Below are 60,948 nucleotides of genomic sequence, written 5' to 3'. Positions count from 1 at the left end.
AAGAGCTGTCTTTGTATGGCTCTTCGGGGAGATGTGAGTCTGTTCAATCTGAAATAAAAGACACAAAAGAAAACAGTTAGAAAGTGCAACAAATAAGCCTGAAAAGCAGCTACTTTTGTGGAAACCATTATTTAATTTACAGCGGCTCTTTCTAAAATCAGCTGTGCACGGCTCCCCCAATCTTTTTCAATCTAGTGGCTGCCTTTGGGACAAAAAGACACTGGAGGCACAAGAGAAAGCGATCATCTTGGAATTACCTTGTTTCCATTTTAAAACCATTTTTTCCTAAAGTCTATATATAGACTTAGACTAAATACAATTCATGTTGTAACCGACTAGAGTATTTAGTGCAGCATTACTAATAGAAATACAATAATCCAAAAATATAGAAATAGCAGATATGCGGCTACGACTGTTTGCATGTAAGTGAGGAAATCACCCTGGGGATGTCTGAAGAAGACAGGCGAGGAGTAACAGAGGGAAGGGTGCGAAGTGTTTTGTAATGAGCTTTTTTCCCTATGGGAATTTGAAAAGGGGAAGGCAGAATGAGGATAGGTTGAAAACATCCGCAATAATATATAGAATATAGAACGAAAGCAAACTGTCTATAAAATGCTCAAGTGCATGAATGTTCCCAACATGAAAAAACACATTAAAATGATGTGTGGTTGGTGGGTGTCGTCACAGGCAAGGAGTCAAAACATCCAGCTCAGGAGGAATAAATCCATACTGTAGGTCTGATCACTGCAGGAGGGTTAGCACTCTTCTCTCAACATGTCCTCTCTAACAAGCCATATGGCAGATTTAGCCAATGCCAGATCCAATCGAACACAGCAACAGCACACACTGCTAGATGTACAGAAAACGTGCAAAATGTGTGTGTTGAATGTTGGTACCATTTCAAAGTAACTGACTGTATGTTGTGCCATTGAAACATGTACATGGAGGGAGGGCGAAGAGTTATTTTCATATCATGTCAGTACGGACGGATGCAGGATGGATTAATCACAGCAGTATTAAAAAAAAAAACACAGCAAAGAAAACTTTGGCAATTATGACAAATTAGATGACTCTGAAATGTATTTTCTTTTAGAGGAAACACTCTCTTTGTCTTTTTACATTTCAATATCTCAATAATTATGGAAGAGCTCTATGAAAAATTCTCCTTCTGCCTTGAACCAGACTTATTAAAAATGCATAATGTTAAAGGACTCTGCAGTTTGTTTCCTTCCTTACATCATATACACAGAACTCATATAGACTGAAGTTAATACTTAAATTGCAAACATATTCTACCAAAACTGTCAGCTAAATGTACAGACATCTGTCTCAGCAGCCAGTGCATATTATGGTGTATTTGGACCAAGATGGTCATCCTGTAGTCAAATATGTGTCTTCAAACCATCACGCTGAATATTTGAGTTTGTTCAAATAGAACTCCCATCCGCTAATTATATGTGCAGAGGATGACTCTGTACACATTAGCAGGTGCCTTCTCCATGTGTCCTGTGGCAGCGTTATCAGTGAACCGAGTGAACTGCTAAGAAGGCAGCTCTCACTGCCTGTGGCGCATCTGATGCTGCTCCAATTGGATGCAGAGCTACAGTTTGTCCAAATGCACTGGGAGGAAAAACATTCAAGGGTATGATTTGTATTCCTGAAGGTCATCTCAGAAGTCATTTAGAGATATTTTCCTGAAAAATCAGTTAAAAAGAACCTGCTGGGATCTCTGCAAGCTCAATAACGCTGGAAGAAGGTTGTTTTACTCATGGTTTGCTAATTAGAAACCTTTATGACCAAATTACTTTTAACACTCTAAAATACATTTTCACTTGCCACTGTATTATTTTTAATAAAATGATCAGCTGATGATACCAGATCATTTCTTCACTATACATGATAATATTCTGCTTGAAATCCGATTGCAGAGTGGCAGAGGGATAATTCATTGTGGTAGACAAATAGACAATCATGTATTATAACCCACACACTGACTTCTGTACTCTGTGAACACTGCTAATATTTACCCTTAGCTGCTGCACACAATCAAATAATTAGCTAATTACAAAACACAAATCAAAGAGGCGGGGAGGCAGGGGGATGGGAGACGGAGAGAGACAGAGAGTTGTAGAGAGATTTCTCTGAGAGGACATGGTGGCAGATCAATTACGGCACTGATGTAGTTCTGGAGGTTGTGCTGATGACAGCAGTCTTTGGAGGCTAAGCACTAGGCTTGGTCACAGTGGCTGAACCATAATAAGCTGCGAACACGCCGAGGCAGAGGCAGACAAAAGCAATCTGGCAAAACCTTAAACATAATCAGAAAAAGAGCCGAAACAACCTGTCTGACTTGGTGTGATGATAAAAAGTGTACAGAATCATGTGTACCTTGGGATGCCTCAGGAGACACGCATTTGAGAAAAAAAACTTGACAGGTTCTGCCTGCTGTCGTACTTCCGTATACTGTATATTGGTGACATACATACTTAGATGGGAAAAGTAAAAAGGAACACAAAGGAGTAAGAGGATGAAACAGGACTGCTGTTGGTGAGGGGCTTTCCTTTTACTGGAATATGAATTATGCAATTACAGGTGTAACAAATGTGGACATCTTGATCATCAAGGCCCTTCAAGAAACATTTCAAAACATTTGAGGAAGTACGCGGGGAAGATTTTTAATTGTAGGAGTTGAACAGTGCTTCAAGCACATATGGTAACTATAGAAAGCCTTCATATATGCATGCTTGATTTGTAATATGTAATGAATGTAGGCTTTGTTTCACCTGTGTTTCAATGAGTTGATGCAACCACTCTGTCTGAACTCCTCTGGGAAAACAGCAGGATAATAAAATTCAACAGTCCTGCTTCTGTTGTCATGACAATGCCATATTCCTGGGAACTGGTGAATACCCGTCCTGACCCCAGCATCTTCCAACAGGGAAAAAGGTCAGCGTCAGAAAGAGACGGGCTGTCCTGAAGGTCAGCGAAGTGCTTTTACACTCACAACTCATGCATTCATTCTGCTATGCAATGCTTTCACGTGTGAACTCATAACCCTGCATGTATATATATTTATATATGATATATGCAGCCATGGCGCACACAGTAAAATAGCTGAGTGAAAGCTAGGGATTTTTTTTCCCCCTCACCAGGTACACTCTACCCATTTAGGAGCAATCATATCCCAGAAAGTGGCTAGATAGACGGATTGCTGAAGTGATGAGAGCATGGGGCAGGATAAGACCATATCTCAGCAGTGATCAAATTCAGTGAAGGATAGGAATTTGTGGTTTTCACCAGGCTCCTAACCTATCAAGAGCTGCATTGAACCACAGAAAGCTCTTCTCAGAAGGGGGAAAATTACGAGCTGAAAACGCAACTCAGTGGGAATGGAGGGCAAAATAAAATCGAGAGAAGAGTAGAATTGGAAAAGAGAAAAGGCCTTTCCCATCCTTTATTTTTCTTCTCTGAATGTGAGTGAGTCTGTGTGGGTGAAAAATGAGACACAGACATGTGGTGGGAGAGATGAGACATGCAGACGGATAAAAAACGGAAGAGAGTTGACGTAGGAGAGCTACTGCTTGCTAATTAGCCTGATGGAAGGGAATACATAATTTGAACCCCCATAATATGAGCTATAGAGCCCCGTTTCTGCATTGGCTTACTGATATAAGCCCATGAGACAAGAGTGAGGGAATTATTTAAATTCCTCTACAATATAAAATGCTAATGAGTGCTAAATTGCTCCCAATGATGATTATGGTAACTCCATTGTATACATTTCTGTTGTGCAGGTGGTAAATCTCATGTAAGCCCTAAGAGGTGTAAGTGGACTATCCTATCCTTGTTTCTCTAGGCTGTACAACATTTATTAGTATAGACAGAGAAGGGATTTTAGTTATTTAGTTTGCAGATGGGAAGGTCGTCTGAATGTTTACGGAGAGTAGGGAAGACTAGATTTAATAAAAATCAAATAGGTATAAAGATGGATTTTGTTTTTTTAATTTAACTATGTGCTTTTTGAAACTGCAGCCTGGAAGAACCCTCCCAGCCAGACATCATGTGACTGATCTGAGGGACAGTCAGACATCTGAGCAGGCTATTTGCCATACATACTGTATATATTATTTTGCGATTTTGTGGGGGATGGTATTCCATTTTTTTTAAGTCAAGTGGGGTCAAAAGAGACAAATGTGTGATCATGGGGAGGTTTAAACCCCCTCCCCACCTGAAGCATTTTTGGACAGTCCCTTATGTTCATGAAGCATATTAAAAATATTAGAGGGGATTTCAATTGTCAAGACGGGGTGATTTTGAACACTTCTTTTCACTCAGTACAAGAAAGTGTTGCACAGAATTTAATTTTAATGGAAAAAAAGCTAATCTAAAAGAAGCTGACTAAGATTCTTATATAGCTTCTCTCAGAGCCTGCATAATCAAGCAAGGTAGGAAGTGTAATACAACTCCTTTTTTTTGAGTTGTTGATGTTTTCAGAAACATGTGAACACAAATAAGACACCATAAAGACTGTATGTACATATGAGCACATTGTGTCTCGCTGGGACACACTCACCTCAGACGAACATATCGTCACATGCGCACACACACACACACACACACACACACACACACACACACACACACACACACACACACACACACACACACACACACACACACACACACACACACACACACTCTGAGCGCCTTTGTTGTCGGTCCAGCAGCACATGTGGCTATTACAGGAGCCATTTGTCTTTGGCACTTTGCTTTATTCCTCTCCTCCCCCACTGGAGAGCAGACAGGTTTTATAGCTCTCTGGTCCCAGGGGAACCCAACACACACACACACACACACACACACACACACACACACACACACACACACACACACACACACACACACACACACACACACACACACACACACACACACACACACACACACACTCCCCCTGTGCCATCTCTCTTTCATCCACATATACACACCTACATCAACAGAGATGTGAATTCCAGCACACTGAAATAAATGCAAAAGAGATGGAGGTAACACAAATGGACGGAGCGGCGACGTGTGCGTAACCATAATTTATGACTCCTGGGTGTTAGCACATGACATAATTAGATTTAGTGCAGGATTTACATTAAAATGCTTTGTACCAGTTATCCTTAAAGATGAAACTCCAATCCTCTAATACAATACATGCTGTGTCTTAGCAAGCATGTAATTAATCTCTAATGACATCGTCCTTGCAGGTCCTTGTACACTTGATATTGTGAGATGTGTGTGTGAGATGTGTGTGTGTGTGTGTGTGTGTGTGTGTGTGTGTGTGTGTGTGTGTGTGTGTGTGTGTGTGTGTATGTGTGTGCCACAATAATGTGGATACATTTAAGACTTTTACAATTTCAAAATAAACTGGCAAATTCTTTATTCACTAAAACAATCATCGTCTTCTTCATTTTGGGGGGAAATCTATAGTATTCCTTTCTCCTTGAACTTTGTATTCTATTCACACACAATCATCCTACAGGATAAAGCTTAGTGAGAAAAGCCTATTCATATTTAAGCTAAGCTTTAGTCATCCATTCCTTCTCCTCCCATCGCTGTCAGAGACACAACACAGACAGAAATAGCACTGAAATAAGCTAAAAGCCCCGTTTTCACAGGAGACACAATAGACACCCTGTAGACAAAATTTCACAAGTAGTGATTCACTAAACTGTGAGTGTGTGTATGTGTGAAACTAGCAATAACTCACTATGTACAGCAGAGGGATCAGCATCACAGAGAACAGTGAAGCAAAACTAGGAAGTATACAGAAAATGTATTCTGCTGTTGCTCTGCACTTTTTGTAAAGATGTGCATCAAAATGCAAAAACAGAGCTGCTCCTTAAAAATGTTTTTTGCTTCCCTGACTGCAGCATAATAAAGCTCCCAGCTGTATTCAAATAAGATTTGTCCTTTGGGTTATTCCAATCTGTTTTATTGCTTTCTCCAAAAATACTTTCATGTCTGTGTCTATCTCTTCCTCGTCTCTTCTCCCTCCCTCCATCTTCTCTTCCACCTTAATAACACACAGTTAATGAGGGCAGGGCCAAGTGATCAATCCCATTTTCATCCTTATAGACGGCACATCAGCGGACTAAAAATCTGCCCAAATAATCCCTCCTGTCTCCCCCTCTGTCTCTCTCTCTCCCACTCCACTCCCACATACACACAGTCGGACGCCTTTTTGTACCCCAGGGGAATTCATTCTATATCGCAGAGGGGACTCTAACAGGATTTCTGCGGGATCTTGGGTCAGAGTGGGTGGTCATACCTAACTGAATAAAGAGAATGAGAAAATCAGATCATCTGCAATAAAAGCGGCGTTCATTTGCAACCTGCTATGAAATTATCTGAAATCACAATATGCCAATAATAGAATGTATTAGCTGAAGCGAAATGAAAAATAGAGGCAAGTGTTCACACTTCCATCCATCAAAGCATGCTCACACGCAAGGTTTATCTCTTTGTTATTCACACAGCTGGAGAGATAACAAACTGCATTGCACTAAAAGGAAACGGATCATGAAGAACATTTGCAACCTAAACGGCACTTTCCGAATTAACGCTCAATGTACACTCGCACATGCGTGCAAAGTTACACATACAGTGACATGAGAGCACTTATACACACACAAACACACACGCTGGCACTGACCACACTGCAGCAGCAGCAGAGACAAAGAGGCAGCTTCACACCGCGAGAATATGTAGCTTACTGATGGACAATCTCCTTTATTATTATTATTTTTTTGTGTTGCTTTTGGCAAGTACTGGGTATGAATCTCCGATGAATCAGACATGGTCCTGCTTTTCCTGTCTGTTTTTTATGTGCTATACGCAGCCTGTAAGGATGGATTGTAGCTGAGATGGCTAAAGGAAAAGACAAATTTGCTGGAAATGAAAAGAGAAAAGACAACGGGGATGTGATGAGTTGGGAACAAAAAGCAAAGGGGAGCTGGTAAAGGGATTAGCGTGATTAGAAATACACTGACTGCTACAGCCCGGAGGACCGAATTAGGAGAAGGAGGAAGACATGAGACTTGTGTTTATTGGTTCATTGAGCCCTGCAGTTAAAACATAGATCCAGACAGGGGGTGGCATGCAGGGGAGGAGAAAAAAAGGTTGTCCGTCCAGGCTGGTTGCTGGTTACACCGCATTGTTATTAGCAAAGCCCCTCCACCCACTACCCTCACTCCTGTCGCAGAGAAAAATGTTAACTCTTGCATGGCTGGTGGGTGAAACTGTATGAGGGGACAAAGAGGAGAGGAAAGGAGTTCACTTCAAATGCCAAGCAGTTGCAGACAAAGAATTCAACGAAAGAGAAATTCTCTGTGGGACCACGGGGAAGTTGGTCCATGCCTACACAAACACACACACACAGAGAGAGTCAGACATAAAGCTGGCAAGGTGAAGCAACTCAGACAAAGAAAAGCTGAGTGCAACTAAGACAGGCTGAGTCACTTCTGTTTATTTTAGGATGATTGTATGAAATGATTAAATAAAGCTGCAGAGAGAGGAGAGGAGGGGGAGGAGATGAACGGGGGATACGGGGGATTCTAGTTTGAATTGCAGTGTGTATGCATGTGTAATGTGCAAGTGGCAAACCCCAGGGGTGTGGGGGAGGGAAAACTGGCAAAGGATCAGTGAGAGGTGAGCAAAGAATAGCACGGGCTGAGGGTTTTTTAGGGTGGTGAAGAAAAAATGATGTGGTAATGGTTTGGAGCGGATGTCACAAAAAGATGTTTCCAAACATTGGACAAAGGAAGGTGAGAGAGTACTGGATGGGGCAAAGGTCCTGAGGACTGCTTTTCAGTTTAAGGATTCAAATATGCTGCCATTCTGACAGAGAAGTTTATTTTTGTATGTTTGCACACTCTCTGACTCTGTGGCTTTTTACAGTCAGGTTAAGAATAACACACAAAAATATTGCTGTGTTTAGCTTCACTCAGTGTAGCCTTCATTTGCTTAATTAGGGCTGTGGCTTGTTGACAAATTTTAATGCATAAGCATTTTAAAACTGAAAAAAAAGTAGCACTTCCCTTAAAACTGATTGCCCAAATTCAGAAAACTGATGCTCACACATACACACAAGTGAACAAGGTCTTTCATGTTGACTCCAGGACAGGGAAAGTGTGTGTGTGTGTGTGTGTGTGTGTGTGTGTGTGTGTGTGTGTGTGTGTGTGTGTGTGTGTGTGTGTGTGTGTGTGTGTGTGTGTGTGTGTGCGTGTGTGTGTGTGCGTGTGTGTCATCAGCGGAGGCGTGTCTCTCTGTTCACCCTCTGATGTCCTGCCTGTGACTGCAGGGGAGGAGCTACAACAAGCTCATTGCCACCTTCCAGACAAAGACAGTGTGAACTGGAAAATGTGTGTTGACACTTCATTCACACACACATGCACACACACACACTTACCATCCTCATACTGAGCAAAGAAATGTTTAGTTATGAGTCACAACACAATTAGGTGAAAGAGCTGCAGCCTCTTCCTCTTATTGTCATTATCTCTTGTCTCCACACACTCATTTAACAACTTTTTACAAACAACAATTTTCTCATTATAATATTTCTAACAACATACAGACAACTGTGGTATCAAAAAGCACAACACTTTTCCAAATAAAAGTGAATTTAAAAAAAACACCTGAAAATTGAGAGGCATACTGACGTATTTCTCGACCTCTTTCTTCTTCACTGCACTTATCATTTCAATGTTCTCCCTCCCTCCTCCTCCTCCTCCTCCTCCTCCTCCTCTGTTCTGTCCTATAAAATGACCTTGAAGGTCGCACCAGTGCACTCAACTCAAGGGCTTTGTGACAAACTGTCTTACCTGCAGAAACACCCACACATACAGAAGCACCTGAGCCAGAGCACTACAACAAAACGTAGCTGCGAGTGGTTTTCCTGGCAGAGATCTGCTGAATTGATCGCTGTTCAGACATTGCTGAGGTCAGATGTGATGAATCAATCACACATGCATCAGCAGCTAGTACAGCAGTTACAGCCAAGGCCACAGGCTCTGCTGCCTTGCTCTGATGCGGTGTCAACCTCCACATTAACATGACTAGTAGGGACAGGCAGGTTTTTAGCGAGATGGACTGGAAGATCCATAGACTCGGGAAGTCTCTGATATTGGGATTGATTAACGGCATCAGACAATTCCAATGAAAACAAAAAATGCACTTCTCACACATATTTTATGCACATGAGTGGAGTGAGACCACGTGTCGGGGCAGCGCAGCCAAAAGCTCAACGGTGTGAACACAAAAAAAGACAGGGAAACTGCCACCCTGCACAGTCTCAAGGACAACCTGATCATCAGACACCGATCAATCACAACAAGAGACAGCTGAGCGGGAAAGACATGCCCTCAATCTGCCCACCTCTACTTGATCCATCCCATCCGGTCTTTCTTCTCCTCGCTGCCCTCTAAGTAGTCTAAAGGTGGAGCTGAGGACATGGTAACCAAAGCACATAAAAACAAACACTGTGCATGCGACTCCTCTGGCTCTGCAACCTCTGTTAGAAGATTTTAAATAATAAGAGGCGAGATCTTTACGAATGCAGCTGCAAGAGCAGGGCCGACTCATTCATGCCTTCACTGGTAAATGAAGGCAATTAGAAGAAATCGGCAATATTAAAAAAAATGAATACTAAATTTTGCAAAATATTTCCTTGATGGTGTGATCATTCTCAGAAGAGAACATAATTTAACTCAACATTCTCCACACACTGCCCATACTCGATCCAAAACCACTTCCATTACATTGTTTAAGTCTGAGTCAGCATAACAACACTAAATTACCACAACACAACTATAAAAACCAACGCATTTCCTGGCAATTAAAGGGAAAAACTGCGAAGGATGGTGCTTTTAGATATGAATAGCTAGATCTTTTTCATTTTTGCTTCATTTATTTGATGACAGAAATATATAACAGCAATCTTGCAAAAAACAGAAGCCTAATAAATACAAATATGAAAAAGAATACAAACGTCTTCAGAATCACCTCTCAGTACAGTGGATCATAGCTGGAGTCAGGTTTAAAGCCAGGATAATCTATGTCTGATCATTAGCATCACCCAGAGGCTCGACCTGCTCCATCAATCACACCGAGCTGCTCTTCCCCGTCTGACCTCACTCTCTCTCTCTCTCTCTCTCTCCAACCACGCTTTACTCTCCTTTAGCCTACTGCTCCACTTACACTTGGCTACATTCCGCAGGTCTACTTCCATATCCTTTTTTCTTGAAATTTCACAAGCTGCACTACATCGTGCCTGTGATAACCAACATGATGAGACCAATATTTAGCTACGATTGCTCAGAGAAACCGATTCAGCACCAAGACCCGGGTCCTACAGGGGAATATACGTGCGAAACCAACGCTGGACTCGTAAGCATCGTGCAAGAAAAAGATTACCCCGCCGGGGTGTTTTCAGTTGTGTGACTTACCTTCTGCTTTGTGATATATTAAGAAAAAAAGCCGCTCAAATGCAGTTAGTTGCACAACGAAACACAAGAGTGTCTCTCCACTCTTTCTCTCTTTATCTCTCTGACTGTGCGAGCAGAGAGAGAGAGAGAGATGCTGCGGACAGGAGGCGGAGCGGTGCTGATGCTGCAGCCGACACCTGGCACAGCATCCTTATGCTCAGGGGCTGGAGTTTCACTCTTTCTCTCTCTCTCTCTCTCTCTCTCTCTCTTTATCTCAGCACATGTGCGCTCTCTGCTGGATCATATGAGAAGTCCAAAACCTGTGGATTTCAAAATAAAAGCCCACCCGAAGAGTCTGGATGTTGAAAAGCTCGATTTATTTACAGGAAGGAGTCAAGCAAAAACAATGTAGGCATTCTTAACAGCTAGGAATGAAGGCCTGCTATTTAGACTACATGTTGACACTGCTATTAAAGTTAATATGTGTGGGATTTTGTTCTGTGATTGGGCAAAGAGAATCCATGATTGCTTTCAGCCCCTCATTCAAAGTAAAGCAATTTAAAATCCCCACACAGTGATTTTCACTGTGAAAACAAACAAACATGAAAAGGCAATCTGTTGGGTTTTTTTGTCACATTAGGCAGTTGTTTAACATGAAGATCTGGAAGCCTGTTTATTCTGGCCTATTACATGTTTAGGCTACAATTGTTAGAAATATACATGACACCAGAATGCACTTTGACAAAAAAAAGAAAGGCAAGGCCCACTTACTAGACTATTCTGGACATTTCAGCAGCATCTCATGCTCTTCCTCTGTTGATGGAGTTTCTCAGCTCTATTGTCCTCATCAAACCTTCAGTAAGTATGTAACTTTGACTCTATGGACTGTCTTTTCCATGTTGGCATTGATACACTGACTGTTGGGCTAAGTCCATCTGGTGAAGAAGGCTGTGAGATATGTCTGAAAGCTCATAAAAGGCTATCGAAGCCAGCGATGAATAACAAAATGAGAAAACGTCGATATGACCCAAACTGTTTTTGTGCTTTTTCAGCATTTACACAGTAAAGGAAGCAGACGATGACCAGGTAAAGGCCACCAAAAAAAGGGAAGAAAATGTCTAAGAAAGTAAGGAAATCACAGCAAAACAACATAAACATGAAGCAGCCGGCAATCAACACTGGTGATGGATTTGAAACATCAAAAGCCTTCTTATGTGACACATGTTATGTAAAGGGGAATCTAAGGTCGGTAGGGATTTAAAGCAGCATCAAATGTGGAAGAAAGAAGCTCAATCTTTTATCTATTTGTATATGTGTATGGTCATTGTATTTCTTTAAGAAGTAAACACTGAGGTTTGGCATGACATTAAGGAAGTCCCATTATGCCAGAAAATAGATTTTCAAATACACATGAATCTGTATGTTCAAAACTAACAAGGGGACTTAGATATATCAGTTGAATTGCTGTTACATTGTTATGTTATATTGTGCATTTGCAGATTTCTTTGAAACATAGTCAAAGCAGATTTACCTTGATTGTATATCTGTGAAACTACTCATCTGTAATTAAATAATTGCTTTGTGTAACAATTAAACAATGTATATCATAATGTAGAGTACACAAATTACCAATTATTAAGTCAAAAGTGATACTTGAAGAAGCAATATCACATTAGTACACTTCTACTGAGGCCCACTATGACCCCAACTATCATGACAAAAGAAGGTGAAGGCAGTGATTTTGCCAACCCTGAGGAAAAAGTTTCAGTTGCACTGATCATGTAAACACAATATAAGGAACACAAAGTCGGACACAAAAAGGGCAGAACATAATATAAGCCCTTCTCAAATTTACAAATAATTTACTGCAAGAAATATAAACAATATATTTTATACACAATGTTGATTATACATGTTTATAACTCCCATAACCACAGAGAATGCACTTAAAGGTTAAAAACTTATGGGAACATGATATGTGTTAATGCATTGGTCTGCATTTAAACTAAGAATTTTCGTTAAAGGGGAACTCCAGCAATTTTACTTGACAAGGTACGTTTAAAGTCTTATATATATTGCCTCAGGGGACTTCACTTGAGTCATCTTGTCAGTTAAGTCTGAAAACTATAAGTTTTAAAATGAAGGTCCCATGAAGGGTTTGGAGTTAGAAAGAAGTGAGCTTACCAGACCTCTGTAGCCCTCTCCTAATCTCTGCTTGATTCTAGCGGACCCAAGCTTCATTCGTTTATAGCATAACAAACTGATTGAACTGTCGGCGGTCAAGTTGCACTGTGGGTGCAGTATGCTAGGCTTTGACAAGGAAGAAGATGCTATGAGCAAACCTAAACCAGTGGAGTACTCTTTTATGTTTATGAAAAGAGAAAACATCTAAAAGCATTAGATATTTTAATGACAAATAAAAACTGATGTAGCAAATGTAAAAGTGTGGCAAACTTCTACCTGATCAGGCTCTCAGTTAATTGTAAATATGAAATCGAATCAGATTCATAATCTGAAAGGCGCACTGGTAACGACGTGTTTGACGAGGCAGGTAATATAAAGACATTCATAAACATGAGAAAAGGTGACAAGAAATTGCGAACAAAAACATTCTTCCAATTGTAACACAACAAGAAATAAAAAGTCAGCCTGTTTAATTTTTTTTTGAAGAGAATCTAAATGTTACAAGCTACAGATGCAAAAACACACAGCAGCCAGCACTGTGAAAATTCCCTACCATCTAATGTTACACGACATTAACTGATGGTCAGTAACTGTCCATGTCCACCTGATGCTCATCATGAAGCACCCAGATTGAATTCATTTACAAAGGGTATTAAATATCCAAAAATATGTGTATTTTAACAACTGTCATTATTATTGTGGAGAGGATTTAAAACCAGATATCAGGTAAACTAGTCAGATTGCTTGAGTTTAAAATTCTTCTGTAAGGACTAGATCTGTAACTCACAGTAAGGAACTGTCCAACACAATATGTTTCTTCATACAGCAGTTTCAGCATATTTTGCAGCCAGGTCCATACTGAATAACCACAGTAATATACCACACTTACAAGTAAAAGCCTGGGACCTCAGATGGTATCGAACTCATGGACACTGTAGGCTTCAGATCCCTGCAGTTTGTGCAGCCACTGGCCCGACCACCCTTTTCTGCTAGGGAACAGGGGTATTTGCATCATGTTTTGCAGCACATTGTGCAAGTTCTCACTTGTCAGGGAGGACTGTTAAAGCAGCTTTTCACCTACACTTACAAAAGAGTTGGCAGGTTTGATAGTATGTAGCCATTTGTACCAATCTGTGTTCAAAACTGATTGTCATCTAATTCTTCAGAATTAGACATGTACAGTAGTTTTGTTTTAACAGAAAGAAAGACACATTGAGTATTTCTGTTTCTGGCACGTAGACAAAAGATGTTACCACATGTGCACACAGTCCTACAGCCAGTATTGTAACCTAGAGTTCAACTCAACCTCCCTTTAAAACTCAGATGTTTTGGGTCTCTACCATGAGCCCTCCCCTCTCATACAGCAAAGCATGTGGAGCTCAACGCCAAACAAAAGGGGTAACTAGCTTTTAACAAAATACTGAAACAATAGGACATGTCAATTATTGCTCAAGAAGCTCTGCTTTTGAGTACTACCACCAGCTTTCTGTTTTCTACCCAGCAGTCAAGAGGGAAAGTCACAGTTTCGTGAAATTCAGGGTCAAAGTTATTTATCATTACTTTCCCCAAAAGGGAGCACTGCAAGTGAGTCGTCAAAAATACTCTTACACAGACAAACTGGCATCAGGGGAGGTCGAAATGTACGCAGCACGTTCTAATGCATCCTACAAATCATCATCGTCTTCCTTGTCATCCATGCCGTTGTGCAGGAAGGCCTCCTTCTCCGGCGACGCATCTGAATTGTGTCTGCACTTGTTCATCTCCGTGTCTGGAGACGAGCGGGCCAGAGCGGCCTCAGCGCTGTGATGAATGCCGTAGCCGAAGTAGATCACAAAACCTGAAAAGGAAGGGATGGATACAAATTCTTCAACTATCAAGTCCCCCTTGAAAGACAACTATGATGTTTTGAAAGGGAGACTACCTACCTATAGCCATCCAGATAGAAAACCGTATCCAAGTGCCTCTGTCCAGCTGCATCATCAGGTAGACATTGACAAACATGCTGATCACTGGAAGGAAGGGTAGCATCGGAACCTAAAGAGTAAAGGATTATAGTAAGGAAACATGGCAGCTTGCGTTAAGATATGGCAAAGTGTAAGGATCACAGGTAGTGTTGAAAAAACGACTCAAACTACAGTTTGTTATCCGAACTATTCTAAAGAATGAGTTTCTGAAATCAAACCTTGAAGGACAGCTTTGTCTTGCTCTCAGGCTGTCTCCAGATGATAAAGGTGATGAGGAGACACGCCATGAAGATGGCACTGAGGGCTACGATGTTCCACACCGCAGCGCCTCCATGCACTGCCAGTATACTGAACACCAGGATCAACGTTCCTGCAAAAGAACATATGTTTTTAGTTTCATTTAATTCACCACCCAGAACTCAGTGGCAATATATTTTTTTTTTATTAATCCATTGAATCTATAATGGCGTACCCATGACAGAGGTACAGATGTTGACAGCGAAGCCTGACAGTGTGGACGGCTCGGTGTTATCTGGGAACAGGAGGGTCTTGAAGCTGAATCTCTCCTCCACACCAGGCAGGATGCCCATACTGGGAACGCTGATGCCGTCGCTCAGCTCCACCTCATCCTGAGTACTGGCCATCTCATACATCATGCTGGGCTGCTCGGGCTGGTACCTAACACACAGACACACACACACACACACACTTAGCTGTTTTATCATTGCCAATTTATTCTGTATTCACATCACTGAAAATAGATGCTAGTCCCATTGTTAATGCAGTGATAAGGAGCAGATGTTGCACACCATGAACTTGTTTATAAGGAATGTCAATTTTACTGTTACGTCATCTGCAGCCACATTTTTAGTAACAGCAGTTAAAGTCAAATTTTGTCTGGAAGTATGAAATTGCTTTAAACAAGAGTGAAGGGCTGAGTTTCACTGGTTGCTAAAAAGAGATATAAGCATATGTGGCGGCAGGAAGGTGGTAATGGAAGTGTTAAGTGTTTGATCTTCAAGCAGGACAGACTCCAACATGGAAATTATTCTGCTTCTCTGAACCGCTGTTCCTGGTTAAACTCCACGTACTTATGTCCCCCCCCCACTGACCTGAGCACCAGGACACAGGCAGCCACTAATGTGTAGGCCAGCAGCGTCCCTATTGACATCAGGTCCACCAGGTCCTTCAGGTCAAACAGAAAGGCCATGATAGCTACAATGAGCAAGAAAATGAAAGGAGAGAGAGTGGAAAAAATTAGAAGATTATCTGGATCACTTATTCTGTACACATGACATCTATTGCATTCTGTCCATCCTGGGAGAAGGATCCCTCCTCTGTTGTTCTCCCATAGGTTTCTTCCTTTTTTCTCCCTGTTAAAGGGGTTTTTTAGGGGAGTTTTTCCTGTGCCGATGTGAGGGAAGGACAGAGGATGTCGCATGTGCACAGATTGTAAAGCCCTCTGAGGCAAATTTGTAATTTGTGATTCTGGGCTATACAAAATAAACTGAATTGAATTGAATTGGATCCTAAGGACCTTTGTTACTATAAAAAGAAAAGAATAGAGAGGACCGTAATGTGTATTCACGATGGTCCAAGGATTTTCCATAAACATGTCTGAGCTTTGAATGTCGAGGCCTAGCTAACAAGCTATGGTTCACAAGGTAAACATTACATCTGCAAAATGTTAGCATGCTGACGTTAGCGCTTAGCTACACAGCACTGCTGTGTGTAGTTCAGCCTCTCAGAGCTGCTGCTGCCGTGGCTGTAGACGTTTTGTGTAACGTAACAGCGTAGTGAAGGAAGTCAGTGAACGCAGCACAGAGTAAGCACATTGAAAATAATGTGGTAACTTCCTTTGCTACAACACAACCCTGTCCATGTAGAATGACAGTTGCAAAACATTTTGAAAAAAACATGTTTAAATGGTCACAGCCACTCCTTCTCTGTTTTTGTGCCCATAAATAGCATCCACCAACCACTGCCTACAGAGAGGTCGAAGCAGATCATGCACGTTGTACTCCCATTTAGTTTGCTCTTGATTTTGTTTAATTCTACTTTCACATCACCTCATACCTTCCTCCCTTTTATTCCCTTTCATTCTCCGTCCCTCTTCCAAAATACTGTGTTTTTCTTATCCGTCCCTATTAACAAACCCTGTCCATCTTACCAGACATAACCCCGGCAGCCATAGTGGACGTTATGGGGGATTTCCTCTCGCTGACACGGGACAGGAAGGAGAAGAGCAGGCCATCCCGAGCCATGGCAAAGATGATGCGGGGTAGGGGGAACATGGAGCCCAACAGACTGGGGAGGCGTGGGGAGGAAAACATCAGATTGGGACGACAGTTGTAGGTGCAGGGTAGAGGAAGAAGAGGAGAAGAAGAATGGAGAGAGATCAGTGGGGAAGAAAGGGGAGGAAATAGGAGACACATTTGGTTGGCACGACATGAGTTGCGGATTTCGGGTGGGCACGTGCAACGGGATAGCTTGGCTGCACTGTAGAGAAGCAGGGGCGTGACGTTGAACCAAATATATTTTGGCGCCAGCATGCAAAATTTCTCTCCCGTAAATAACAAATATGGTGCTCCACATGCTTTTTTTTACCCTTTGTTGTAAAGAAGCTTTGGTTACTTCAGCAAAACATTAAGTCCCTTAAAAATCATCCCAGCAAATGACCCGTGTTAGAAGAATGACAAAGTGTAACCTGGACTGCCTCAACCAACTACATGACCAGTTAGTGGTGCCCTTTTTCATGCAGGAGTGCTGATTTCTGGCACGTTTCTTCAAATAACACAGTTAAAATAGAATCTGCAACCTGCAAGCCAGAGCATTTCCAACCCCACGCAGTTCAGCCCAGCAGCGCGAAAAGAAACCTCATTGAAAATGGATGCTGTTTTAAAAACATGCGTGTTAGTGTCTCACCTGCCCCTACGCCAGAGGTGAGGGTTGCGGTTAGCGGGGTTTTGGTGCGGGGGCTGATCTCGGCCATGAACTTGAAAAGCAGCCCATCGTCGGCCATAGCCCAGATCACGCGGGGCATAGGGAACATAGCACCCAGCAGGCTACCAGGGGGGAAGACCAGGATATATAGTATCCACACTTATACCCACGAGAATGCCGTGAAACATACATGAACAGAGACAACAGCTCACAGATACAAGCAACATCATACAGTACATTGACATAACATAGTATACTGTATATTGTGCAAAACATATCCAGTTAGAATAACAGTGGCATGCAGGAACATGTTAAATATCAAAGCACACACCTGTTCACGACCTTAAACATTTTTAAATTAAGAGTGTATGGAATCCATAAGCACATGTGACAATTCTCTATCATAGCAACAGGCATTCAAAATAAAAGCATGTATGTAGAATTACACAACCATTATAAAACCTTAAAAAAAATTATTATAAAAAAAAAAAAAAAAAAAGCTAGCATGTGGTGGCCTTCTGTTACATGAGTTACATAATAACATACATCCACTGATGGTTCAATAAATTCTTAGCAGTGCTCTTATTTTTAGTCAAGGGATCAAATGCCTTCTGAAGTTAAATATACATCTCACAGACAGGAATGTCTATATGTGTATTTGCGTGAGAGAACTAGAGACTATGAGCATGCATTTAAAGCTAACGGCAGACTAATGCAGGGGGGGTGTGTGTGTGTGTGTGTGTGTGTGTGTGTGTGTGTGTGTGTGTGTGTGTGTGTGTGTGTGTAACTGCTTACCTAGTCGACAGAGCACAAAGAGAGCCTACAGCTACAGCATATTTGGCTCCTCCCCAGCCCACGTATTTAAAAGCTACAGGCAAAGGGCTGTTGCTGTCCAGCAGGTAGTACGGCATCATGAGGGTGAGGGCGGCAGAAACCCCAAAGTACGCCACAAAGCAGATGAGCAGCGAGGATACGATGCCGATGGGGATGGCTCTCTGGGGGTTCTTCACCTCTTCACCTAGGGCGCAGACGAGGAACAGACACGTATTAACAGACTTTTACATAACATTTTTAAGAGGATAAAAGTCCTGCCCATTGGAATTTCAAGACACAAATCTGCATTATCAGCTACTCCATCACATGGTGCAGTGCTACAAATATAATTATGATATTCTCGAATCGGCGAAAAAAAGTGTAAAACTGGGCAAACGGATGTATTTCAGAAACATGTTTGCACAGTTTTGCAACGAACTGAAAAAGCAGCTTATTTTCCCAGTGCACCCACAAGATGGAAACACCCAACCATTCAGCTGCAGGTGATTATGCAACAGAGCTCCTCAGGCGAACACTCACTGCTTTGCATTCCACCAAGAGCCAAATTGGGGCGAACTCACTAAACTGTCTCTTTTCACTCTGCCCTGTCCCTCTTATGCAACACTCCTGGATGCTGAAACAAGCTTAGGGTGGAAATGGTCCCAATTTCAGATTCAGTTATAACCCCCCCCAAAAAAAAAAAAAACTGACACATACTCATGAGGCAATAGAAGGTATAAGAGAGGTGGAGCAACAGGAAAACAGGGCTAGCAGAGTTTTGCGGCACTGACCTGTGGTGGCAATGCAGTCAAATCCGACAAAGGCATAGAAGCAGGTAGCAGCTCCTGACAGGACGCCTGTGAAACCAAACGGCATGAAACCGCCTACTCCTAAACTCTCTCTGGTCGGCAGGATGTCTGTCAGACTGAACAGGGAAGAAAATAACAATTCAAATCAACAAAAAAATGACCTGTATTTGAAAAAGATCAGTTCATTAAAATAAAAATAAAAACAAGTCCTGAGGTATTTGGATTATTAAGAGTCACTGAGACTCATCACTCTGAAAAAATTGATTATCAAATGTAACATGGGGTGTTTCACAGAACATCTTTGATTCTTACTTGAGGCTGGAGTTACTCGAATAATTGGCATGTAGAATCTCATCAGGGTCCAGCTGCCAGTTCTTCAGAGTACCTTTGACCAGGCCAGAGACCACCATGAACAGCAAGACCAGGACGTTGATACACGTAAAAACCTTGTTCACCATCGCAGACTCTTTGACCCCAAATGCCAGCAGACCTTAGAAATGGAGAAGACATGGACAGAAATAAAAGAAAATTAAAACATGTGCGGAGGAGGAGAAGACTGGACTGAAGGGGCACAAAAAAATGCAACTGATTACAAAATTATCTGCAGTGAATATCTGCCAGTGCAGCAATGTCAACTATAAAAGTTTAATGGAAAGACATTGCACACTGTCAATATAAAGTATGCTCTTTGTGACACGAGAGAGAGAGAGAGACAGAAAGAAAGACATTTTCCTACCTGTGAGGGTGAATATGATGAGAACAGCAAACATGTCAGGGTACTTTGCCAATATACCCGGTGCATTCATGGACATGTACTCCCTGCAGAACTGCTCTATGCGCTTCCCTACCAACTCGTCAAAGGTGGCGCTCCATGCTCGGGCCACGCTGGAGGTACCTGAGATGAAGAAAGACCAGTTGAGATAGAATTTGTGGTGTCTGTGCTTTTGTTGTAACCTCACATTCTGTTTGTCTATTTGCATGGGAGTACAAACAACAAAAAAGGAGGCAACATAGTGGTGAATTGGTATTTGCGCGTTGTTTACCAATGATATAGGAGAGGATGAGGTTCCATCCAGTGATGAAGGCCCAGAGTTCCCCTACGGTCACATAGGAGTAGAGGTAAGCTGAGCCTGTCTTGGGAACACGGGCTCCAAACTCAGCATAGCACAGACCTGCCAGCACCGAGGCTAAGGCTGCTATCAGGAAAGACAGCACAATAGCAGGACCTATGGGGGGGACGACGACAATGGATATCATATGATTAGAGGCTTAAAGATGTGTCTCACAAGACATCTTTTAATCGCTTGCTGGGATGTCAACTTACCTGAATTCTCTCGTGCAACGGCGCCGGCCAGCACGTAGACGCCAGCGCCCAGCGTGCTTCCCACGCCCAGGGCCACAAGGTCGAACGTGTTGAGGCATCGGGACAGACGGGAGTCTTCTGTGTTACAGTCCACCACCTTGACCCTCAGCAACTGCTTCCCGAAACCCAGAAGCTTCTTCAGCGCCATGGATCACAGTCTGACCTCAGGGAGGGGGAGACGGTTGACTGGGGTTCAGAGGTCACAGGGGGAGGGGGAGAGGTCACTCACACACACACAACCTAACAGGAGAGAAAAGATGAGGAGGAAGTCATCACCTGACACATTTGGTTGACTCGAGTGCCATAAAATAAGCTCGAAACTTTTTTTCTTTTTCAGTCTTTTCATAAACACATGGTCTCACAGTGGTGATGTGTTACCCACTGGGTTTAGGGGTTTGACAAACTTCAGAAACTTGTTTGCAAGTAGAACACCGTTTCCTGGGGTGTTACATAACGCAACCCAAATCCACAATGTGAGACTGCTAGCCAAAAAAACCCCGAAGCCTATAGGGATAATCCATCTTATTGCTGGACACGTTGCTGACATGTGTTACATAACACAACTCACAGGAGAGGAGACAAAACCCTGGAACAGACTGTTCGAGACGAAGACAATCATAGCTCTTCATGACACAGAAAACATTTTCATGAAACATGCCGTGGAGACTCATTACAATTGCATTCCTCCTACACATAGCAGAAGAAACTAAACCCCCAATGGCCGTTACTATTTACCTCTGCAACAGTACAAACAAGGACAATCCCCTATTGAACAGACGTTTGAAAACTACCTCTACCCTCTGGAGGCAAAAAGCAGCTGTAAGACCTCTTTCCTTAGTGGTTGCTGAGAAGATTCTGTGGGGTCAGTGGTCTGTCCAACATGTCATGCGCATTCCCCAGAGCTGAGCTCACAGACTGAGGGGTAATACTTGATATTGACCCAGAGAGGGAAATGGAGAGAGGAAAGACGGCGGGGAAGGGGTATAAACAATGTCCTGCAGCTATGTAGGTTAGGTTGTGGCGGTCTGGCAGAAGTCCAGTGGCATGTCCTATAGAAGAGAGACCAGACATGCAGCAGTATAACACCGCGCACAATTTCGAAATAATGGCCCCTCTCCACATGAGGACATTAACCCAGAAAAGGTCATGTGGACAGTACAACAGTCGTGTCACACTTCATGGAAACTTCCACACAAGGGTAAGCTAAGGTGACAACCTTGTGGCCTTTTTTTCCCTTTTTTTTTTTTCAGAAAACATTCAGGTTCATATAGCAGGCTATTTGACCGCATGAGGGGGGAGAAATTGCACTTTTACAAAACACCAATGGCTATACTTGGTATAAAAAGCTTTAATGTGCAATGGGCCATGTTTACTGTATTATTTAAAACACAGCTAATGCACAACACCTACGCAACTATTGTTTTCCTACAGTGCTCCAAGCTTATAAATTAAGAAACACTTTGCTGTCTTAACGCTGAACCCAAGGCACTGTCACTGCAACTGAAACAATTGTTTCTTGTTGCACCAAATTTCCCCCCATAATAAAGCGGAAATTATTAGAAAAGTCAGAAGACATGTAGATTCAGCCTCTTCCACCTGCAGCTGCTGTTTTGTGTCACAGAGGTCCCTATTGTCTGCACCGTGCCATTGTTAATAAATCATGCTGCTTGTTGGCAGTGAGGCTCGCTGGATGTTCTTTAGAAATGGGGTGGAAATAATTACACAGATGCAGGCTCTCTTATTGAATACCATCGTGATACGGCACACCATTAGGGGCCTTCAACATAATAATGCGCCTTTTAATTAGAAGTGATTGATTTAATTGAATATTAGATTGATAGAAGATTTTATAAATTTGTTTAGTTTTTTAGGAAAATTTCAAAATTTGCTGCTTCAGACATCTAAAAGTGTGATATTTGTGTATGTAGAAAATAATCAACATATTCATTTAGAATCATACACATCTCATACAAGATTATACATCAAAGCTGGTTTTTTTTGTTGTGTTTTGTTACCTACAGTACATGGTTTATTGTGCTGACATTATAGCTCAACCACTGCAAGAGGTTGATGGATGTATGGTTAAATGCAAACTGAAAGGGACCATAATGATGTTTGTGTTGCACTTTCTCACTTAACAGATAGGACCTTTAACATATTCAGTCATAGCCACTTCCACTGTTCTTCCATGGAGCCACAGTTGCCCCATGAAATGCATACACACAGCAAATTACGAGTACATCTAGAGAAATGTCTGTTTAATTCATCTGTTGACAAAAAAAATGAACCGTGTAACCGCTGCTGCACAAATAATCCAAGAAAAAACTGGTCCAAACCAGCAGCAGTAAGACTGCTGAGCCCATGCTTACGGGTTATTATTATTCTGCCTTATTCTAGCTGATTATTACGACGACTTGTTTTGTAAAACTTGGGAAGGTCTTTAACAAAAGCTTGAATGAAAATACTATTCAAATACCCAGGGGTGATCTTGAAGCGCTTATAGGAACATACACACACACACACACACACACACAGGCTTGCACATAGCAGAAGAAAAATAGCCTATATGAACCACATGACCCCTCACTGACCTGGGTTTGCAATTCATCAGACCAAATAATGACACCTCAAACAGAAGGAAATCCGGCTATTCCAAACAACCTAATGTGTTTGAAACAGGAGGCACAATGAAACACACAGACAATGTCAATGCTGCCGATCAATGTCAAAATGCCAATAATAACCTATTCCAGAAAGGCTGAATGAGAGAATATATGGGGTACTTACTTCAAAACACCTACAGATACGGAGCAGTCTGAGCAGAAAGCTTGTAAAAAACGGTGACAGATAGAGGGATTAAACGGCACATTTGTTAACTATTCTTAAAGCTGCTGTGAAGACTGCAGAGCGTTTGACGGCAGCCGCTCTGAAATAGAAACCTGGAGGAATCACATGGCTCAGCTATTCGAAGCAGTACACGCACGCACGCATGTACACACAAGCACGGTCAAAATGTAGCAGTAGTCTGGCTGACCATGAAAACCTGAATGCATGTCTTGTTACAGTAATAACTCTTGATGCCTGTAAGATATTATCTAATAACGGAGTTGGAGCTGTATAGAACAATCACGGGAACACAGTTTATCTACAAAAGCTGCAGTTATTTTTGTAACAGAAATGTAATTTAATGTAAGTGGCTTCATCCAGACAAGCTCTTGTCTCATCTCAGAACATACATTCATACATGCATGCTTTGTTTGAATTCATTAAATTACATTATTATTTACACAGTAACACCTCAGGAATAATGTGTGGGATTTAAAGATAAAATAGCCTCGCAGACTTCAGGCAATAGACAGCACCGCCCCTTCTTAACTCAGTGTACACACACACACACACACACACACACACACACACACACACACACACACACACACACACACACACACACACACACACCACACACACACACACACACACCCGGCCCCACTGTCAGTTTAAAAGTGTTTTGGCAGAGAGAGTACAGCGGAAGAGTTGTGCAGAAAGCAGAGGCAGAGCCAGTCAGTCGGAGGGAGTGGATGAACAGGAAGGGGGGTGTGATCCTTTACAACCTATGAAAGTAAAGCACACATATGACAATGCTTGACATTTAGGAAGGCTAGGAGTACTCTTTAATACTACCTATAAAAAAATAACTGGATTTGGAATAAATAGCATTAGTCCCTCTGTAAGTCCTCTCATTCAATTTTCCAGTATTATGTTAGAAAAGTATAATGCATATTTTGTATATGTATGTAGTCCACTGTGTTTGTGGATTGTTTCACAGTTTGGGGGTTATTCAGTTCAGCTTCAAATGCACAAGCTCACTATAGGCATCCCGCTTACTGTGTGGAATTGCTTTCTGAAAGTGGGTTCACAGAGGAGAGAGGACGGCATGCAACAGAAGAGTGTGATTGCCGCTTGTTGACGTGTCCCATATGTTCCCATCCAATGCATCCTGATGCCATGCCTGGTGTAGTCCTATTAAAAGGTTTTATCTTTTGGTCTGCAGTGGCACCTGTAAATAAAGTGATTTGTTGCCGTTTCACTGACCGTGTGTCCCAATGGGTCACCTTGACCTTGTTGTGTGTGTAGATTTTAACAATGTGTGCCAATCACTCGGTCAGTCAGGAACAGACAAAGTCTTAAGCAGACAAGTTTTGACCAAAAAGAAAGAATGATTTATTGTCACACTTCTAGCGAAACTACGAACTTGTGAGAAGGGACAAATGACAAAGTGCACTCCACATCTCTGAACACAAAACAATCCAACTCTCATCCTATTCCCGACACAGATTACAGTCATCACATATTTAAGGAAACAAAAGATTGACCCTTTATCGCGATTCAGTTTTACTAAAAAGATAGCTGATGCTAAAACACCAAAAACTCTTTACTTTTTGAGCAAACAACATAGGGAGCTAGAAACATATGAAAGATAGAGAAATGTATTGATACCTCTGCTTTAACACCGGAGTCTCTTTGCTGATTATTTGCTGATAATTTGGCCGGACTAAATGTCTGCAATTGTGGAAGATCCAAAACGTCTGGAATATTCCGAAAAAATTGAGCCAATCAGAATATTTAAGAAATCCAGCTTTCCAAGTTTTAGCCTTTAGTACATTAAATATAGTACTCACAGTTAAAATAAAAGGTTAAGAAACAATTTTTCTTCCATATCTGATTCTTCTGAGAGAATATTTATATTTCTGTTTCAGTAAAATTGCACTACAAACAGAAATATAAGTGTGTATTCTAACATACCATATGTGTTAACATTTGTATTAAGTTATTGTGTATTGGGATATTTCATAAGAAAACCATTTTTTTTTTGGTCAATTAAAAAGCTGGTACGGGGCGTCGCTGCCCACTGAATTCAAAGTTCACTTTTAGAATCTCAATCTGTTTCTATTCCAGCAGCTAATCACTTCCGCAAGCATGACTACACATTGTGTGTGAGTGTGTATTACTATTATCCAACATCATAAACCCCTCATCCATGTTTTGTACACACTGCAATCTATTTACCGCAGCGACAGCTGCTTACATTTTGCACACAGCGTTGGCAAGTCATTGACAAAAACCCATCAACTGCAACTTGTTTCATCTTAACTGTAAGTGTAAACAAAAAGCCAAACACTGTTCAGAGAAAATACAGGTCATGCTGGTATTACTGATTACACAGGAAACCAAACGAGTATCCTGGAGATGCAGCAGAGAGGATATATTAAGCCCCATCATCTTCAGAATCTCAGTGAACCTGGAAAGCTTCCACACCTACACCCGGCCCTCAGTGCATTTGTATTGGCTACATACAGACCTGCAGTCAGCAACTTGCTCGGTAGTGACCCCTTTCAGACCAGCTAAAGTTAGACCGACTGGAACTGGTCTTGCCATCAAGATCCAAAAGGTCAACTCTTGTTACCAAGTCACTCTTAGAATATATCTAAATGAGGCTATAAATATACAGTCAGTGGTTCATTTAACAGTTATTTGTGTCTTTTTTTTTGTCACGCTTTCTTCCGATAGTGCTTTTGCTGAACACCGTTGATGGACTGTCACTTTTAAAGTGTTTCCAGCTGCTTTTTCAAATGCCAAACTGGTGAGAATCCATTAGGCTGAGGCAGGTTGAGTCATACTTCTGTCAAACTGGAACACTGCGTAGGCTTTATAACACTGTGATCATTTACACTTGTCTTGTTGATTGTGTGCTCTCCTTAACTACAGTACAGATTTTACCTTTCCATTTTTTTTATTTTTTCAAAAGTAGCAAGGTAACAAACTGTACTGTCTCAGGTCTGACAGTACATCAATAATTTAACACTGAAGGAGATTTTTCCACATTTTTAACTTAAATGGAAGGATGCATGGATTTAATCCAGAGCGTAATCATTTTTTCCTTTATGGCACTACATTTTCCACCACTTGTAGTTTGCAGCTTGCTCTCCATGCCAGGTACTACATTCACCACCATCTCCCAAACAAACAAAAAAAAGGGGGGGTAAACCTCTCACTCCTGATTTCAGACCAGTTTTTAAGCCCAGGACGGTTGCATCCTTATTCCAAAATCCCACAGTCACCACCTTCCTGCCATGCATCAGCAGCCCTCTTAACACCACAGCTCCTCACACAGTCAAAGCCAGCCTTAGCACACCCCTGGGATGACCTATCTCATATTACAACACCATGGTTACAGACAATTCACTTATAGAAGCCCCTCTACATGTAGGAATCAACCCAAAACTTCACTTTGTTTTTTGCAACGAGCTGCAAGTTGCATGAAGAGTGCATTGTGCAACTCGGTTGTAAGTTACCCCATTCTCGGGCATTGCTGCAGGAAACAGAGGCACTTCTTCTGCAGCAGTTAAAATGGGGTCTCTGGGAAAGGAGCATGCGGTGAACAGCGTGGGTAACTTTACGCACGGTAATGCGTTTCCCCCCCTGTTGCTCCAGATGAAAAGCATCCAGCATGGGTCTAGAAAGTCCGCGATCACGCACTCTCTGCTCAACCATTTGAACACGGCTATAGCGTTGGAAGAGGAGTTTCTTTACCTGGTCGATCCTGCGGGAGAGCATGGAGCAGTGGCACAGGCTGGGGGTTTCCTGGAGGTCACAATACTGGGAATTGCAGCGAGCAGAAGTGCGTCAACACACTGATGCCGGCAAAAATTAAATGTCTGTCTTTACAGGTGGTAGGGAGGATTTCTTTTTTTTTTTTTTTTTTTTTTTGGTAGGTTTCAGGTTTCTCTGTATAAGCGCGTTGAGGTGGAGGAGGGGGATACGGGGGGGGACAAGCAGCCCCGCCCGCTCATTACCATTACAGTTGTGCAATAGGCATTAAGTCTCTCAAACTGCATTAGAGACCAGTGGACACTGGCTAAAAGCAACGACTCATTCATGAGCATGATTTCACAGTAACAGCATGATTAAGGGTTTGGATCATGAGACAGGCAATCAAAGTTTCACAAAGAATACAAAGTCACAGTTGCTCCATTGAAGCTTATTCCTTTGTCAAAACTAAACTGAGTGTCCAGAAATTATTATTATTATTATTTATTCACTTTCAGCTTATAGATGAGTCTATAAAACAAGTATTCCTAAATTGAGGGACTTTTATGGTCAGAATGTGTAAAAAAATAAATAAATGTAAGAACACCATCCAATGAGCCACAATTTCCACTTGAATTGAAACAAGACAGTGATCATTCAAATTAATATTTTATTCACAGGCAAATAAAATACTAGCACAAAATTGTTTTACAAAATTGAATACAAAGCTCTCAGCTGTGGTAGGATCATCAGGGAGGTCCGTAGTGGTGGTCAAAGAACAAGAACCATAGACTGTCTAACAGAGTGCTGGTGGACCAGGTGGTTTTCAGTCTTTGACAGGGTGCATTTCTACTTTATGGCCAACTAGAAAGTTCTTTTGGCAAATAAAAGTAGAGTATGTGAGAGAAATAAAAGTTGGACAAGCAGGTTTTTGTTTTTTTACTTACAGATAGTCAGGATAACTATGGTGTCATTTTAGAGAACAGAAATTTCCCAAACATGTCAGTTATCCAAATCAACAATTGTTTACTCTGAATAAATTATGCATTTAAAATATTGCCAGCATGAGGTACAACTGAATGGTGTTTTTTGAGCCGACGATACAAGGCCTCATTTCAGCATCAGTCTTGTGTTGAGCTAATGAGCACGCCTTTCTATACATTATTCACAATATTTACACCGAGGTTTTTTTTTTTTACCTTCTCTTCTCAAGGTAGCAACTGTCAAGTTTAGTTTCAAATCCATTAACGCACAGTTTTTTTTTTTCTCTCCAGGAATCCAACTTCAGTGATCTCATGGCCTCAATGTGCTGAACACGACAAAAGATGCATGAGAAGTCGCTGCTGCCATGTCCTCCTCTACGACTTGGCTTCCAAAAGAGGCTTGATGTCTTTAATGCCGTGCTCTGCTGCCACTGCGATGATGTGGTTCAGGGCATTCATGTGGCCCAACATCTTCACGACCTCTTTGACTTGGTCCCTGTTGGCAGAAAAGGGTTATTAATGATGCAGCATGGACAAAACTCATAACAAGGCTATGATCAAAGGATTTGTCTAAGAACACTAGTTAGTAAATTGTTATTTTGTGATTTAACAAAACAACCCTGGCAGTGCAATCTTCCATTGTATCCTTCCTAAAGCACCTTCCATATTATTCCAACAGATGGAGCTATAAATGAATTCAAATTCCCCAATTGAGACAAATTATCTGTCCAGTACGTATAGAGTCTAGCAGAACTTCTTACTTGGCAGTGCGTCGATCTACATCGGACCCGCTCAAGCTGCTGCGGTACAGTGAGTTGGCCAGGTGGGTGAGGTAGCGACAGAACGGCTCCAACTGAGGCAACGTGTGCTGGCCCTTCAGTCCAGAGAACCACTGCACCGGCAGACACTCCACCACCTGAAAAAGATACAAGAACGGACAAGGAGGCTTTTAACACAAGCTCTGTGTCACCCTGTTTGGTGACTCACAAACTGCCACGGTTGACCAACTGAGCCACCTGCTCCTAAACAACAGGTGCGTTTGTCAAGCTAAGGCTGCTAGCTGTAGAAAGGCACAGGAGAGGGGAGTGCAGCCAGTCACAACGACCTGGGTGGAGAGGCTTGTATTATAGAATACCAGTTTCCACTGCCAAGGCGGCTTTATAGTCACATTATGTATTATTAAATACTGTAGGATGTCTCTGGAAACATTTTGAAACCTACAATAATGTTTGTGAATGAAGTACAGGCTTGCATAAAGTGACAGGGTTTTTGTTTTTTTCTCTTATCTGTGAACATAATAGAAAAGACACCATCAAAGTGCAATGAATGGAGCAAGTGAATGTGGACAAGTCTCTTCCTACCAGTGTGGGCTGCTTTATGCAATAAAATGTCCCTCTCTGAATTTGTGCACACATTTCCATATTGTAATTAATCAAACAATCTTTCATATCCCCTCTCCAGACCAGAGACAAAGTTAAGGGAATAAGAAAAGAACTTGAATTATTGCTCAAAATCATAGTTTTAAGTTTTAGTACAAAAAAAACTGCAACAGACCATAATCATGTTTCCTCTGTACCTGCTGACTGATGCTGGTCTTTGTCAAATGAGTGATATCACTAACCACAATTTATGTTGTTCTCATAGTCGGTAATTGTAAACCTTTTTAGTACAACTTAATTAATCTAAACAAGCATTCTGACGACATCAGCTCTGCTGTGTCTATTTAAACATGAAGCATGAAACTACAAAGCAGCCGGTGGGTCTCCTACCTTCTGACACTTTGGGACATTGTCCGCTCCAGTGTCTGTGGTCTGCAGTGCAGAGAGGATGTATCTATTCAGAGTGCTGTCCAGTGCCAGATCCTTCAGACAGGAACTGGATAAGATTCCTTCCCACTGCAGGATGTTGTCCAGCAGCTAAGACAGAAACACAACAGCATATAATGTCAACATCCAACTAAGTTTTTTTTTAGCTACCACAGAAGTAAAAATAACACTGTTTACTCCACATTTGCACACACCTTAACACAGGACCAGAACTGCCGCTGGTAGAATAAGTAGGGGCCGCTGTTCTTGTTCTCCAACACGCTGAACAAAAGCAAAAAACACACTTTTAATCAGTTATCAAGTTTCATCATACAGATTGAAGAAACACAAACTGGACTTCCTCTATTGTGTAACATACTTTTTGGGGTAAAGTGGAAGAAAAACATCTTCATCCAGAGTCCGCCTGGTCCTGAAGACAATCGTTTTCAAAAGCTCCTGATGAGAGAAAAAAATAGGGGATGACCATCATTTTACAACATATGCCAAAGCCTATTGTTTTACAGATGAAGTGCATTATGTTTATGTAGGTACTAAGAGAGTGACCGGTACCTGTGTGTATCTGTTGTCCCCGTGCAGCACAGTGGGGTAACCTTTCATTAGTCTGTGAATGAAGCCCACCAGCCCGGCTGTCTGACTGTTTGACAGCGGGTCCCACACTTGCTCTGCCAACACTGAGAAACACACACACACACACACACACACACACATACACAAAACGCACAAACCATAAATACACATGACAGATTTTGTACTTGAACATCTTAGTATGCAAGATTGCAACTGTGTGGGTTACTCTACCTGTCAGTTTGGAGAGGATGACCTTCTCCACAATAGCAGGCAGCAAGCTGATATCCCCATCTCCTCTCTGCAACACGCTGTGCTCCTCGAAGCCGTAGAACAACAGCGACTCAAACCAGAGCATGTACTCGAAATTTGCACACTGAGCCTGGGCAGAAAAAAAAAAAAAGGGGGAAAAAGGACAAGTGGATTTGAGAGTTTACCTCTTCCATTTCCATAAAAGAAAAATGCTACACCAAAAGCATACACATGCCTTACCTCAAGAGGGTTCCATGTAATCAGCTGCAGACGGACTAAAGGGTTAAAGAGCTTGGGCAGACAGAGGCCTATGTAAGCGTCTCTGTAGCAGTCGGCGTATTCTCTCCTCCACACCTCGAAATGGGATTTGATGCAGTCCAGAGAGTGAAAGTCCTCCACCACGTCCTCAAACACTTTCTTACATTCCCTGATGATACGATCTGGATGGGACAAAAGGCTTCGGTTAGGCGTGAACTACGGAATGTCTGATGAGTGCTATGTCTGTGTGCTGGCATTTCTGCAGCGACTTTAATGAGGTACCTCTCTCCATGTTGAAGCTGGTGATGTCAGTTGAGGTCTCCTCATCATCAGACGATAAGCCTTCTTTATGCTCGGCCCTCTTTCCATTCTGCTCTCTAGCTTGTCGCCGGCGAGTTCTGCACCCAACCACAGGCACAAAGGCAGATAATTAAAAGCACGGACAGAATTTATGGTAAAATGTTATGAGCTTGGCACTTAAATTACTTCCTCAAAACTATAACTACTTGCATGGCACACCTATGCTTTACAAACCAAGCTACAATTAAGGCTGGATTTTTGTGAATACAGAAAGCTAAGCTTATAAGTACTTTTTTTTGCATACTGGGACAAAAGACCACAGTATCAGTAGCCTAGTAACTTAAGAATTTAGCCTATTAATCCTGGAAACACGTCTTTGAGATAGATGTAGCTCCATACCGTCGTGCTTCTCTTTCTGCTATCCTCCTCTGACGACTGTTCTCTTGGTATGCTGCGCGGTCACGGCCGAATGAGTCCAGATTGGGAGCCATGACAGCTTTACCTGCAAGAGACAGGAGTCATGTTAGAACCAGCAATAAAAAGCTGAGACAACCCATAACCCTTATTCTTATTCTGGGCCCTTAACATCCCACACAACAAATTTAGAATAATGCTTAAAAACATGAATTAAATGACAGGAAAAAGGATTGTTCTGAAAACGTATGAAACAAGTTAAAATACTGACCTAAACCTCCTAATTTGTCAAAGGTAACACAAGCAACAAGACATCATATTTGTTACAAATAATTTTGGTATCATTCATTTTTCTAGTCACTTACCTGCCTGCAACTTCCAACATGTTACAGTGAAAGTGACAGATGACAAGTCACTAACAGATCACTTTTTAATCTTTACTTGTGAGTCAAGTGGGTCATTGCTTGAGTTTAGCTACAACCACCCAGCTGACTGAGAGACTCGGCCAATAAAGAGTAGCCAAAACAACTCCTCCAATAAAACAGTTCTCATGTACGAACATGCTCACTCACTCGAATCACACCTCAATTAACCTGAACCACACTCATGAGGGAAACATAAATGGGGGTTGTGGGTAACGAGAATGTGAGAGCACACACACACACACATACGCTCACGCACACACACACACATACGCTCACGCACACAGAGAACTAACGAGGCCGTTCAAATAAATCATAAAAACCTTCAAGATGGACTGACTTGAAAGGCTTGCAAACTCCGACGATTCATCTTTAATATCATCCTGTCTTCTCTGGACAAGTCGTGAGGCCCGTTGCCTTAGTAACTGGTGCATGGCAGCCTCCAGCTCCAGGACAGCAGGCACCTGAAAGATATGATGCCTTCTGTGACCTCTGACCCAAACAAAAAGCGGGGCTCCGAGTCACAGGGTGTTCTTGCTGGGGGGGGGGGGGACCAGAGGAGCATGATGGACAGTATAATACTGGAACCAAAATATCGCTGGTGTTGAGTGAAAACTTAATCTCTAAAATGACATATTTCTTCAAAGAAAAGCTTTAAATTTAAATTTGTTCAGCCAACGATTTAGGCCGAAAATAATGATAATCCGAGTTAACGGCATAATTGAATGCCTTGTGAAGTTAATGCAATAAAACCACAAAATTGTAGAGCTGATGTTTTTTACCCAACATTGACGATATACAGTTCCAGTATTGATGTTTACACTGTAATCACTCCGTACTAAGTCATACTGATAATGGTTGGTAAAGTGTGCTGTTTCCATCACCTAATAGGGTTGAAACAGACATTAGTGTGTATGAGAAAACACATGTTGGCAGCTGGCACGCCTGTTTCTCACTTTGTTCCATGCAGTTGCTGCTCTGCTGCTGCTGCAGGATCAAGCATGAATTATTCTATTTAGACATGCATTCAGTAAGTAGCTAGCTGTAGCTTGGGTCAGAGACATCATTTCATTATGTTTTAAGAAATTGTTAAAATCGGAAATTGTGTATGTAGTAACGCCAGTATACTGGGTATTCATACATCTCATCTTAAGATAACTTTGTATACAATACCTATTATAAATGTTTTTTCAAGTAGCTGAAAACATTAAACAATAAGATTCATTACGAAGTAAGAGCATTTTTTGTATACAAAAAATTATTTTGCAAAACATCACTTGCAAAAGTATGCCACTATGCCTTTGAAAGTTATGTTTCTGACTAATAGGAGAGCAGTTGTGAAGCAACTGGGACTTTTGAGTGTGCTCCAAGTGACTCAATTGCAGGCACACTAACTTTTCAGCTCTGTTATCCAGCGTCAATAAAGCATCTTATTTTTGTTTTAATATCAATCTTTCACATTAAAAATGTCTTATTGGATTCTATCTCTTTTAAAATCCACATCAAGTGGTTAAGAGTTCACACAGACACAAAACAGAAAACAGCTAATCAGACGGCAGATAAATTCTCCCTTACCTTTTCACTGAAACACTCAAGCAAGTCTCCAACATACCCTCGCATCTCTTGCAAGAATTTATATTGATCTGCATTGTCATTGGACGAGCCCTCCAGCTGCTGGATGGCGCTCTCGGAGGCAGCTAGGTCTTCTTCGATCTGTTTGTAGCGCCTGGCGTTTGCGTCGTGGCCTGCGCGCATTTGGTTGAGCCTACAGAGACACGACACACAGGGAAAGAACGTAATGATGACTTAGAATAGACTGAGAAGGCAGAAAGATACTTTAAAGTGCACCCATCAAATAAACACAGAGACATCATGAAATCTGATTAACAAGACACAAGGAGCTAAAATAATGCACTCATTTGTAGTCTGAATGAGAAGTGACAAATGTAACCCCCCTCCAGACCTCATCACTCCCTCTCTGGCCCTTAGCTCTGTGGATAGCTTGGCTGAAGACTTATATTAGATGTCGCCGCGGTGTTCCACTGGACCTACCTATCCTGCAGGCGTTTCTTTACCAGATCAATGGATACCGGCGTGAGATCGCTAATAGGCGTCACATAGTGAACAGAGCCATTGTCTGCTCGGCCGGTTGGCTTGGCAGTCTGCGGGGCCACAGTGCTGTAGGTGAATTGCATGCTGTAACCAGAGCCATAGGGTTGGCTCTCGTAGCTGTTCTGGTAGTAGACTGTGTTGTCCTCTAGCTGGCTGCTTTGGACCTGGTCATTAGAAACAAGGAAAACATATAAAGCTTTTAATAGGACAACTAGGAGAAGGCAATCGTTATGCAATGATATAAAACCGAGAGAAGCATCAGTATGTCACAGCAGTCCAGAGGGTTAGTACAGCTTACCTGGGGTATGCTGATTCCTTTCCTAATCTGCTCCTGCTCCCAACGGCTCACCTCCTCATCTTGACCTGTATCCAGTGCCTCGTCATCACTACCCTCAATACCTGTACATGTAAAGGGGATGTTCATGTTTTAGAGACAGCTGATTAAAATAAAATATATATGTATATATGATCATTGAACGGCCACTCTGCACCATTTTCTTTGGTTACCTATTTCCTCAGCGATCTTTTGTCTCTGGGTTTTGTTCTTGACTCCGCTGAAGCGGATCCTCTTCTCTTCCTCGTCTTCATCGTCACTGGCATCTTGGTCTTCTTCCCGTACCATGCGTTTCTTGGGAGTCTCCGTCTCTACGAGCGGGGCTTCACCCCCCAGCTCTCTAGCTAGTTGCCTGCGCTTTCTGGCAGCATGGATGAATGCCGCATCGGGGATCTCCCCTGTCGTAAGAGAGAAACAGGTCTTGATGTGAAAGCACATTCATGGGGTTTTCAACAACAGATAAGAGGACCAATAATTCAAAGAGGGTACATATTCAATAGAATGAATTTGAAATAACCAAATATAAAAGTGCTAATATGAGCGTTAGACTGGTTGTGCCAGTGCTGATTGTTTAAATTTAAGTGTGTGTTTACGCTACCTGGTCTGAGGCTGCCGAGGGAGGAAAGCGTGTTGAACGATGCTCCCGGGTGGATGCTCTTGGAGACCTGACCTTGCGCCGGGCCACCTTGACTCTTCGCCTCTTCCTCCTGCTCATCCACACTGTCCACCTCCATTTCTTCCTCCCCCTGTTCACTACCCGCTCTGCTGGTAACTTCCTCCTTGATGGAAACCAAAGGCTGAGCTGGTGCATCTAGGAAAACCAGATGCAGAGAAAAAAAACGAGCGATGAGGATACCAGATCTAACAAACTAAAAACAAATCCCTTCAACTTCAGAAAATAGATCTTAGTTATTAGATTTAATCTGGGAGGGAAAAAAATAAAAAGTCTGGCTGATCATTCTGATAACCCATCTTCCCCTTAGATGGTTATACAATATGGTTGGATGCAAACAAGTACAATTAAATTCCAAAGTAAAATGTAGATCCCCTTCCCCTAAGAGATCTAACCACATCTTCAGGTACAACATGTGACATTTTACTCTCAAGGTCCTGAGTATTTGCTAGAATATAATTCATTGTCACAGTTCAAGTCCTTTGCAGCACAACACTAAAGATATGCCTGAATCTAGTTACATGATGTCTCATATTTAGGACCAAACGTAGTGGCTGCAAATTCAGCTATGTATATTAAAGCATTGTTAATATTACTAATGTGACAGCAGGGATACCAGACGATGCACAGCATGGACACAGACACACACACACACACACACACACACACACACACACACACACACACACACACACACACACACACACATACACACATACATACATATATACACACCACCAGATTTGAATTCATGTTTGCTTCCAGACTTCTCCAAGTCCTCCTTGTATTCTTTCTTCAGCTGTTTGACAATCTTCTTGCTGTAGTTTGATTTTTTCACCCGGAACACCTCGGATTCATCTGTTTACAAACAAGACAAGTTAAACATGCACATCATCCAAAGGTTTAAACCAACACGAGATCTTGCACAGACGCTCACCGGCTAGCTAACTTAGCATTGGTTGACCATGCTAGCTTACCTTCATCATCGTCGAAACTCAGCAGACTGGCTTTGGTTGGTCCGGCCACCGTAGCCGCAACGACAGCCGCGTCTTTGCCTTTCTTCTCTTTCTTGACAGCTCTCACATTGTACACGCTGGCCTGGAACCCGTTGCTATGGTAGTTATCCGCGCCGCTGGCTGCTACGGCAACGCTGTGAGATGAAGTCTCCATGAACGGGATTTCCTCCACCACAGGCCCAAACGACGTCGGCGCCACTGCGGGCTGCCGACCCTCCTCCTGCTCCTCCTCGTCGGACTCATTCCGGCGTCGAAAGTTAGCTCGCTTTGCCTTTTTAAACATTTTTGTGTTTTTTTTTTTTAATATTCAGTTAAATGCAACAGCGCATGGTCTAACGTGGGGCGCCTTAAAACTGTGCTTCGAGCAGAAGGAAACTATCACCACACTGCAAGTCAGCCATTTTCTGTCAGATAGTGAGCTTCTTCTTCGTCGGCCGAATTTGAAGCTGACCACGTGCATCGTGGGGACAATACTGCCCCCACGTGTTCAACACTGGTACAGGCGCGGATCAGAGACGTGCACAGCAGTGGGTTACATGAATTAATGAATAAGATTAATGCAAAATGTAAGATTATGAACGTGAATTGAGGCACATTAGATGGCAAAGTGTGCAAATATGTCTGTTTATGCTGTGTTTTCCAAAGTACATGGTTACAAATATAACAATCATCTTTTCTGTTTGCTTATGGTTATTATTATAGGTCCATTGTTTCATTTGTCCATTTGAATGAAACAAGAGAGGCAAAACAAACTACCTGACCCTCATGTGAACAAGGGACAGTGTGATTAACTCTATAGCTTACAATATGTCAAGCTTTCATTATGTGCTCAACTCATGCTTAATTTGAGTTTATAGTAAAGGAATTATAAATATCCAGTCTGCGTGAAAAAACTTCTTTTTTTTTTTACAACATGTAAGCCTGACTACTGAAATTGCTGAGTCCTACATTTTTGTTGAAGCAATTCCAATCATTGTGACATCGTATAACATGCATAGCACAGACCATTTGCCCCTGTGAAAGCACACCATATTCTTAGGAACCCTTGAGACTATTATACTCAAAGTCAAGGAAATTATTGATGACGCTGCTGTAATGACATGTGGGTTTGACTTTGACTTTCTGACAGTTTCCAGTAATGAAATCTCAGTGTATGTCAATGTTCTTCAGGGAAGCCTGCCATGAAAGGTTTTATATCAAATTGCCAGGATGGTGATCTCGAGGAATTGCAAACTTTGCAATAAAAGAGACATTATCAACTGACTCTTGACATCTGTCATAGGTTAAGACTCTTTTATGGATATCTAAGTCTAAAATATGGTGTTAACTAGCACGAGACCTTTTAGTTTTTCACATTCATCTGTTTGTAGAACAGAGACGAATTGACATGACTTAAATGAATGAAACCCATTTTGCAACCGCATTAGGCACATGTATATGTATACATGGGCTATCTATGCTTGTCAATAGCTTGAAGTCTGTTCACTTTATGTTTAAGAAGATATACAGACAGACAGAAACTAGAAGAAACTGTTGAAAGACTTTCAACCGTATGACCTTTCCACATCCCATTTCTCACAAATTCCTTGTCTTCAAAAATGGTCTCCTTTCATTTTATCTCACTTTCATTCACCCATCATTATCTCTGGGCTATTTCTTTCCCTTACTTGACGACAGCTTTTTGAAAAATGGTCTGGAGGAGATGATTCAAATGCATGTCTTTGAAATTGCACCTGATTGCTATGTATGGCGGCATGTTAAACACATTACAGACAAGGATAGAGTTGAGAGGAGCATATGTCTCTCCTGATAGAAACAGATAATATGCATTCTGAACTATGACAGCATTCAGCTCCTTTAATAAATGCCAGACATGAGCTGCAGTTAGTGAGGGTCATTACAGAGCCATTATTTTACACAGTGTAGTGTGCGCCGTGGTACTGATAATAACTGCTGAAATTAAAGTGTCACCGCAGATGAAGCTGGAGTGATATGTTGTGATTAATTAACATCAAGATGATCCTTTGCCATTAAACGATAATTGGAGATAAATTTCTTCCCATTAATGGTAGCATTTCAGTTTTGAAGTCCCAGATCCCCCTCTTTTTCTCCATAACACATTCACACAGTCATCATTAGAGCAGAACACATATTCTCATCCTATTGTGTTGTAGTAAGAAGTGGTATTCTCGTACCAATGAATTGCTACTGACAAAGCTATAGTGGTTAACATTTTCTAGAAGATGTTTTTACTTCAGAAACCTATTTGTAAATGCAGTAAAGGCCAGCGTATGCTTGAAACAAACAAGTAGTGATGATGGAAAGTCAAGGAATGTACTGTATGTGCTCATGGATGCACCACTAATGTGCATATGGATGTGCATTGTCTGAAGTATAATAAGTCCTCTGAATTTCATATTAGGGGGCCTGTTCTTTGGAGTACTAAATTTGATTAAGTTTTGTATAAAGAACATACTCTTAACCCATCCCTATTCTATGTCTATTGTTGTATTGTCATTTTCTCGTATGAGCTTCCCATAAGCTGAGCTCTTAAGAACTTGTATTGCTTTGGTTCTTGGATATACGTCTTTGAAAAAGCAATATCCTATTCATTTTTTTCTCTTACTACAACTATCCCAATTTCTTAATTCTAACATTCAGAGTCCATTACTACTTGGGCTCTGGGGACCTGATGATGTTAAAGTAGCTTGATGATGGGAAACAGTTAGGCAATCTCATCAGTTGAAACCAAGTTGGAAAGACAAATGTGGCCTGGCCTTGGTCCCGTAAAGAATGTTATTAATCTATATACCACTTGGAGGCACTGTAGCCCCTTGTAAGCAAAAGGCTGTGTCTTATTTGTGGACATGGTGTGCTCATAGTTCACTCATGTATAAATGCTAATGAAATACAATGACATTTCCTGATCCAGTGAATGTATCTGAAACAAGTCAGCATGAATAAAGATGACATCAATGCTGCTACTCAAAGGTTCATAAGGCTCATCAAATCACTCCTCTTATCGCTAAGAGGAAGCTATGTGACCAGGTGATTATTTGTATAAGAAAGGCAATTTAATTTGCCTGAGACCTTTATCATTATTTGTTCGGTTGTGTGTATGTGTGTGCAAGAGGCCGTGGTAAACGGGAGTATATTTTTCTTCTTTGAATAGTGCAGCAGGAGTTGTGCCGCTTTAAATTGCCCCCGCAGGATACAGTAACTATGAAAGCAAAGTTATAGAAGCCAAGGTTTCATTTGCAGTGATGGAACAAACATCAGGGTTGAATAACCCAGCTTATTAAATACACAGTGTGCGTGTCAAGAGGTAATGAAGATGGAATGACAATGATAAAAAAAAGAGGCGCTGTAATGAAAGGACAAGAGGATCTACACATTCTACCTCTACACTACGGAATTCCATTAACACAGGGCTACGTATATTAGTTTAGACAAAATTATGATGTCAAAATTCATCAGTTTTTCAAACAAACATTCCATCCCTTAGAGCACACTCATAATAAAAAATTATAGAAAAAAACATGTGCCTTTGCTTTCATGAATGCAATCATGTTTTTACAACCGAAAAGCTACATTTTCTCTGGAAATCTAATTTCGGAATTAGCTCTTCATGTGTCCCGGTGCTCTCAGGTAATAGTGTCCTTTGAAGGCAGAAGATTCATGTTGTGATACAAGCACACATGTACAAAGCTGGAAAAAATGGCTACTGTGGATAAATAATTATACTTATCTCTAACCGGGAATCAGGATTCACTGAGGTAATTTCTGTTTAGACACTCTGTATGCTTTGTGCAAGCAGAGTACATTATCCCTCCTCGGGCAGAGGAGGAATAACAAGTGTGTGCGCCAGGATTTACTTGACATCCTTATTACCAATCACTGGGATACAAAATCAAGAAAATAACAACCTAACACACAAGCTATTTGACCACAAAATGACCCAAAATTTCAGACAAACAACAACACGTTTGAAACACAGGCGTGGACTGTCTGACAATTATTTCTTGTATAGAGAGAATACAACAGTACCATTCTCTTATACTTGCTACACTTTGTGTGCATGCGCAAGATGATCCATTTGACTTTGTGTGTCAGTTAAAGTAGTCTACTGCTTTCTGCTCATGTCACAGGTAGCAGAGCTTTCTGTATGTGTTGACAATCTGACTTGATTGCGGTGCAGGGATGTGTTTGTCTCAGCTGTTAACCCGCACTTGTGAATACTGCAGTGACCTCCAACTGCCTCCTTCATGCATTAGAAGAAAAATTGACATTAACAATTGAATTCCCGTTTCATGCTTCCTCTCAAATCCCCCTTCCCTTCGGATGCCGTTCCCTCTCCCCCATTTCCAGTTTATACTCTTCCCTCTCTGTACCTTTTTAAGTGGAGCAGTTGTTTTTTTGTGCGCCGAGTTTTAAGAGTGGAGATTGAATAGTGGCAGAGGCTTTTTTTTTTTTTTTTTTAAAGAAAGTATGGAGAAGAAAGTTGTCTCAAACTGCGGTGTCAGCAACATCACCTTTCCTCTCCTCCAACCCTCCTCCTCCCTCCTCCTCCTCCTCCTCCTCCTCATCCTCTCTCATCTATCACTCAAGGCAACATCAAAGCCTAATCACCGGGAGTCATAGTTACCCATCCTGTCCAGACAAGGAAAAGCTATCAGGACTTTTGCTCACATGTACATTCACACACGCACACACACACACACACACACACACACACACACACACACACACACACACACACACACACACACACACACACACACACACACACACACACACACACACATCCACATATATCTCCACCGGCTTTGCAAAGATTGTCCCTCTCCTGACAAATTCTCCCCTCCTGGGAGCAGGTGGACTCGTATTGGGGATTTAAGAAAACTAGCACACCATGATCTGTAACCCCTGATAAGGGAGAAACAGAAACATGCTTTCAGAGACTTATGCTTCCCTCAGCACCTTAGAGCAAAGCGGATGGAGAGTAAAGTTTTGTGAAGGGGGTGGAGGAGATGATGTGCCTTATTAAATAGAACACACAGAGAAAATTATGATATTTAAACCCACTTTGAAGCCTCAAACTGGTAAATAAATGATGTGCTCAAGAAGACTCAAGAAATGTCTGCGGCTCCTACACCTGCGGCTCCTTGCTTAAATATTCATTTCCTGTCATAGTCACAAACACTTGAGTACGTGTAGAGCTTATAAGTGTATGTGTGTGTGTGTGTGTGTGTGTGTGTGTGTGTGTGTGTGTGTGTGTGTGTGTGTGTGTGTGTGTGTGTGTGTGTGTGTGTGTGTGTGTGTGTGTGTGTGTGTGTGTGTGTGTTAAAGATGTATGCTGAGTTAGAAGGATGTGTGCGCTGAGAGATGTTGCTCACAAACTGCTTCCTTCAAGTGAAGAGAAGAAGAGAAGAAAAGAGAGAATTCAAGATTTATTTTCTTCTCAATAATAAACTCAAACAGCCTCAAAACCAGCGGACAGCACGGTGGAGAAGAAGCAAAAAGCCCTCTGCGCTTTTTATCCGCTCTCTTACTATTCTTTCATCCCTGCAATGCTCATAATGGTCTTGAGATTAGTGCTGGATGTGTTAACTAAACTTCTCATTTGGCAGACAGGGAGGGTGAGGAGCCTCCTGTTTGAGAGAATTACTGCGGGAAAAATGAAAAGAGAGAATTTTCAATGCGGATGTTTAGAAGATGAAAGGCGAGCTAATGCGGAGAGGAATTTCAAAAATATTTTAGTATAAACTAAAGTAATTGTACCCAATTCCACACATTCAGAAACGTACAAACTTTCAGCAGCAGATGTTCCCACTCAACGCTGGCCAAACAGAGCTCTAAATAAATTAAATGTGTAGGTTTTGATGATTTCAGACAATGCATTTAAAATCTATCTAGTTCATTGTTCTGGGATTGACAATCTATCATAGTTGACTAACCGTCCAGACGCAGAACAGCTGACTCATTTCCATGTCTGATTTTAAATAGGCCCTGCGCACACCTGGCAATCAAAACGTGTCTTAATTTATGTCAACCCAAGTGGCTTTAAAGGCAAACTGCATTGTGGATACACTGGGATTTGACCTTCCAATCAGTATTCTATTTGGTCCGAGACATGTGACAGTAGAATTTGCCAAATTTCCCAAACATCTCTGCTGCATTTTTTTAAGTTGGTCTCTGAGGAAAGGTTAATGGCCACTGCAATTTTTTTCCTGTAATAATATGGCCAAATACATACAAAGTAAGCACACACTTTAAGACCTCTCCTCCACACTCTTCATCATTGTCTGCTGATTAATCATTGCATCTGACTGCTCATTAGACCATCTCTTTTAAACTCCTTGACCTTGTTTCGACTTTTATCCCCTCTCATCTTCTCATATTGCGTTTCTGTCTTTGATTTGCCTCTCTTCTCCATCTCTTTATTTCCAAGCAGCGTATGTTTCAGGCAGTCCTTCAGGGGCTTTTCTCTTCCGTCAGCCTGAGCACAGATATTTCAGCACCTTGATTTCGGAGTAATTACATGGGGATAAATGATGACTCTCCCTGAATGTATTTCTCCCCTCTCTCTGTCAGCCCATGAGGAACAGGACCTCAGGCACACCGATCACTCACTACTACTCTGCAGGAGGGAGGTCGAGTCTCTAAAAGTTTACACATAAAGACAAAAATAATTGTTTTTTCTTCATTTCAGAGTAATTACATAATAACAACTCTGTCTGAATGCATTTTCCTTCTTTCTGTCAAGCTGACAGTAACAAAACCTGGGGCACAGTAATCACCCGTTAGTGCTCTGCAAGATCAATCTTTTAAAGAGTTTACACATTACATTTTTTTTCTGAACGTTTTACTTTTTGAATATCTATTTTATACAGGGACTTCAGCTGAGCATATCTGCTATTTTTTAGCACCATGCTGTGTCACATTCATACAGTTATATAGATTCCCACTAGGGAGTTGCCAAGGGCAACCGCATTCAGCTGTTTGCCACTAGGCAGCTCCACTAGAACAACTGGGGATTGCTCATAGGTACTTCAATAATAGCTGTAGAGAGCTCATTTACACCCGACCTACATTCTCACCTGCTCCTCTGTTTCAATCCCAAACTCTTGTACTCAAAGTACACTTTTTTAAGCTTAGGATACTTTTCATAATTCCCAAGGGTCTGAAAATAAGATTAAAATAGATAATTTATTAATAAAATCTGGTATCTGTGCTGGTGTGAAACAAAATGATATCAATTCAAGGGTTTTCACACCAGCCCTTGGGATTGAGATCACCTTATTGTGATTCCTGTCACTTTTACCAGTTGCCTGTTCTTGAAGTCCAAGGGCTATGTGAAGTAGCCCCTATCAGTGGAAAGCATCAAAAGCCAGCCTTATCTTATGTCTGATATCCAGCAGGTTAACAATAACAACTTGAGATTTTGAGCATCTGTGAGTGATTCATTCGGCTCATGGTAGGACAAAGGAGAAAACAAATAACAGGCCCTTTGTGACATCTCCTCTCAGGGACACATCCAAGCTCACCAGGGGTAGAAGCCCACCGCTGCCCCGGCAGAAGGCCTCGCACCAGGGCCTTGATTTAATCACTATCCAGCAAGGGAAGAGGCCAAGCAGGCAACAAAGCTGCCCTCCAGCCTTCCACCCCCTTGCCATCAATGCTCCCTGTGGGTTGACCCAGGAGAGGCCAAGCCTCACCCTCCACCCTCCACCCGGGTCGTTTGAAGATGAGAGAGGCTGAGTGCGACAGGAGGGACGGCCAAGAGGAGGAGAGCTAGATGAAACCCTGGTTGTTCTCTTTGAACTGCTAATCACCGTGTTTAAAGCTGACCTCGCTTCCTGTCTCTCTTTCTGTGTTTGGCTCATTAAAATATGTACCCTGATAAAGGGTCCAGATGGGAGTTCGCCATGAAACACGATTCCTACCTCTGTTCCAGTCAAACACATATGCCTCATTTTCTCCCTCAAAGACAAAATAATAAATGACCAGGTGAGAACTGCATATTATTTGAACTTGAAATGGAGATTATCGATACATACACTCATTTGCTTTTTAATTATCGATACAATGAATAAGGATTGTATCCATGGGGCTACCTCAGGAAAATGTATAGTAAGGTTAAGGTTTACAATGAGATTAGGGATTTTAAATAGCCCTGCAATCAAAACATGTCTCAGTTTATGTCATCCTAAGTGGCTCTAAAGGCAAACTGTATTGTGGATACACTGGGATTGGACCTCCCAATCTATTTTCACTTTGGTCAGGGACATTTGGAATATGCCAAATTTACTAAACATTTCTGACGCATTTTTTTTCAAATACAAATGTGTATGTTTTCTGCGTCAGCAACTTGCAGTTAAACCTAATCAGGGAAGAAAAATCTAAAAGTGGTCTCACAAGTTGGACTATATTTGCTTTTAGCCAGCTATAAAAAAACATTTTCATGTTGCCTTTGTACCTTTTGCACTACAGTATAATTTATCCCCATCTTTCATATTGTAATTTAGTGTGGGCAAGTACTTGCCCTACTACTCTGCAATAAATTTTGGTCCCTCAGAAACGTTTTGTTAGGATTGCAACCCAATGAGAGTCACACATCAATATTTCTCAAATTTGTGTTTTTTATTCATAAGATACTTTCAGGTGAAGGGAATATTTCTGAACAGTTCAAGACCTACTTTAAAGCCAATTCACAGGTTCATTCTAACTCACCTTGTCAATCTTCAGATCTTCATCCTCCTCACTTGTAGCCGTCAATTTTCGATTAGATTTAGGGGAACCAAAATAATGGATGGCTTTTCCCACTTAACAAAAACATGTTCCTCTTTAAAATGTTTCAAAATATGTTTAAAAAGAATTTGATTGCTGTTTTATAATTGCTTTCCTTATGTATTATTGTCCGTGTATTCATGTTTTATGTTTTATATTATATCTATAGTTGTTCCATTCATAGGGACTAGTAACTTTACCATTGCTTCGGAGTTAATGCAGGTGTATAAACAATAGCCCCTCAACAAACACAAGCCCACGCTTACTCTAGCACGCACCCACATGCACACATATATGCACGCACACACAAACACACACACACACACACACACACACACACACACACACACACACACACACACACACACACACACACACACACACACACACACACACACACACACTTACACACATTTAATACACATCTCGACACTATCACATTTTCTTTCTTTTTTGTTGTGTATAATGTATTGTAATTTTTGTTATTATTGATCATATCTTGTGAAAATACTTTGTCAACAATATTACAAAGTCATATCTTATGTATATTAATCTTCTATAATCTTCTGAAATGTGAATATTATATTGGTGGAGGCTATAAATAAGCCAAGTGGGCTCTCTGCCTCTTCCTGCACGATATTATTTATCTCTGTTATGTTTGTGTATTTTTTAAAATCGTGCACACAAAAACAACAACTAATGAACTAATAAGATATTAGTTCTGAACAAGCCCACAGAGACTGCAGGGAGGAGGGAAGGTGAGGTGTGGAAGGAGGGCATGAGGCAGAGGAGAGGAGGAGAGTAGGGTTGCAGGGGATCAATCAATCAATCAATCCCTCCTGTTGGTTTATATTGACTCTGCAGTCCCACTGGGCCACCACGGTCAATGTGCTTTCAGGCATTTTGCCTGGGTCGATGAAGGAGCGTGCCTGGCTAACACTCATCTTTTATAAGGATATGTGTGTTTGTGTTTTTGTGATATATTAGATGATGTTATGCAGAGTGTATTGACAGCTTTATATACATATATGTCCTGTGGAAATTGCGGTTAGTGTATGATAAGTGATACATGTTTAAGAAATTACAACAAATGAATCTTAAGTATCAACATAAATAACCAAAGTGGAGCCATTGGGCATCAGAGTTTTCCATTTGCTGAAGACTGAGTTCTTTCAAAAATGTGTTGACCTTGCTACCAAGCTACAATGTGCCCAATGGCAGCTTCCCAAAGATCAACAGCATCAAAGTTGGCTTTGGCCCATCGACTGTGCTCGGCATTCAATCTGTCATATAAATGGGCGATAAAAACTGTCTACAGCACACGGTACAAATATCTGTGTCACCTGTTACTCTGATGTCAAGTTTGAACTACAATAATTGAAATCATCAAAATAAAGAATTATTGCCTTGCTCAACTGATTGTTTTTCAGCAGATTTAATGGATAAGACCTTCATATTTTAGCAATGATGGCAAACACATTTCTCAAATGATTCAAGAATTGGGCAATACATTTTGTGATCAAAGTGGTTATACCTTGTGTCTTATTTGTCTAAAAGGGGGGGGGGGGTTATATATATAAAATCATCTATCTTGGTATAAGTAAATTAATATTGTGATATTGGTAAATTGTGATATGATACATTTTAATGTTTGGGTTTGGGTAACCAGTCAATTACATTTATGTCAATTACATTTATGTATACAACACATTTATATTATCCAATAGTTTGACAACATTAGTTTGTTCACTTACTTATTAATGTACCTTTCTCTGTATTGCATATGGAAGATGAGCAATTATCATAGAAAGTGGAGATGAGGAGACAATTTTAGAAATGTTGGTTATCAATATAAAATATTACTGTATAGTTTGATATAATTTATTTTATAATAAATCCTTTGTAGTTAATTTCAACCACAAATCATAATTGATATCGCAATTCACTTAGGCTGAGTAGTCATTAAATAGCCTCTTGCAGTAAAAGTCAATGAAATATTGTTACTTAAGCATACTGCTGACAGTTAAACACATAAGACCCAATGAGTACAGCTTTAATGGCGAGTCACTGACACTGATGATGGTGAGCATAGTCTTCTCACTCCCACTCAGCTGATGAGAGAATCTAATTTATCACAAATGCATACTGTGTGTGTATAGAAACCCATCTAAATGTACTGTATGTACAAAAATGTGTGAAGTGTCTTATACCATGCGGATCAAAATAGACCCACGAGAGCTCTGTAAATATATAATAACATGGAAAAAGTGATGAAACGATGATATATAGGAACCTGTAATCTGTTCACAAGAGAAAAAAGATGCAAATCTTAGACATGAAAGCAAAAATATGGATAGACAGACAAGTAAACATAATTCAGGTACTCTTTTTCTTCTTTCTGACAGTCCAAGTTTTGACATTGGTTAACTTAATGTATGTTAATTTAACTTAAGAGAAATATCCATCCATCCATCCATTTTCCGTAACCTGCTTATGGGTCGCAGGGTGCTGGAGCCGATCTCAGCTGTCAATGGGTGAAGGCAGGGTTCACCCTGGACAGGTCACCAGTCTGTCGCAGGGCTGACATATATAGACAAACAACCACTCACGCTCACATTCGCACCTACGGGCAATTTAGAGTCTTCAATGCACCTAAGCTGCATGTCTTTGGACTGTGGGAGGAAGCCGGAGAACCCGGAGAGAACCCACACTGACACAGGGAGAACATGCAAACTCCACACAGAAGGTTGTCTAGCCCGGGAATTGAACCCGGGAATTGAACCCAGGCCCCTCTTGCTGTGAGGCGACAGTGCTAACCACTACACCAACGTGCAGCCTTAACAGAAATATGAAATTAGATATATTAGACTATTATTATTATTATTTTAACTCCACATCAAACTGAACAAATGCTACATATGGCTTATATGTCACATCACAGTCACTGGTGCTAAATAATTACTAAACTTTTTCCAGGAAACTCAATAAACAGATGTTACCATTAGTAACTGTAATTTCCAGTGATTAGTCTTTTAAAAGCGCTTTAAATGAATAGAAGTCATAAACGCTGTAAGATAACTACAGTCCTTGTCTGTCTGATTTACAGAACAGGTGTTTATGCAACTTAACAGAGGAGGTCCTTTAATTGGGACCACACCGGCTGTCTCTGCTGTGCATCATCAGGCAATTACTTGCATTTTAATGTGTTGTGTTGTTTTGAGTGTTCTTAGATGCAATTTAACGTATCAATTGCTGATGTTTAAAAATAAATTCAGATTCCCAGGAAGACTGTTGATACACAGGTTTAATGAATGTCTAATTGTGTCACAGTGGTGAGTAATAGCAGCATACATATGTAACCCCTTCATGTTCATGCATGCGTGTATTTGTTTATATGAGTGCATGTAAGAATACACAGCATTTCTTAGAAATAGATTGTAAGACTAGAGTTTTGTTATTAAATTTTTTACCCCAACTGGTCATCAATCATCTAAATGATGCGATGCCATGAGTATGTACTGACAGGCCGCGAGTGATGGATGATTGACAACCGATGATTACCTGAGCTGAGGGGTGTTTCTGGTCCCGAGGGTGGACCTCTCTGGGGCTTTTACCTCGTTGGTTCGGATTGCAAGATGACTTGAGATGGACTGAGAGGAAAATGAAATTACACAAAATAAATCAAAATCAGCTGTCAAAAATGATCAACTGTGTCCATCAGCCTTGACTAGATATATTGGCAAACAACAACAATGTGTTTGGCTTTTATTAGTTCACATGATTAACTGTTAACTTTAAAAGGAACAGTGTGTAGAATGGAATATAAAGTTACTAAGTATGTTTTCTTAAGTTTATAATCACCTGAAATTAATAATTGTTGTATTTTTCGTGCATACAGAGTGGTTCCTCGTCCCGTTTTAGCGTCGGCCATCGTAGTTCTTTTACACGCTTGGCACCCTGGACAAGTTTCAGTTGGTTGCAATCTGCACATTCACCACTATTTCTGCCAAATCCTACACAGCGCACCTTTAATAAGCATGTAATATTTAATCTCTAAATGTAGAAGACAGAAAACCTTTCCTAACCATTTCCAAATCCAAATGCATCTTTAAACCATATTAGCAGGGTGCTGGGAGAAGGTTGAATAGCAGCACATTAGGTGATACTTACCATTGCATAGTTGATCACATTTTATTAAGTCTATTTAAAGCAAATTGAACAACATAAAGTAATTCCTTCCTCTCAAGAAATGTGAACTATTGTAATCTAAATTACATGTAATGTACCTAAACTGGCATTGATGAATATTATGACGAATGTTGAACTATCAAAACTGAGGAACTTATTTGAACACTTTTACATTTGTTTTTGTCATAGATTTAATTAAAATGTATTTTATTTAATCCTGCTCATTAAAACCACAATTTACTTTTGACATTTACTGTGGCATGGGTAGATTCAGTTATTTCATTTTTTAAATTTTCCCAGAAAAAGGGACCTTTATATCTTTGATTTACTGTTAACACTCGCAGTCCTTTTACAGCTCAGACAATCCATTTTGAAGTGACAAAATGTCTTCAGTCCACTGCCGGCAGTGCAGCAAATGTCGGTAGGAAGTGGCACACTCGAGAGACTCAGAGTGGGTTTAGTTTTACAGGAGTAGAACTTTATACTTTGTAATGTGTGTTTTTTTTTCTACCACCCAATTTGCTGAGCATCTCTGACACTGTGACCCTTCTTTTATTAAGAATCTGAGCAGTGTAAGAATGGGCAATGTTTCTTTCAGCTGGCAGGCCCACTGAATAGACTCAAGGTAATAAAAACGAGTTTGAGAGAAAGGCTGAAGGAGGGAGCTGGATTGAGTTGCGTTGAGGAGCAGCAGGTGGACTGGCCAAAAAAAGTGAAAAGTCTTTCTATCTGACAGCTTATTGATCGGCTCAAACTAAAGGATCCTGGAATACTTTTAAAAGGAAAAACGGATGCTCAAGCAAACCCTCCTCCAATCTGTTTTTCTCTTTCCTATCAACACTATTTGAAATCTTGATGGTATTTGAGATAGTTAGAAAAATGTAGATCAATGGAATGAACAAGAATAAAGACATAGACTGGTAAGACAGCAGAGCTTTCCACTGCCCATCTTTATATTATTAAAGTAAAAGGGCTGTGCAGCAACAGAGATTTCTTCTCTCTTTAAAAAATGATAAATCTGACTTTCATTTCTGAGTCACTGAGACTCAAGAGCTAATCTATGGTATTTGGTATGTTATCTTGATGCTGTTTTTGGCTTTCTTCAAGTTCTGTGTGGATCTCTTCTCATTTTGAATAGTAGACACAGTCGTAAAAAAATGGAGGCTCACATAATTTCAAAGCTGTGTCATGATATGAAAGGTCTTCAGGAGGCTGCTGAGTGCAGCGCCTGAAAGACTGATGAGAATGACCATTATTGACCTTTGAGAATTTGACACTCTCATGAAACTTTATTTCCCAAGAGGCATAGAGAGGATTCCATATTGTCACAAGCTATAATTTGTCTTAGTAGAGACAACTTCATATATAGTTGAAGCCAAATGAAAGGCGAAGAACCTGCATTAGGTAAAGTACAGTACAGTGGCATGTTGGATAGCCTGGAAAGGTTTAAACACCACACTGTAATAAAAGCTTATGTTAAAGCAGCTGTGCTTTCATGCTTCTCTTCAAGGCTTTCTATTCAACATTCAGAGCATTATTACAGCAGCAAACAACTCATTTCTATCTTAAGATATAGAGGAGTAATTTCTACCTGAATAGAGAATGAAATCGCTCCCTGAAATCTCTCCCTGTTTGTGTTGTTATTCAAGCTTTTCCTTACTTAGTTGATGTAGCCGGGGTGGACGCACATGCTTTTCGTGCACGTGAGCCCCGCTGGCCCAGCTCAAAGAAATGCTCCAATACACGATATAGCACATTAAGAGCGTGCAGTACTAAAATACATTAAGCATATTTTTGTGTAATAATAATTTTCTGCAGTAGCTCATTATCACATCAACAACCTCCCACATAGAGGTTTTGATTGGGTAGGGTTAGCAAAACATATACAGTGTACTGTATATGCAATGCACTCCTCATTAATGGACAATCATAGGCCTACATACTGTATATTGCACATGCTGTGAGTATATTAAAATTCTACTGCAGACAGATTCATCTGCCTACTACAATATGATTGTTTGTGTGTGTGTTGTGTGTGTGTGTGTGTGTGTGATTGTGTGTGTGTGTGTGTGTGTGTGTGTGTGTGTGTGTGTGTGTGTGTGTGTGTGCGTGTGTGTGCGTGTGTTTGAGAGAGAGAGAGAGAGTGTAGGCATGTGCAGTTTGTATTTGTATGTGTCTTGAAACTACAAATAACAAGAAATGAAGTTGTGAATCTGTTTTCCTATTCTAGAATAGGAAAGAAGACAGATAAAAAGAAGTAGGAAGTGACGTCTTTCATAAGTCATACCCAGACAGATATCAATGCAAAATACTGCATTTATTGATTTTTTTTCTTCTTACTTCAGAACTTTAAGTAGGCTACACACCGTCATGTCAACTGACACAACCTGATGTCTGACAAACCCTCAGGTGGAGTCCCAGTGTGGTTGGTGAGAAAAAAAAAGCACAACAGAAGAGAGGCTGGAGAATAGAGTAGGCCAAATATATAAAAGGGTTATCACTCATTGATGGAAGTGAAGCTTCTTTTTTAGTTTATTGGCTTGAGTCCCAGACCACTGAGGTACTTTCATTCTTGAGACCTCCGACACAAGTACCAGCTCTTGTTTATCATTGTACTACAGTATATGGTAAAACGTACGAGTTCAGATACAACTCGATTTTTGAGCTGCCAAGTGGACAGTTTTAAGTCAAAAAGGTCAGCCTTCCCTTAGCATGTGATTAATGGTCCAGTTTGTTTTTTGAACTGCTAACAGGACCAACAAGAAAGTTGAAAATAATTGGATGAAACTATGTGAAGTAAACCTGTACAGATAGCTGGTGGTGGTGTAATATAATTTTGAGAGTATAATGCACTTCTTATTGAAGTGAGTGGGTGTGCTGTGCCTTGTTTCTGAGGTGTCAAAGGCATAAATCAATAAAACAATTGTAAATTCCCCAGTTGAAAACAACCCTAATGTAACGTTCAAGGCCTGCAACATAAAGCCTTATAGAAATAGCATCAAAGATAGTAAATGAAATGTTTTCATGGGTTGAGGTGGTTTTGTTAGCATACTTTATGAGTGCCCCTCTTTGATCACCCATGAAAAAAAATGTTGTGCTAATACATCTTCTCCCCTGATTAGAGCCTTGTGTGGCAGACGTGCATTCATTCCGTGCATGCACACACAACCCACGCTTAGAAACACACTCGAATAAACACTCGCACACATACACACACACACACAATTCTCTCCACCTCACAAAAACATGTCCTAACTCAACTTATCTCACAACTCATCCATAATCAAAACTGACACTCCTTGCCTCCACCTCCACCACCACTCCCCCCCCTCTGCTTTCACATCCCAAAATACCAGGCTGCTGAACACCAGACTCTCCCTGTAAGCCCCAGGCCAATTAGTGTGGTGTTGCAGCATTGTTATCTACCTGTCATGGTGGGTTTCTCCTGCCTTCCCTCTGTTTGTGGAAACACAAACTGCTGCTGCTGCTGCTGCTGCCGCCGCTTCTGATGGGCCACAGGCGCCATGAGAGCTGGAGAGGAGATGGATGAGGAGGAGAGGAGGAACAGAAAAAGGTGTGTGAGGTGTGTGAGATATCATCCTGTTTAAGAAGGGCTTACGTTTGAAAACGACTCAAGTTTTTGACTGATATTGTGCACAATGTTCAATGTCCAGTCATGCTTTCTTTCTCTGCAACCACACACAAAATGAGGAAACACAGCAAAGAGGCAAAGACTAAGGTTATTTTGCACATGAGGGGCCTTTAAAGCCTTGTCTTTTTATCTTATTGCATATCACAAGATAGATGATCCTCATGCTGTGGGGTGGAGAAAGAGGGGGAAGTGGAAGAGGGAGGTTAAGGTCTGGGTTTAAGAGTCATTGAGTCATTTTTAGTAAGAGCTGTCCTGCAGGCACACAAGTGAGTTCAATGTGTGCAGGACTAAGGCTTGGGTAAACCCCTTACAGTTACTTTATTACTCTATCAATGGAAAAATTGAAACAGTCACTATCACAAGAAATGACTGATTATCACAAATTTGAACAGGTCCACTTTTAGATGTAAAAAAGCCTATTATGTGTTTAAACTGATCATAAACTATCTGTCAATTTCACTGATGACAATGGCATAAAAATCTAAATATAGTTGACATGTAATGCAAGTGTATTTACAGATATGTCAGCAAAAATTTGGATTACAGTTTTGCCAAAAAAACAAAGCAATTACATATTTGGCAAATCGATTCATTGGTTTAATCAAATGTACACAAGCAAGCAACACCGTGTGTCAGAAAGCAAAAAAAACAAAAAAACATAGCTATGCTATGCTAAGCCCTAGCCTGGTCAAAGTTTAGGTTGTCAAAGAAGAGAAGAGTTATTGACAAAGGTAGCAAAGCCAAGTAAAATTACCTTCACATTTATTATACTTCAGCTCAGAGAGTTGCTTCGAACCAACATGAGGTAGAGCCACTCATGTCAGAGAGGAAGCCACCACTTGTGAGCAACACGATGGTCCTCACACATTCAGGGTGTTGTGCTGACAACTGCCTGGCTTCAAGCAGGAAAAAAAACGACATGTGTGTGAGTAAATAACTTCTACCTCACCTTCTACTCTGAAGACAACCACAAGAATATGAAACAGCGGAAGCTTATCACCATGTGGTGTCATGTGTGTCTCTGAGGGGAAACACTGTGATGGTGTTAACACATTGAGAAAGACAGAGATTTCTCCTTAAAACTCTATACTAAAATCTGGCATACATGTGAGTCTCACTGTTTGAGCGTATATTGTGTCATTCAGATAGTAAAAGAGTGATCCAAACATGGCAGGGTTACATAAAAGTGATTTATAGCTCACAGACAAGCACATTTAACGCTGCAAGGACCTCTTGAGTCTCTGGGCTCAATGCCTCCCGTGTGCAGCATATAACAAAATTCCTTACTGAATAATTTTGACAGTGTAACAGTGATGTGTAGTAGCCTTCTAGTAAAATAAGAACAAATGTCATGCTTCTGTCAGTTTATACTTTACCGCAGTGTGATAGTGTGAAGTTGACAAGTTGTTATCTAAAGCCCACCAATATAGGTGTTAGTAAAGGTAGACGTAGGTAGACGTAAAAATGAGAGCATGAATTAATCCATAATTAACACGTGTTTACAAATATCATGTATTATCATATAAATACCACCACATGTGACATGTGGCTTCATCAGCCACTTTTTCTTCTTCTTCTTGTATTTTTTATCCAACCTGGTGCTCAAAAGAAAATGTATTTTTAAAATGTTGTGACTTTGCGTGGGAATGTCTTGAATAACAAGAAAAGAAAAAATATGTATTGCTCAACAGCTCCTAAGAATGTAATTCTTAAAAACAAAAAGAACTTTGAGTCCCACAGCACTCACTTGAACTTTGCTTTGTTGGGAGACATTTATGCTGCTCAAATTTCACACCCCGGCATTTTTTCAGCATGCACAGAAGAATACAGATGATCATTCAACAGTGGACGTGGATCTGATGTAACTATCTGTTATGGTGTTGAGGACTATGGAGAAAACTTCCTTTCATGTGCGGAAACTGGATGAGGGCTGGTAAATGAGAGCTGGGCCTTTTCTGTTGCTATTGGTGTTATCAAGTGGGCACCTCCCACTTATGATACTTTCATCTTCTCTATTTTTGTTTTTGTTTTAAAGGCATATGCCCACACAAACTCCTAGAGACTTTGATAAACAGAGCCCCACTCCTTCATGCACCGTCAATGCTGATCAGACTTGTAATCATCTACAAAAGAGGCTGACATTAAATCAGAATCCTGCAGGACACACAGGATCATCATGGGACAGGAGCGTTGCTGTGCTGTGTGGTCGGGACTCAGACGAGACAAGGCTTAGTTTTAGTCTGGGGAGCGGATGAAAGTTAGGAGAACATTTGCATGTAATTACATGTTACATTTAGTTCTATCAGCTATTTCAGCACACAGCAGAATACATAATCATTTGCTCATGAATTCAGAAAATCTGTTATGCATTGGCCTATTTGAATGAATCTCAGCATGACCAGCACAGGTACAGATGTTCCAATGAAGTCGCCTCAAAGCTATCACTTTAACCTGGAAAGTCCAATTACATTTATAACCAACTATGTGGAGAAGCGCTGTTATAGTAAAAAACAATACCAAAGTGAGTGAAAGAAAGATTTGTCTTGCTTCTCCATCAGCAAACCTTTAGCTTAAAGGCACAATAGGTAAGATTTCTCAGTTGCATTTTTTAAATGCAACATTCAAAGTCGGCCCCTCCTTCGACTCAACTAGGGTTTCACAGAGGTCGACACCCAAAGAAACATCTGGAACGCAGCCGAATAAGACAATACAGGCAAAAGGCAGGCTCTCTGCAGATACAAGCACTGCTACAAACTTCGAGTAGGTCATAAGTGATGATTGAGAGGGTTTATTTTCTTATGAGTCTATACATGTTTCTTAGGAAAATCCTACTTGTTGTGCCTTTAACTTTATAAAATAATAGTATATTGCAAAAACAAATCATGTATGTCTCTGACCAGAACTTTCCATTGCAACAGTAAAGCATAACTAACTGTATAATTTAAAGGCGGTATTGATTTCCATATTTTTCACTTCAAATTGCATTTTATCTTTTCAGCTGAGTCACTGGTTGCCCTTTTCTGGCCTGTCCACAAACCTCTAAACTCGTATACATGTGGCATACAAATCCACAAAGGCTACTCTGCCCTCATCTGCCATTCCTCTCGTACCAGGGTGAACTCTAGCAAGTAAACAGACGGCCGAGTGCTGGATTGTAATTCAGATTCAGGTCTCAGACTGCGGCTGACAATATCTGGTGGGACTGCAAGTTGCTTTCATTTGTCTGCTTGAATCCTCCAGTTCCCTTTCTCCCTTAGCTGTCTTAATATACGCCTACTCAATAATAAATTGTTCCTGACTTCAGCATAAGTTTCAACTCCAACCACTAGTTTCTGTTTTATACTGTCCAATTTTATGACTAATAGCTACAGAAACTCATTTGTGCTGATGTCCAATGGTCTCCTGAAGATGAGGAGCAGGATGTGGGTTGGTGTTTTCCATAATGGGACCTAGAGCTGTGATGAGTATGATGCGCACTGTTGATCGTTGTTGTTATTGGGGCATTGTGTATGGATTTTTATGTGCTATGTTTGTGTCTTCATGTTGATGTTTTTACGTCCCAAGTTCCTGTGCACTTTGTTTTTATATTACATGTTTTTTGATGTGCTTTTTTTATTTTCTGTCCCTTTATATGCTGCCTTTTTGCAGCTAAAATCAAACTCTTGAGAGAGAATGAACTTCTTTGTGCTGAACTTGTTCATATTGTTCTAAGATAAAAAAAAGCTTTTAGCCAAAGTTCAAGCAGGAAGACAGGTATCATTCTCATTCTCTGATCACGCCTGGTCTCCACCTATAAATTACTATCCAGTAGACCTGTGGGTTATGCACAAGCTTTTCTGTGTCTATGCTGTCACTGCAGTATACAGTGCCATGCCCCTCTACTTCACCACCTCCACCTATGTCAAGGGCCCATCAATAGTTCCACAGGAGGAGGCCTCTTTGGAATGCAAACAATTGTTGTTGATTGTTATCAGTCCCAACAGGGAAAGATTTCTGTTTGGCATATCTTTTAAATGTATTAATTAATTAATTTCTTTACTGTAATATTTCAAAACTGTAAAACTAGGGTTTAGTCATGACACCCAAAAGAAACATCTGGAAAGCAGCCGTCTTCCTATCAATAAGACAATACAGGACGTTCGGTGGGAGGAGTTTAAAACATAGTCCAATAATGACGCTTTAATTACTGCACTCTTTCAGGTAATACTAAACTTTTTCCTCTCTTTTTTCCCCCCTGCTTATATATTGGGCCTTCACAGCTTGTAAATCTTGGCACACCTTGATGCTTCCCTCAGGTTATGTATTTTCTCTATTGGGGCTGTTTTGTTAAACACAGCTGTTCTTGTGTGATGGCCACCAATACTGCCACAGTGTTGTTACCCTTGCCTTGCAACAGCCCTGTTTGAGGAAACTGTTCTTATAGGGCTTGTTTGTGCTTAATTGCAGTTCATCCAGTAAGATTTTGTGCTATATGAATTCTTAGACTAAGGTTGAGCCAAAGTCATCCAAAAAACTTTCCTTCACTGTGTGTGGGAGAGAATGGAGGAGCACTTTTTTTAAAGCGGAGGGGCAAGAGACCCATGAATAGTAGGAAGCCTCATTACTTTGGTAAATGGGTAAATGCCCCATGGCCGGTACCACCTACAGTATGCCAGCTGCAGGCAAATTGGTCTCCAGGGAATCACAGACAGCTGTGTGTGTGCGTGTCAGAGTGAGGGTGAGAGTGAGAGAAATAACGATCGGCAGAGAAGCAACTACAAAAAGACTGAAGTCACATAAACAAACAAATGTATTAACTTGCTAATGACAAAGCAGAGCAACACTGATTGCCTCTGTGAGTCATTTCCATCTCCCAAACAGCAGCTCTGTACAAAAACGATCTTTTTTCTTTACCCTCAAACTGTTTTGAAACCCTTCAAACTGTCTGCAGTACTGTCAGGAACAGTTTAGGGAGAGGAGAAATGTGACCTCTCTGCGATTTAATTGTGCTAGATTTTAAATGTAGCGACGTTGAGTTCATTGATGTGTTGGCTTTATCCCCAACCTTAAGTAGACATATCATATCTATTAGGTATTCTGGGTCAACGATAGTTTGCTGGCTTCTACTGCAATGCAGTACAGCTAAAAAAATCGCTGTAGATACTATTATAAAGAAGAACTATTATGTCAGCTGATGTATTCAAAAATGTCAAGAAACGAAGAGTTAGAGGAAGAGGTTAATGTTAAATTAGCTTGAGCTGCACAATATTCTGAATAAGCTGTTACTTAATTAGTCATCATTTCATAGAACTTATAATAATAATAATACTTTAATTTTATATAGCGCTTTTCTAGATACCCAAAGACGCTTTACATAGGGCGAAGACAAACAAAACAAAAAAAGAATACAAAGGAGCAAACAAAACAAACAAACTGAACTTGTACTAAATAGATTAAAGAACAGTTACATAATCCAGTGTTGATGGTATACCTAACACGATATAGGTTTTAATAGGTTTCTTTCAATCTGGTTGCCAAGCATTCCGTGGTTGTGGTTGCAAATTACGTGTCGTTACCACAGAAACAATGCCAATGGAAAGTAAATTAGGAGATTTTTTTGTGGTGGACTCACAAATTAAGCGCATCTACGTGACTTAGTATTAAACAATGAGAAAGACCATTGATGGTGGGCAGTAGGGTAGGGTTGGTGAGTCAGCAAACACAAGACTTCCAACCACCCAACTGGTGTTCCAGGTTTGTGATGTTATGTTCATGACAGTGCCTAAAATAAGTGTTAACATGTTCCTGTGGTGCCGACATGTAATTTAAACACACTGCGTGCCACCACCACCTAATAAGCTGTTAAGAGGTCGTGGTCATTGAACGTATTTCTGTGTGATCCCGTTGGTTTCTTTCTTCTGGGAGGATCAATGTTCAAGAGGTCAAGATGGTAATTTAACAAATTTAACTGTGGGCCTGATGGAGGCCCATAGGTAATTGAGTGAGTCAAAATTGTTTTGTTTCTGCTAGGATAAAGAATGTGCACTCATTGCTTCCAAATTTAGCAATTGGTGTATTAGATATGCTGATCAGAGACGATCAGGCAAGTGCAACTCCCATTTGGAAGTTACCTACATCGCAGTTGACATGTAAACAAACTCAATAAAGATTAGATATAGATTTACTTTTTTATCTTTTTTAAAATTCACAAACTTTGCATATCGTCCTTGTTAGTTTTGTTGTGGCAGAAAACCAATAAAGAGACGAAGTTCTTGGAGTTTTGCAACCAGCGGGATATTTTATTGCAGACGAGCTTACAACAAAATTTAACGCGTTAGTTCTAACATGATCTCTTATATACCTTTAATCTCGCCCCCCTTCCATCACTTTCAGCCAATCACATCTTGTCGATTGGACCATGACAAAGCACATCTGGCCTTTCACTCACGTTCTGTTTTCCTTCATTCAATGTCAGGTCATGTCAACCTAACTGACATGACATCCCCACAGGAAATGTCGCTCTCTCCTCCCGACCCCTCCTGGCATGACCTTGGCACTGTTTAAGGGAATCACTGATCTCCCTTATTCCCACAGATGATCTTATGAAACAGTTATTGGGGTTCAACAAAACACGTTATATAAAGTTGTATATTAGATAGATTTTCCTCAACAGTTTTACCCCCCAAAATCTTCACTCCCTTTTCAAGGTGAGCTAACAAAGTGCCAAATGTTGCTCTAAAAAGGCTTTTATCAATATAAAGCCGCTGAATCTATGGCAACATCTCACCAGTCATTCTGATGTGCCTCTGTGCCTACAGGCTAAACTCTCATTATGTGTTTTCAAAGCATCACACTAAAGAAAACAATAATCCACACCTTGGCATTAGCCTCACTGTGTTAAGACATTGTTAATTGGTCCACTTACAGGCTGACACAATATAGCACTCATGTTGGTATCAAGTTGACGATCGCTTCCGTTTTTATCTTTAGTGTCATTTTCAAGGTTTATCTTTCAGTGGCAGTAAGATCTGCCATTGTTGAGTAGACCTCTAGTTTAGATCATATCAGTCCGTCTCTGCCTCCAAGAAAATCTTTTTTATGTGTTTTATTTGTGCTCTGTGCCTTTTTATGCATAAAGAGCGGCTAAAAAAAATAATTTTTCACTTGCCATGGTTAAAAGTGTGCCGCTCGCTATTCAACTGCTTTTTTCCACAGCCACCTCTGATTCTCAGTCAGCGCTAGAGAGTTCACCATCAAGGTCAGGAAGTATAGTCAGACTTGGCTGATATTTACCGAGACCAACAGAAAAGGGATGTCAGACGGGGTAGAAAAAGAGAGAGCTTGAACCAAAGAGAGACTATTTTTCAGTATTCTGTGTTTAAGTAGGCCTCAGCACAGACAACATCCCAAAAACCTTTTCACTACATTGAGTCAGACAGATCAGACACACAAATAAAAAGCCTAGCCAGCCAAACAGACACACGAAGTCTGTGCTTTTGTAAGCGATGAAAGGTGGAAGTAGTCAGACAAAGAAAAGCACAAATAAATACTAACCCCTCGGGCCTCAGACATAAACAGACACACACACACACACACACACACACACACACACACACACACACACACACACACACACACACACACACACACACACACACACACACACTCGCACAAATGCTGGGGGAGGCTCCCCCTCCTGAAGTGTGTGATGAGCTGAAGCCCCCCCCACACACACACACCAGTCAATAGCAGGAGGCAGTGACATCAGACAGTGACATCAGACATGTTTGTGTACATTTCTTTATCTGTCAACCAAAAGGCTGTGGGTCTTCACAGTAATTGGTTCCATTTCCAAGATTTAATAACAATCCTCAAAATGTTCCTTCATTTAAATACCGATTGCTTCTTCTTTGAATAGATGATTGAATTGTTTTTAATTTATTCTTGCAATACTGACCTGTTTATCTTGATATTATTTGATATGATGATCATGCTTCTAAAATGCTTTTATTCTTCTTGTAATGCACCACAGTTTTCTACAAGTAC

General features: G+C 40.9%; 2 protein-coding genes across 4 annotated transcripts; both read right to left on the bottom strand.

The window, feature by feature from the left end:
- Nucleotides 1–12,350: 12,350 nt before the first annotated feature.
- On the bottom strand, nucleotides 12,351–27,299 carry slc7a1a (solute carrier family 7 member 1a). Of its 3 annotated transcripts, none has more exons than XM_054625293.1 (13): nucleotides 27,143–27,299; nucleotides 20,513–20,791; nucleotides 20,232–20,414; nucleotides 19,925–20,083; nucleotides 19,501–19,678; nucleotides 19,171–19,304; nucleotides 18,362–18,584; nucleotides 17,549–17,688; nucleotides 15,736–15,838; nucleotides 15,096–15,301; nucleotides 14,842–14,993; nucleotides 14,585–14,693; nucleotides 12,351–14,496 (listed from the first exon to the last, which is right to left on the bottom strand). In XM_054625293.1, the coding sequence occupies exons 2-13, from the start codon at nucleotides 20,697–20,699 to the stop codon at nucleotides 14,324–14,326; spliced, it is 1,947 nt and encodes a 648-aa protein (XP_054481268.1). In that variant the 5' UTR covers nucleotides 20,700–20,791; nucleotides 27,143–27,299; the 3' UTR covers nucleotides 12,351–14,323. The 3 variants fall into 3 exon arrangements, with proteins under 3 accessions (XP_054481268.1, XP_054481270.1, XP_054481269.1); XM_054625295.1 differs by lacking the exon at nucleotides 17,549–17,688 and adding an exon at nucleotides 16,794–16,930; XM_054625294.1 differs by lacking the exon at nucleotides 27,143–27,299 and adding an exon at nucleotides 23,339–23,464.
- A 496-nt stretch (nucleotides 27,300–27,795) lies between these two features.
- Nucleotides 27,796–36,727, bottom strand: paxbp1 (PAX3 and PAX7 binding protein 1). Its single transcript, XM_054625956.1, has 18 exons — nucleotides 36,255–36,727; nucleotides 36,013–36,135; nucleotides 35,203–35,415; nucleotides 34,778–35,002; nucleotides 34,569–34,669; nucleotides 34,211–34,434; nucleotides 33,734–33,923; nucleotides 32,499–32,622; nucleotides 31,722–31,824; nucleotides 31,305–31,420; nucleotides 31,005–31,204; nucleotides 30,747–30,894; nucleotides 30,498–30,619; nucleotides 30,307–30,383; nucleotides 30,143–30,209; nucleotides 29,892–30,038; nucleotides 28,884–29,038; nucleotides 27,796–28,618 (listed from the first exon to the last, which is right to left on the bottom strand). Exons 1-18 carry the CDS (start codon nucleotides 36,574–36,576, stop codon nucleotides 28,498–28,500), a joined length of 2,778 nt encoding a protein of 925 aa, XP_054481931.1. The 5' UTR covers nucleotides 36,577–36,727; the 3' UTR covers nucleotides 27,796–28,497.
- Nucleotides 36,728–60,948: the final 24,221 nt, after the last annotated feature.

This window comes from Anoplopoma fimbria, chromosome 24 (assembly GCF_027596085.1).
Source record: "Anoplopoma fimbria isolate UVic2021 breed Golden Eagle Sablefish chromosome 24, Afim_UVic_2022, whole genome shotgun sequence".
Lineage (NCBI taxonomy): Eukaryota > Metazoa > Chordata > Actinopteri > Perciformes > Anoplopomatidae > Anoplopoma > Anoplopoma fimbria.
This window is presented reverse-complemented; position numbering and strand designations above follow the sequence as displayed.

Bases quoted from the DNA above. Each gene is read 5' to 3' on its own strand.
- slc7a1a (XM_054625293.1), bottom strand. From the start codon at position 20,699: ATGGCGCTGAAGAAGCTTCTGGGTTTCGGGAAGCAGTTGCTGAGGGTC. The intron at 19,305-19,500 runs GTAAGAATCAAA...TTCCCTGTTCAG, and splicing joins TCGAGTAACTCCAGCCTCAA to TCTGACAGACATCCTGCCGA. The intron at 14,994-15,095 runs GTACGCCATTAT...GTTCTTTTGCAG, and splicing joins CATCTGTACCTCTGTCATGG to GAACGTTGATCCTGGTGTTC.
- paxbp1 (XM_054625956.1), bottom strand. From the start codon at position 36,576: ATGTTTAAAAAGGCAAAGCGAGCTAACTTTCGACGCCGGAATGAGTCC. The intron at 34,435-34,568 runs GTAAGCTGTACT...TCTAATGACCAG, and splicing joins AAGGAATCAGCATACCCCAG to GTCCAAAGCAGCCAGCTAGA. The intron at 32,623-33,733 runs GTAAGGGAGAAT...CATATCTTTCAG, and splicing joins TTGAGTGTTTCAGTGAAAAG to GTGCCTGCTGTCCTGGAGCT.